This window comes from Notechis scutatus, chromosome 3, assembly GCF_049901735.1.
Source record: "Notechis scutatus isolate UNSWTSFEM ecotype Mainland chromosome 3, rNotScu1.2, whole genome shotgun sequence".
In the NCBI taxonomy this organism is placed as follows: Eukaryota; Metazoa; Chordata; class Lepidosauria; order Squamata; family Elapidae; genus Notechis; species Notechis scutatus.
The window spans coordinates 176,538,173-176,610,261 of record NC_142011.1 but is presented as its reverse complement, the minus strand read 5'-3'; the positions used below and the strand labels follow the sequence as shown (position 1 = coordinate 176,610,261).

At 36.3% G+C, this 72,089-nt stretch overlaps 1 protein-coding gene across 2 annotated transcripts; it reads right to left on the bottom strand.

Moving 5' to 3' along the window:
- Positions 1-12,340: 12,340 nt before the first annotated feature.
- On the bottom strand, positions 12,341-44,174 carry CRISPLD1 (cysteine rich secretory protein LCCL domain containing 1). 2 transcript variants are annotated; one of them, XM_026691550.2, is made up of 15 exons: positions 43,810-44,174; positions 42,010-42,325; positions 26,731-26,849; positions 26,485-26,617; positions 24,057-24,172; positions 22,733-22,833; positions 21,530-21,685; positions 21,369-21,429; positions 21,195-21,261; positions 20,669-20,799; positions 18,976-19,019; positions 18,814-18,886; positions 17,433-17,508; positions 16,137-16,267; positions 12,341-14,064 (listed from the first exon to the last, which is right to left on the bottom strand). In XM_026691550.2, the coding sequence occupies exons 2-15, from the start codon at positions 42,259-42,261 to the stop codon at positions 14,013-14,015; spliced, it is 1,512 nt and encodes a 503-aa protein (XP_026547335.1). In that variant the 5' UTR covers positions 42,262-42,325; positions 43,810-44,174; the 3' UTR covers positions 12,341-14,012. The 2 variants fall into 2 exon arrangements, with proteins under 2 accessions (XP_026547335.1, XP_087818005.1); XM_087961879.1 differs by lacking the exon at positions 43,810-44,174 and adding an exon at positions 43,351-43,714.
- Positions 44,175-72,089: the final 27,915 nt, after the last annotated feature.

Here is a 72,089-nt window from a genome sequence, read left to right as displayed (position 1 = left end):
TGCTTATATTAATTCTGTGAAAAGTACACATTCCTTTCCGTACAGTTCTAATACATAATTACAGTTTTATGTCTACAGTACATTGCCCCCTCACACATACACACATTTAACATCTGCACATATCTTTTTGGTTAATAACTGGAGAGGTTTTCAACAGAACCAAAAAAAACAAAAAACAAAAAAACAGGAGATTTTGCAGAATTATAGTGATATATTCTTTTTTTATAAATCCAAATCTCTACAGTGATCCAGAATTAAAAGCTTCAGCTAACTGCAGGTTTGTCACTGATTGGTTTCATTCATTATGGTGTTAAACAATATGATTTTTTTCATATTACATTAAATAAAACATTTAGATTCAATAATATCATATAAGGCCAAGGCCAAGTATTATTGAACTTGTGAAGATTTGCAATGGAACATCCTGATCTTCAACTAGTCTACAGTTTTTATGTGGGTAGAAAATCATTCTACGCTGGAAAAATAAATATTGTCATAATCACACATTATAAGCATATTAAACAGTGTCCTGAAAGCATATTTGTTCTTATGTGCCACAGTGACGCAGCATGTGGTGACATGTCCTTCTATTTATGTCATTCAGGAAGGTCACTTTATATTAGTAAGACATAGTATTAGGCAACATAGAGGATTTTTTTTTTCAGGATAGATGTCTCAGTGTGGAGGCGTATCAGTATAGCCTATTGCTCAAGGCTGAAAGATATGATTGCAGAGAATGGTGAGGGCCAAAGAATTTATCAGCATATTTTTCTTCTTTCTTACTTTCCAATAAAGTTAACTTGGCAGCTATAATATACAAAAACATAGCAGTACAGAAGAAAGTCTTGTTGGGTTTAATGAGTCTTCTTCCCAAGTAGGTGTGTGTGTAGGTAGGTATAGGCATAGGTATATGAAAATGTATAGGTATATGTATATGTATGTATGTTCAGTTCATAAATTCAACTGATTTAAATCTGTATAGTCAGACCGAACTTTATATCAAAGAGGAAAAGCAGTCCAGCTGTTCCACTAGCTTCTCCACTGTGAGGATAGGTTCTTTTCAAAGTTTTAAAGAATGTGAATATTTGTGCATGACTATAAAAATGCAATCAATATTTTGGCATCTTAGGTCTCAGCAGAGCAAACTATCAGTAAATAATCACAAATGCAAAATTGCCTCAACACTTCCACTGGTATTGCCAGTGATTTGACATCACCATATATGCATATAGGTGCAAAACAGCTGGAGATGAAGCTGCTGCATTAGCCTTGCAATGCATGTAGCTGTTCTGATACTTCAGAATGAGGTGGTTTCATTCATGCCATTACATTTTGTGAAAACACCTGTTTTGAATGCTTTGCACAATCTAAAGTGTGCCATTTTCTCTTGGAACAGAGAAATGTTTTATTGGAACAGCTGAAATATTGTCTGGAACCACTAGACTTGGATGATTTTGGTTAAAAATTATCTCTATAACCTTTCTCTCATTTTTCCAATTTCTCCAGCCATTTTCCATGTAACACTATTTATTTTCCAAACATTTAAATAGAAAGTTGTAAATCTGAATTGAGGAATCTCAAAAAAATCTTTTCCATCCATAACTGTATAGATCTACACTATGCTCTGGAAACTTTAAATCAAAATAGTCACTGGATGTTTGTAGTATTTGGCTTTCACCAAACATCTAAAGTTCAAATTATTGTTTTTTTTTTTTACCAAATTAAGGTTTGGCCAATTATGTGCTTCTTCATTTCATTTGCAAACCAGATGAATAAGCAGAATATTTAATAAATTCTGAAATGATTGACTTTAAAGTGTTCAGAAGTATTAAAATGAACAATTTGGAATAGAAGTCACTTCAGGACATCTACATAACTAGTTTAATATATTAAAATTAAAATTAAAGATTAAAAGAACCTGAATATCGTAGATCTTTTGTAATAAAATGTGTAATTTTATCTGGGCATATAAGTACTTTTTTTTCTAATTGCCTTTTTCTCAATTCAATTGTTAGCTGCTCAGAGTCATCTGGGAGAAGGTGGCCCTTCAAATCAAATAAATAAATAAATAAAACATGTTTCTAGAAGAAATGTGTTAAATACAAAATCTTAATACTTTTAAATTCTTATTCTTATTAATTCTTAATTTAATAAACAGTCTCATTCTTCTGCATGGCACAGCCTCCATACCTGGCACAGAAAAAGAAAACTGCTTTTGAAATGCTGTTTTCCTTACTTTTGTATCTAAACTTCTATAGAACTGTTGTAGTAATTGCCTCTATTTCAACCGATACAGAAAAAAACATAACATACTTCTAGACTCTACTTCTAGAATCACCTGATGGTGAGAAGGCAGCATATAAGTTTAATAAATAAATAAAATAACTAGACAACCCAGGTCCCATTTGTTCACTGTTTGAAGGATAGTCCTTTACCTAAACAGACAAAACAAAATCACCACAGGTGGCAAAAAAGCAATGGATGTGGGAATGATTTTTAAATTCTTGCTGACTTCCTCATTTTCTTCTGGAAAACTTGAAGGGAAAAAGTCAGTGAAGAAGACTGCATGAAGTTGTAGTCCAAGGCCAGCAGGCAGGTAGGTGGGGGAAGGACCAAGGGTATGGGGTTGGTCCTTGCTCCTTCCCCCACTTACCTGCTTGCTGGCCTTGGAAGTCAGGAATGATACATCAGAATGTCTGAAAGGTGCTGCATAGATAGGTGAGCAGTACACATCAGAAAAAATGCCTGGGGATGTGTGAGAGATGCATAGAAGGTTGGGAGAGCACAGGGTACATTGCATGTCAAGAAGTGTATGAAGGCATCACAGTAGTGCACAAAGATATTAGCATATTAGCACAATAGCAATAGCACTTAGACTTATATACTGCTTCTCAGTGCTTTACAGCCCTCTCTAAGCAGTTTACAAACGTCAGCATATTGCCCCCAACAATTTGGGTCCTCGTTTTACTGACCTCAGAAGGATGGAAGTCTGAGTCAACCTTGAATTCCCGAGTCAACCTTGAACCTTGCATTCATGAGTATGATGAATGGAAAAGTGATGCAGATCAATAAGAATACATGGGATCACAGAGGTGTGTGAGAGGTGCCATGCTGGTCAGAGATGACATGTAGGTCAGATAGTGTGGGTTAGGAAGTGTGCTGAGAGTGCTTGGAAGTATACAATAGGTGCTGTGCAGTGCGGGACAGCATAAAGGGATGGCATGAGTCAACATAAGGGGATATACAATAGTTGCTCCATGGTCAGGGAAGGCATGCAAGTTGGTGAGGGTACATTGGGATACACAAGAGGTTTTACATGGGTCATGGAAGGTATGCTTAGGGTAACATGGATTGGGGAAGACATGTGGGGGGAAGAGCAAAGTTTGGGGAGTGCATGGGGGGCGCAGCATATGCTGGGAAGTGTGTTCAGGGATTCTTTCCTTCCAGCTCCTCCCTTTCTTCTTGTCTTTTTTCCTTCTCCCCTTCCTTTCTCTTTCTAGCAGACAGATAAGTATTATGGGATTGGGAGGCAACAAGAGATTATGAGACTGGCTGGGAAACTGTCACAGAATGTTAAAAATAAAGATCATGTGAACTCAACAGCAGCCAGTAGCACTGAAGTAGCAACAATTTCCCCAAATGTTATTTCTTCAGGAGACATCATTCCCAGATTTCGGACACATTCAAGTTAGACCACTCATGGTCCCTTGGGTCAAAAAATGTTGCCCTATGATTTACTTCATCCAGATAAAGGTATGAAAATGAGAGTTTTAGTAGTGTATAGATAGATGTCAAGCTGTCCATATGAATTTCCTAATCTCTAGCCACTTTGGAGACTATCCTAACTATTTAAGTCTTTAAAATCTGAAAGATGTCCTCCTCAAAACATTATATGAACTCTTCCAATAATTTCTATATGTGTCAGAAGAAAAATCACAATAAAACATTCAGTAGATTAAGAGTTCGTTTCTGAGAATATATGCCCATATGTATCCATCCATTCAGATGAATTTCCACTGTCAGGTATATTTTCTTTCTTCCTGCAAGATGTTTGAACATCAGATTACTTATAATTCTCCGTCACTAAGACCAGTCTATGGAGTAAAATGTTTAACATATTTAGAGTGAGTTAGTGCTGTCGCAGTCTGGGTCTCTTTAGTTCACTGGAATGTAAACAACACAGCATTCCTACATCTTGATCCCATTTCTGTACAGGTCAGAGACAAGGGACAATGTCACCAGTTGGAAAGTAAAGCTGGATCATCTCCAGAGTTCATGCATTCATTAAAAAATAAAGACCTCTCATCTTGTTTGGCGTTATGTTCTCTCACAGTTGAAATCCTATTTATTATGCCTTCACCTTTGTATGAAAGGGCTGAAAGAGATGTTTTTTTTCAAACTATAATATTAAATGCTAGAAATATTTAACTGAAAAAAGTTTAGAGTAGTGCTGTAAATGGCTCTATTATGATAGAACTTTCCACACACACACCCCACTTAACTAGGCTGGTGATTTAGAAATGTGACTTAGCTCTCCTACTCATTTATTTAGAAAGCTCCCAAACCATGCCTTCTTGGAAAGGTTCATGGAAGCAACAGCAGAACTATCTGTGCCATATTGCCTGTGCTTCAGTCTTTGAGCTCAGATTTACTGTAAGAAATGGAGCCGACTTCAGTGTTGAAATAAGATTTGGTCACTCATTTTTTTCTCATTTTCTTTCCTGATCTCTCCCATTTCAGAACAAGAGAGTACCTTTCCCACTTTAAAAAGAGAGAGTATTAATATAGAAGGCTCTTTTCTTAACGAACTAGTTTTCTAAACAGTCAAGCATGTCATTTCCTTTCTAGTGTTCAATCCAAGTCAAAATCCAGGGGGGAAAGTATCTTGTTTATCTTGGTCTCTTACATCATTGGCGGGCATATTAAATATAGTAAAAGAATTATACCTTAGTTTTCCTCAAAAGGCAAAGAGAGTAGAGGATAAATAAGCATTTCAAAAGATTATTCCCATAGGCTAAGAATAAGGCAAAATTCATCAGCTTCTTAACGATATATGATGGAAATATGGCAGCTATTTTGCTTTCCCTGTGATGCTGGAGAGGAATTACCTCAGATCACACACAAAACAGTTGTGTAAAAAATGGGAAGGGTCATTAATTTGGAAAAGTAGCCTTTTATCTTGGGGGAAGGGAATAGTTAGAAAATGCCAAGAAAATTTAGGTCAGTTCTGATTAAAAATTTCATTCCCACTCCATTGCTAGTTATTAGAAAGAGAACTAACTAGAGCTTCTCCAGACTTAAAAGTGAAATGATAAGTAACTTATATAAACTATGGCTAGATCCAGGTTCTGACTGAGCCAAAGCAAATCAGAACTCTGAGACTAGAATCCTCCTCAAATCTTCTTTATTAAGTAAATCATATCAGCACTGCTTCAAAGGAATGAATGAATGGTTGCAGGAACTGGGCTTGGCTAGTCTAGTAAAGAGAAGGACCAGGGGAGACATGATAGTGGTCTTCCAATATTTGAGGGGCTGCCACAGGGAGGAAGGGGTCAAGCTATTTTCTAAAGTGCCTATAGGCCAGACAAGGAATAATCGATGGAAACTGAACAAGGAGAGATTTAACCTGGAAATAAGGAAAAATTTTCTGACAATGAGAACAATCAACCAATGGAACAGCTTGCCCTCGGAAGTTGTGGGAGTGCCATCACTTGAGACTTTCAAGAAGAGATTGGACTGCCATTTGTCAGAAATGGTGTAGGGTCTCCCACTTGGGTGGGGGGTTGGATTAGATGACCTACAAGGTCCCTTCCAACTCTGATTATCTGTTATCTGAATACCAACTCTAAATCTTTCCCATGGTTTCAGTATAATTAAAAAAGGAAATAATCATATTCCCCAAGTGTCACATGTCACATTGGCCAATTTGGTTAATTGATGGGCTCTCCAGGCACTCCATTCCTGACCTTATCCATTGCCAATAGGGATGACCCTGGTTCTCACGAGAAAACTTTCTGTTGTGTCTAGTAAGGCATTCCATGCTCCTTCCCCACTTCCCCCTCTGTGTGACAACTGAGGAACATAAAAATGGCTGCTGCCAGGTTTGGTTCGAAGTTGACATACTGCTTGTTATACTGCTTGTTGGTCAAAAAAACTATAAGAGATCCTGAAACAAGAGCACATGTGAAACAATACAGATCTTTGGGGTGTTAAAGGAATTTTTCTGGAAAGAGTCAATGCACTGAATCTTTTCTGCAACACTCAGTACAAATAGTCCTCAACTTATGACCGCAATTGGGACCAGAACTTCTATTGCTAAGTTCTTAAGTAGTCATGCCTGATTTTATGACCTTTTGGGCCATGTTTGTTGCAAACCGCTGCAATTGTTAAGTGAACCATGCAGTCATTATGCAGCAAATCCAGCTTCACCCATTAACTTTGCTCATCGGAAGCCATCTAAGAAGGTTGTTAAGTAAATAGTTGGAAATAGAGGATTACCTGTAATGTATGGTTGGATTTGTTTCTTTTTCTTTAAAACAGACTGAACTCCATTAATTAACCATCTGTTATGCAGGGATAACTTTGCTTGAACATAACCATCTAGAATACACATTAATTCACTGTATAATTCCAATATGTGGAAATGCGAGAGAAAACAAACAGCAACCATCCGAAGTAATGTTGCAAATTGGGACACCCTTTTGCAAAAGTAATGCATTTTTTTAACCTTAAGTATGAACATAGATTGTAAGGTTGTAAGAATATAAATGACCTAGGTCTTATGAAATCCTTGGTGTTATTTCTTAGGCCCCATTTTTATTTTCTAAGATCAGGAACAGTATATTTGTGCAACAGACTCTTGGAACAATTGATTTATGACAAGACAATGTAATATGGCTTTATGAAACTACTTCTCATGATTGTGCTAATAGTTTATACTTTAATAAGAAGTAAAATCAGGACACTTATGGTAGAGGTTTTTTTTTTTTTTTTTGCTTACACAAGACATTTTAATTCTAACAACAAACTGAACTGTTTTTACTGTAACATCAGATTTATTTTTAAATTCTGAAAAAGGATTTAGTTTTTATACCATTTATTATAAAGAAAATCTTTTTCCCTCCTTTTCCCTCAAGAAAACCTTATTAGGAACTATCTGGCTTGCTGGCAAACTGGTTTGCTTATATTGGACGACAGTTATTTACTTTTGCTACACACATTAAGAAGGTTATTTTTGCTGTTTATATAAAGTGTGTAGTTAGACAATTTTTTTTCTTCAGATTGCCAGAGAACTAATATTGAGGATAAATGAAATTGCTTAAAACATCTTCACTGAATACTCCTCTCAGAAAGAAGGTAAAGCTTTCAGGGATTAATTTATTTTAAGAGAACTATTAGGCTTAAAGCCAGTGTTTTTCAACCTTGGAACTTGAAGAAGTGTGGACTTCAATTCCCAGAATTCACTAACCAGCATGCTCAAAGCATTTAGGATATCAATGCTCAAAAATTAAGTAATCAAGAATGAAATCAATTGTCTGCCTGTCTGCCTGCCTGCCTATCAACTATTATTTTATTTATATCACACCTTCAAAGTGTCCATATGTAATGCTTTCTGCTCCTATTTTCCCCACTACAACTGTATGTGGTGGGTTGGGCAGGGAGCATGGGTTCAAGAGCACAGCAAGTTCTTTCAATTAATAAAAATGCCATTTGTCTCTTTCTGAAAAATGTGTATTATTTCTTTACTGCTCTTTTTTTTTTTTTTTTTGCTTTTTCAAGAAAAGCAACATTTTCTTTTTTAAACATTTGTGCAAATATTCTTTGCATCCTGATGAATTTATTTATTTGTACAATTTAAGCCGCTGATGCTTTTTCTGAGGACAGTTGAGCTTTGGCAGACAACATTTAGGATACTAATAAAAGCTAATAATAATGAGTAGAATATTTTCTAGGTAAAGTGAAATACTCTACCTTTTGATCCTTTGACATTGCTTCAATTGTTTCTCATTTGTTTATATCTCATTTGGATTTGCATAGCCAAAGAATTGAGGCCTTTGAACTATGGTGCTGGAGAAGACTCCTGTGAGTCCCTGGGACTGCAAGGCGATCAAACCAGTCAGTCTTAGAGGAGATCAATTCTGACTGTTCTTTAGAAGGCCAGATCCTGAGATGAAACTCAAATACTTTGGCCACCTAATGAGGCCCAGCAAGCCAGCAATGGATATTATCTGTTGTTGTTTCTTCCTTCATCTGTTAGGCCTATTGTCCCATTAACATAAGTTTGCATGAGATCCATGTTCTTGCAACAATATGCTGATTTGAATTAGTTATGTAAAATGATTACATAATAGCAAAAAGAAACAAATCACTTTCACCTATTCATAAGAGATCCACATGCCTAAAATAAATGTATTATTTCAGGAACATCCTTTTCCTTGTTTTTATCAATAATGAGTTAAAATCAGTTTAAAGATTCTTATTCCAAATCCAGAAAGCATATCAGTTTTTAAATGGAAGCAAGAGGGAGTTTATGAATGAAAACTAAAGAAACCTCAAAACTCTTTCAGAGGGAGCACAATGTTGTGTCTTTGGTCATTATATATCTTACAACTCTAAAAAGACACTGAAGGTACAAAAAGCCATAGATAAGAGAGATGGATAGAATACTGGGACTTAAAGTTGGTTATTGATTTGATAGCAGTTGTATGACAGAATATTTTTTATTAAAAAAAGATAGGCTTAGTGACTAACCAGATACAAATTCTGCCATACTGGAAAAAAAATGCTTGTGAAATAGTATTTTTGAAAATGATCTAAAAACTTTAGAAATAAAAAAACAGCATAGCAATGTTACTAACCAGGATTTATAGATATGAATATGCTTATGATATTCCAGTGCTTCATTAGTTACATGATATCTGTGCTAGATCTGTGCAAAATTTTATTGCATTTGGGTTTTTAAAATCTTATTGCATTTGGTTTTTTAAAATGGTAGGGCAGAAAACATTAAAAATTAGGTTATTTCTGTGCTGGCAGATATAAACCTAATCTCTTTTGGTCATCTGCAAAAACCTATCTTCAGGCATTGAAAAATGTAATTAATAAAATTAGGCGGAATGGTGCAAAATGGGGGATCTTTTTACTTATAGTACTCTATTTATGGACCCCCTTTGGAGGTTTGATGCTTTTATTTTCTCATGTTAGTACTACTCAGAGATATTAGAGCCTAGATTATCACAACTATTTTTATATATTTTCTATTGTATGCTGCTTATTGACATTTTTATTTCACAATTACAGTGATTTACATTCCTAGTTTTATGAATCTGCATAGGGACACATTGTTATTTATTTATAAAATATATTATCTTCCCTAATCCCAAAGGACTCTAGGGTCTATATTTTCTATACTCATTTGTAGAATACACACATAACTCTTCTTGAAGTATAATCATTTGTTGGCTAGCATATTTATTTGTGAATTGTCCAGTTGTCTCTTTTTTCCAAGTTTAGAGTGATGTATGAGAAGCCTTATAATAATGTTGGCTGAGTCTGAGTGAAATTTAAAAAGTTATGGGTGATTTAATATTTTGACTGCTTGACAATTCTGAAAAAGTTATATTATCTAACAGGAATTGGCCTTCTATTATAATGCAAATTATAACTAAGCTCCAAAAACGCTTAAATATTATTGCAACAGCTTGGTAATGCAGATGCAGTTTATAAGATACAAATCACTTATTAGTTATGTCCTATCATTAAGCCTAGCTTCCATAGTCAATATATAACCATTAGCTACAGAATTACTGTAGTTCAATGCATATTTTGCAAAATGTCTCAGGCCTGGTCCTGGATGACATTATTTAAACAAATCATGACCAAGAACTAGAATACATGACCGTGTAGAAAGACATGGCCAACAAATATAAAGAAAAGGATTATCCAGTAGATATCAAAATGGCTTGGTTTATTCCTCACAACAAACTAAAACATTATTTTGGTTTTGATTTTCCATGTTCTGTGAACCTGGCCAATTACCCTTTATTCAATAAACCATGATTAAACTATCCATGATTTAGTGCAATATGTAAATTATGTCTGATTTCATATAAAACACTTTCTGTGTTACGATATTTCAAATATGAAATACCCTAGAATACAGTAGTCTTGAAGCCAAAGACTTGTGATCAATCATTTAGTTATTAAATCACATAAACATATGCACAAAAAATATAGAGACACAAGCATTTAATTAAATCTACAATTCATTCTAGATGAGTGAGAGAGAAGCAGAATATTTTAATATGGTATTTCTTTAGCTCCTAGATCAGATATAGCTATGTCAAGGTAGCTTTATCATCTCAAGTGCAAACATATTAAATCCATTTCTACAAAAATTCTTTGTGTACTCAGATAATTTTGGAATAGGAAACTAAGCTTTTTCGGTGAAAAAAGAAAGACAATAGTTTCTGTTTCTGTGTTTATACTGCTTTCTGACCAAAAGGATTTGGATCTGTTGTAGAACAGTAATAGAACTGCTTATTCAGAAGCCCAACACTTCCAAAATAAATGAAAATAAAATAAGAAACAGATGGCTTTTAACAAATAATGGACAAAGACTTTATAGTTTAAAACACAAGTTTTATTTAGTGAAATTGACCATTCTGTTTCTCAGGTTGCTTTATTTATTAGTTCCATTTGAAAATAGAGTTGATTCTTCCAAATGGTGTGTTGAAATAGACTGAAATAGACAAGCTACGCTTGAAAGCACTTCTCACCTAAGAAAGCCTTGAATCACTTCAAGAAAGTTACTGTTCATATTTCTATATTAAAAAGCCACTTCCCAACTTTTAAACAATGTGCGATGGTGATACATTCTTGAACTTTGGGTTGAGATGCATGGAGGTCCTTGCTGATGTGGTTTTGCCTATATTTTTGTATAGATCCATCTTGTTTTGTTTTTATGGTCTATTATATTGTAAGTAACACAGAGTTTAGAATCAGATATTTACACTAAATTAATTTTGAGATTATTGAGCTGAGGCTAAGTCCTAAGAAAGTAGAATCACTATGAATAGGCAGCTACTTTATCCAGGAATTTGTAGAGTGTCCTATAATTGGATGAAATTGTTCTGTCCCTGAAGAGACACATTGAATTCATGGTAGTTCCATTGAAGACAAAACTGTTGTAGCACAAATGGCCTCCATCTCCAAAAGTCCCTCTACCCAATTTCAGCTGACTCAGCAGCCAAAACTACACTTCCATTATGGCCATTTCTGGATAAGGATAACTAAGTACTGTACTGGCAAATCAAGATTGAGTTAATATAACACACTATCCAGACATTGCTCTGGAAATTGCAAGTGCTGCAAAGAAGTGACAGAGGTATCTATCCGAAATATTTCACGATTGTTCTGAAAGGACTGCAAAGGCTCCACCAATCAAGTGTGGATGGATTTGTTCATCAGGTCTTTGGTTAATCAGTAATTAGTAAAGGTCAATGCCTGGAATGCCCTACCTGACCCTGTTGTTACATCCTCTAACCCCCACTCCTTTAACCTCAAACTAACCACTATTGACCTCACCCCATTCCTAAGAGGTCTGTAAGGGGTGTGCATAAGTGCACCATCGTGCCTACCATCCCTGTCCTATTGTCCCAATTTACCTATTTCCTGTATTCTTACTCATGTTTATACTTATATCTATTACCTTGTTAAGTGATTGACAAATCAAATCAAATCAAATCAAATCAATCAATAAATAAATAAATAAATAATAGTACTGAGGCATGTATTTGCATGGTAATTGAGCCTTATACCTTTATAGGGAGTATGTGGTTTCAAGTGTAAAGATTGTATTGAATTATTCTTTTTCCTGGCAGTCTATGAGGATGGCCTGCCTTAAAAATGTAAAATTGCTCAGCTGTTCATATAACTCAGGATTTGAAACATTATCTCATTCATGGAGCAGTATTCAAATATCATGTCACTGCCTTGCCAGAATAGAATTATCTCACAAATCTGGTGATCAAGAGATGACCTTCAAAGTTCCCCTTCCTTGTAACTTTCATTGGGTGTGGATAAGATGGCCGGCCTTCTTGGGAACTGTATACTTTACAGAAATCTTTCCTGTCCCAGAGGTATCTTCCCAACTCTGAGATGTCTACAAAATTTTTTACAAATACTTGCCTAACTACAAGAGGTAGTGTAATTAGTGAAACAAATACTGCAATATCTGTAGGAAAAATCACGCAAAAAAGCTGTTTTAAGAAGCATATATGAATAGGAATTCTGAAAATAACTGGAAAAAACAATAACAAATTATAAAGTTACAAAAACAAAACATATAAAGTTTTTTATTAATTTTACAGTGTTTCACAATACAATTTTCTTAGAAAATTTAATATTGTCACCAGCTTTATTTATTTATAATTTAGATTTCTAAGACTGCTCAACTCAACAGCAATTCAGGGCAGCCTTAGAATATATTCTGAATATACCACAATACAGTTATTTAATGAACAGTGCTTGTTGCTAGAAAGAAATTAAATTCATTGATAGAAAAATATAATACTGGGATTATAATCCTTGGCATTATGTCCTGCCCTGCAGGAATGTATGCCAGATAAAGAAAGAATACTTACGCACAATATCATACATTCTTACAATTAATCAATACTTGTATGACCTAATTAATATCTACTCAATACTATTTGCAAGGTTATGCAAGACATTTTAAACAATGACCTAGGGGACCTAAAAGGAACTCTAATCAACTTTAACTCAGTTCTAAAGGTATTTCTCGGGTTACGACAGTTCACTTAGCAACCATTCAAAATTACAATGCCCCTCCCCAAAGAAGTACTTATGACCCAATCCCGAAGTTATGAAGTTACAACCGACTGCAGAGACACTGCAACATGCCCCTTGCCTGTTCTCCCTCTCCCCCGGCCTGTGGAGAACTAGTGAGGCAAGATGGGGGAAAACAACTATGGGGACCCCAAGGGAGCATGAGATATCTCAGTGAGTTGGGGGAGGCCTTGGTGTTCAGAAGCAGATGGCATGTTCTAGCACTATCTCCCATGAGATAGTTCAGCTGCACTTAACAACCTATGCATTCGATTAATGAATGCATTGAGGAAAGCAGGGAAACAAACATGATCCAGTCAACGAATCCTTAGGTTACAAATGCAAATGGCAGGATCTATTACATTTGTAACTCAAGGATGACCTGTATTCAAACGTCATTCCTACTGACGTCTGTACATGGATAACATTAAAATCAATTCATGAGTATGCTTGCACTTTATGATGTAATGACTGTTCAGTAAGACATTAGTGGGATCCAACCATGTTTTCCTATTTTAAAAAAGTTCATCTACTAAAATGCAATTTTAAAATTTTCTATAATAATTAACCTGCTAGTATGAGTGTTTGTATATTCAAAGATAATGAAATTCTTTTGTAAAAAGACTTACTTGTAAGGCAGTGAAAAAAATTATGTAAAACTGGCAACATTTCCTAATCTTTTTATATGTTTTTATACCTTGCTTCAGGACTTCTTTTTAGTTTTAAAGTTTTAAACAATGGTACATTCTATATACAAGAGTTATAACTTTTATCACAAATATACTTTTCCAGTTAATGTTAGTGGCATATATAAAACTTAACCGTACTATTTATGTAATCTTTTTTAAAAACAAAATGTGGAACGTTTATGAGTTTTGAATGCACCGCATAGAAATAAATGCTAAGAAAATATAGCAATATTTAACACAGGATTAATATACTTTTCCATCATCATCGCTTCTCAAATGCAATTTTCAATGTTTAACATTTTAAATTGTTTTTCATTAAGATTCTCATGTAGTTAAACACTCTTCTAATCACCAAATAGTATATATCTTCTGTACAACCATATTACACTATTATACAAACTTGAAGCATATCAAAATGAATTTTGTTTCTTGTAAAAATTTGCATTTGATATTATAGAAGCCATTTTCTTGTCTTCAAACCACTGCAAATACTCTGAATGCTTTGCTTCCTGGAGGATTCTGTAAACTGTAAAAAAAATGGTTTGAAAAAAATTAATCTTATCATGTACTCCCATTTTACATAGAATGTCTCTATTAAATTTATATATTTATTGCTAATGTCATTACCAGAAGGATGACCTATAAATATTTGGATAGCATTGTCAAGTTACAAGTTAATTTACTGTATATCTAATGAAAAAAGCAATAGTTATTTCTTTCACTAATTAGAAATAGCTTTTCTAGAATTTTCATTGATTGATCTCACAAAAGCCTATCTATAATTACTATTCTAAGAAGAAGTGCAGTGAGCTCAAGATCTAAGTTTGATATAAATCACAAAGTCAACTTCAGCTCTAAAGACACTCAGAGACAGTCTTATTAAGGAATATTACAGAGTCTTCATATCATTACCATTGAAAGCAAGGTATTGATTCATTCCTATTTAAATGTGCTTTTTGCATATGGCCAATACCATAAAAATATGTAAGTGTGATGAAGGGACATTTATAAGGATTCTATAATGGAAGTATAAAATTTGGAATCTATCTTTTTGGATGCCTAAATTTAGAATTTTCAATTTGAGCTTTGTCATAGTTTTCAGTCAGAGTATATATGAAGGAGACAGGCCACAATAGGATAGGTTAAGGTATATTTGTGTCTTTCTCTGAATGTAATTATCACAAAAGTGAAGATTACCAAAGACTTGCCATAAAAACTTTGTTTTAGCTAGAATTTACATCAGAAGGGTCTTAGTAGGAACAAAACCACACTCTATCCAGAGAACTACATTCATGGTTGATTGAAAGACACTGGATGGCTTTCAGAAATTTAGACTGAATGATTTCCAAGGCAAATTGGCATATTTGCAGATTTGGGAGCTTCACATTAGAAAATTTAAAATCTTGTTTAAATAGTCTGACTGCTGCAGACATATTTTAGTTGCCTTTGTGGCTTATAAATAGAATGATCATAAGGGAGATAAAAAAAAATTATGTTGCACTGTGAGTTTGGTAATTTGTTGAATCTAGAGGTAGAAGACAGGATGTAAATAGCTATATTAACTAACTTGATTGATTATAATTAGTTAGTACTTAACTAACTTGATTGATTATAATTAATTTTTCAATTATGAGAATAATCAAAAAGCAGTTTTAAGTAAGTTAGCTAATTTTAAATGAGTAATTTAGTAAATTAGCTAATTAAAACTTTGTGCCTTTGTTTTATTGTAGTTAATTTCTAATTTTCTTCTAAGGCAGAAATGCCCACATTTCTAGTGTTCACACAGACTGACTTGGTAAAGGTTAACTACATTATCTGTATGTAGAGATGGGTGAAAACTAGAGAATAAAATATGATTTTTGTAAGGGTCAATATTATGTCACTATTGTAAATACTGTATTAAACAATAAAAGGAAAACAATACAGCTGCTTTACTTCTTTTAGAATTCCACATAAAAGTATTTTTGTGTAACATTATCAGTTGAAAGTGGCACTGGTGAATGAAGCAGTGGCATCTGCCACAATCTTTGTCAGGGGAAGAGTCAAAAACCACCTCCAAATAAACAGAGGGTTCCTTAGGAAACTGAACAATTTCTCAACCCGGTGATCTGGGATTACACACTGATAAACACTTGAATAATCTGGAAGAAAGCCTACTTGTTCTGCAGTTTAGCTATTCTTCTGGATCATTCATTTGGCAAATTTATGATAGAAAGATTTCATGTAGAATTTGCTAATTGGGCAACATAGGTTGATGGGACGATAATTAACATTATTCTTAATTGTAGATTGCTAAATTAATGGAGTGAGAGCCAGTTTGATGTCGTGACTAAGGCATCAGGCTGGAAACTGTGAGACTATGAATTCTAGTCCTGGTCTTGAGCACAAAGCTAACTGGATGAATTTCAGTTAGTCACTTAGAAATAAGGCAATGAAAAGCACTTCTGAAAAAAACTTGTCAAGAAAACTGCAAGGTAGGTCCAAGCAGTCTCCAAGAATCACACAATTGAATCAAATAAAAAAAGAGATAATATAGTAATGCCTTCTCCAGTAATGCAATAAAAAGTACCAGGAGTACTATAAAGGCATGCTTTGTACCTTTCTGAAAAAATGCCATTTTGAAATGAAGCAGTGTACATTCTTCTCTTATCCACTGGCATGACATCTACAAAGCCGCCTTCATTGCGAATTACTCCAGCATGTACTGCTGTTCGGCAGATACTAGACATCTGAGGGAAATACAGAATAGAAAAATTCCCATATTAGAAAGTAGCGTTGACTTACAAATGATTAACTGAATTTATACAGTATCTTGTTTTTCCTAATGTCCTAAGCAATAGGACAGGGGTGTCAAACTCGATTTCATTGAGGGCCACATCAGGGTTGTGTTTGACCTTGGGAAGGACCAAGGGGGTGTGGCCAGTTCAACATCACTCATGTTGGGGGCTCCTGTGATGGCCCAAGCGCTCTGCCAGCAAAAATGGACTCCCAAGCGTTTTTTGGCTGAGACAGCTTCCTGTAACCCTCTGCCAGTGAAAATGGAGTTTGGGAGGGCTGTGGGTAGCCCTTCCAAGCTACGTTTTCACTGGCAGAGTCACTGCGGACCAGTCCTTTCCTGTTTCCAGAGCAGCCCCAGGGGCCAGATCTAAGCACCCAGTGGGTTGGATCCAGCCCCCAGACCTTGAGTTTGACACCCCTGCAATAGGAGGAGAGTTTGGCTGGGAAGGTCACGAATGGCATTCATGTGACCCCAGAATGCTGCAACCATCACAAATACACGCCAGCAGCCAAACTCCTGAATTTTGATCATGTGATCATGAGGATATTGTGATAGCTGTAAGTGGGAGTACCAGATGTAAGTAACTTTTTTCAGTGCTGTTATAATTTTAAGCAGTTACTAAATGAATGGTTGTAAATTGAAGACTATCCGTATATGGATTCCACAAGTATAAAATTATGCTGGGAAGGAAAAGAATCTTCCCCAAATTCCCCAATCTCAGCTAGCCAAAGATTTGAGAACTATCAGCATTTTGAATTCAAATGCTCTTATCAATGAGAAGTTGGCTTATTCACTGTGATTGAAAGATGTTCAGGAAACTGAAAAATACAACATTCTTTAATATTTCATGTAATACCTTCAGTATTCATACATCTCCCCCAAAATGTATAAATACCTTTATGTCTCTGGATATAAATATTGATGTTCAAAATGGTGTGTCGTTCCTTAAATTACAAAAAGATGTATATATATGCCATACAGTTTCTTTCACTTTAGTGTGGCTTCTGTTTTCAGGGAAGAGTGGGAATTGTTGTTTTTTTACATTATTTTATTTATTTGATGACCATATATTTTAAGTTTTTAAAATCACAGAGAAAACATGTTATCATACTTACATCAGAATAAATTATAGTTCCAATCACTCGGGCGTAATGTGGATTTGCCTGCATACAGTTATGAGGACAGTGGACCCTTTAAAAATTGGGAGGAAAGACAAAGATTAAGGATTCTATATGTATACTATAATAACATAAAAACAAATGTTATCATTGTATTGAATGTAAACAATGAAATATTGTAGAAAAACAGATGTTGACTTTGGAAGCCATATTAATACCAGAAGCTTCCACACTGCCACATTCCTGTGCCTGGGAAATAGGGAGGGGGGATATCATGAAGTGTATGTAGTTAGATATAAATATAATTCTTCTTTTTGGTCAAGGTAATGGTTTTCCTGCACCTGGATGAGGAGTGGTTTAAGGCAAGGGTCAGCAACCTGTGGCTCTGGAGCTGCATGTGGCTCTTTCATCCTTCTGCTGTGGCTCCCTGTTGCCAGTCAGCTCCACAATTGATAGGGCTTTCAAGTTAGGATAGGTAGAGGAAAAAAGATGCTGCATTAGGAGGAGACTCTGTGGTGGGGAAACTGGACTTCTGGTCGGCTCCAGAGTTGAATGGGTTAGGGTTAGGACCTTTGTGGCTCTTTGAGTGTTTAGGGTTGCTAACCCCTGGTTTAAGGGATGTCTCAAGTTGAGACAGATGGTGATTGGACCATGTGATGAACTGATGAGTACAGGAGTTGGTTTTGGCTTTTTGAATTACTGAGGGAAAACCTGGAACTCTCAGATTTGGGTTTTCCCAGATGTACCAGTATGACAACACTAATAAAATTGAACTTTGAGAAAATGCCTGTCTCTGAGTTTTTGATTGGAGTTTTGTTTTGCTGGAATGCTGACAACAGAATCACAGAAGCCAGTTCTACTATCAAATCCAATACTCTACTAAGAACAGTAATTCATATTAAAATATACCTGACAGAAAACTGTCTAGTTTTTATGTGAATACCTCCAATAAAAAGAATCCTATCATCACTGTGGGTAATCAATTCTATTGACAAATGAATAAACATTTAAAACAGAATGCATTGTTTGTTAAAGTGTTGTTCTGTCATATCAATTCAGTAGAGCACATCATGGGATACTTACAAATCTTGCTTTGCTACCAGCTTTTAGAACTATATATACACTGATGCACATAAGTACATTAGATCTTTGCAATTAATGGGAAAATCCTATTGTAAAATAGAGATTGACCAGTTTAATGTCTTGTATTATACTCATAAAGTATAGCAGTCTTTACATCTTAGCAGTTTGACATTCAAAATATGACAAAAATTTAATGTTTCTGAAAAAATAAATAATCATATTGAATGCTTAGCATTATTGTGTGATTGGTTACAAACACTTTTCACAGAATGGGAACAATAATGAAAAGGTTTACCTTGGGCAATGCGTGGCTGGCCTATAAAATGGACATAACTGTTCTACCGTAGTTTCACAAGTGATAGCTTGTACTGAAATTAAACAAGAAAAAATGCACACAGATATTTGCTATAAAGAGACTCATCAATATGAATATTCTATCATAAAAATAAATCCGCACCTGTTATTTTAGAGACAGTGAATGAATTAGCCGATTGATATTTCCTAGAGCAAAAACAGAACATACTGTTATTAGCAGTAATGCCATTATCTTACAATCTTGTACAATATTTTTGACAAGGAAATAAGAGAAACAAAAAATACAAAAGTGAGAATAATGTTTAATAGGGCTATTCAAATTCAATAAAACTATATAACACAATCTGAATAAAAAACGGAGACAACTGAATTATGATCTAAGAATATGTATGTATGTATGTAAGTGTGTATGTATATATGTATGTATTGCCCATCTCTTATTGTGTAATTTTTTTTCAATGTAAACCTTTGTATTTATGCTATTAGTATTACTATTATACAACAGCTATCATAAGAAATACAGTGGAACCTCGGGTCGCGAAAGCTGTCCATGATGACCAGAATTTTCAGAAAAGTCTTGTTTCAGGTTGTGAGCACATCTTCAGATGGCAACCAAACACAGCCGCAGCGCTTTTTCCTGCCATGGCGATTTCCTCTTCAGCACCATATTTTTTTGGGTCCAGGCATGCGCAGTTGGTTGTGCTTCTGGTCATGACCAAATCAGGTTGCGGCCGTAGACCTGAAATGGATTATGGTCGCGACCCGAGGTTCCACTGTAATCTACAATCAATTGCATTTATATCATTGATACATAGCCTAAAACATGAATGGGCAATGTTTTCAGCCCCAAGGTCTATGTAGTTTGCTGTATTGCGCAATCAACATGCATTTGTGCCACAAACATGTATTCTTTCCTACACTAATAATTTTCAACACTCAAACTTCTTTCCTTTTTATCACTTAATCTGCTACTTGGATTGATTTACAAATCAACAGTAAATCAATCCAAGTAGCAGTTTAAGTCATTGGTTCCCTACAATTAATTGCATTTATCAAAGATTGACTTGGTCCTTTCAAGTCATCTCATCAGTTAATCAGCTAGATAGCAGATACTATACTGTTTGGTTTAATTGAGAAAGAAAGCCAGTGGTCCATATTGTACTACCCAGATCATCATATTAATTGGGTAATAAATGATGAAAAGCATTGGAAATGCTCTTAAGTCCATATACTTAAGGATTATATTTTGGCCATTTGTAGCCTACATCAGGAAAGTGTAATTTCTGTTGGCCTAGGATAAATGAAATATTTGCTTTGGGGGGGGTTGTAAATTCAGAAGCATGCATAAAGACTTAGCTCCCTTAATTTCTAGAGATGGGGGAACAAAAATTATACTGCTGAGAGCATGATCTTACTGTGCTGATAGGGTTTCAAAAGTGGATCTGTGGGAGCTGCATTTATTTAGTATGAAGTAAATCTGTCTTTCTAAATGGACTCAAAACATTCTGCATAATCGAGTAACAATATCTTACACGGTCAACTAACTCAAATACATAATTAAAATAACTTAACCTAACAAATCAAAAACAGATTATAAAGACTAGTAGAAATAATGCAGTTAATAGAAAGATCCTTAGAGAACCAATGGAGATGACTTCAGACAAGCTTTCATAGTTCTTATAATATCATGCAATACAGCATTCATTAATGACCACTTCTGAAGATATATAATAGTACAAGTTTTATAATTATTTATAAACAATTCCCTAGATTTGTTTATATTATATTGAAAACTTGAGAACCAATTTGTGAGGGAATATTTCATTTTTATTTACCCAACTGACTGGACTCCATTTCTTTGGGACTTTATGAAGTAATTTCTTCTTCCTAGTCTGGTAACATCAACCCAGCCACCATCATTGTCTAGGATACCATAATGTATTGCAGCTCTACAGATGCTTGATTGCTAGGAAGAAAAGAAAAACAGAAACAGAAATTAAGTTCAATCAAACCATTATTTTTATACATTCTTCTATTACTGTAGAAATAATATTTTGTGTTTTATTAAATTTGGAAGCATGAAAGGTTCACCATTAATTCCATATTGAGAGAGGTGAGTTAACAAATTATGTAAAAATCAATATTCCAGTATGATTCTATGCATGGATTATTTTAGACATTTAGTGCCCAGGTTTTCAATACATTGAATAAAAACTAATAAAGATAAGAGAACCTCAAATTGCTGCCAAAATTAACAATTTGATGTCATTTTACTGAGCAAACACTTTGTCAAGGGTAACACATTAGTTAAATTTCCTAGTAAATTACAAAGCAAAATGCTATGAATTACAATATCTGTACCATGTCATAATAGACACTTCCCACAACTTTGGCGCTGCTGTCCAAACATCCAGAAGGACATTCATACCTAAAGAATTAAAAAAAACACAATTTGAGAATAGTAGAAAATAAATTTGATTTTTAGATAAAATACACACAATACCAGAATTGATGGATAACCATGAAATATCTTACCTATTACATGTTGTTCCTTTGCACTGGTCTCTTAACCGTAGTTCACAGGAAACAATTTGAGCTGAAGGGAAAAGCAGGTGATGTTACTGCAGTGTTTTAGGACAGTTTGGTGAATCAATTGACAACAACAAAAAATAATGTTATAAATGAAATTTCCTTACACATCTGTTGTTTGCTTATGACTTCATTTCTTTCACTATTATCACGGGGAGATGCTTGTGATTGCACTTGATTTTGTAATGCATTCTGAACATGTAACTGATGTCGTTCAACTTCATTGGTTTCTATCTCTGGAAAGTAATGCCTTTCTGAACTTTCTGGTAAAGCAATTGAAAGGAATAAGTGCTATTTTTCACAATGGCTTCATTCAATAGTTATAATTAAGAATGGCATAAATATGACATGTTTAATCTTTGTTAGACATGATAAGGCCAAGGAATAATCCTGTGCATATTTCTTTGAAAATAAACTCTACTGTAGTCAGTGGAATTTACTCCTAGGAACTTACTTAAAGGATTACAGACTTAAGTACTTCTTGATCCCACTATGCCTAAATCCACTGAAATCAATGAGCTGGTTGGTTTGTGATTGTTTTACTACCAGCCATCATTAATGATATGAGATTATCTAGTCATGGCACTAAGTGAATGATACACACAAATGTGATATACAGAATTCGAAGTATAGTACTAGAAAAGCAACAAAATTATCAGTTCTTTTCTTAGTATTCAATATAAAAACACTTATACAAGCTGCAACATAATGACAAATGGAGACATATGAGGTCATTTGAGTGGTTCAAAAGGGGGCTCCCTACCAAAGTTCTAATGAATACATATAGATCAAATTTCATACACCAAATGTATTATTCTTAATTTGTGAAATGAGCTTTGGTTGCATTCAGAAAAAGAAACCTAAGAGTTTTATTAATGAATTTATATGAATCATGGAGGTTCTGACAAGATGGAATTATAGAGATATTTTGCAAAATTGTTTACAAAAGCATTTATGTTTAAATTACTAAATCCATGCCACACTAACAAAACAGTAATCTGTTTAACTGGATGAAATATTTGCAGTTTGATTAACAGATACTGTAATTTATGAATTAGAATAATTAATATGCTGATTCTTAACTCATCGGAGTTGGTGATTCAGGATCTTATAAATGCTTACAAAAACATAATTAGTTGTATTGTTATACCCAATGTTCTTCATAGGAAAAAAAGAACCATTATAGAACCCTAGAATCCCTATATAATACCTAAGTTTCATTATAAAATCAGAAAACAACTGCTTGCCTCCTAAAGGATCAGCAGAATGACATACCTGGCAGAAAACACATTCTTTTTCTGATTACATACCTTTATAACAAAGATTTTCTCTGCAGCCTCCCCCAAAACTTGGGGGACATTCAGAACATGGACGGCCGTGTTTGTATGGGGCATGTCCCCACCAATTGCCCCTAAGAATAAAAAACAAAGTGATATAATGAAATGAATGAAGTGCCTGATCCATAGTGCCATGAGAAGCACTATTCCTGTTGATTTGTCACACCTCTGCCTCTGAGGCATAGAAGGACAGCCTAAATGAATGATATAAACAATATCATCTCAGACTGCATACTATTTATTTTTTCTATGGTTGGAATTTCTTCTTGCAGCCTAGTATGAATTGGTATCAGTTGTTCTCAAGAAAGAGCCTTGAGGAAGGCAAGCTAGTGGTTCATTCATTCACTTATCCTTATTCTGGCTTGGCAGCAGACTTCTGCCAGGGTTTATTCAGCAATCGATTTACAAGGGAAGAAAAAGTGGGATGGTGAAAGATAAGAAAGTTTGCTGAGATGCAATTTGGAAAGACTTGTTCAACAAGCTAAAAGCAGCATGCAACAGGACAAAAGGGAAGCATATGATTGAAATATGGGTATAAACTGCTACCCATCATTTTAGTTTAGACTTTCATTCTGACATCCCTTCAATGTGAATGCAAGCTTTTTTTTTGCAACTTAGCGCTTCCTCTGCTTTTCCTAGAGACTGCAATAGCTGAATGTTTGACGACTGAGGTCATAAATCTACATAATCATTGTCAGACTGAATAGTCACTGAATGAAGCAGTCGTTAACTGAGCACAATGTATAATTCCATTGATACAATGCAGGTTTACTGTGCTCATTTTAGAATAAAATAAAAAGAATATTGGATTGTTTTGAATATACTATTTGAAGACCAGCATGTCATTGAATGTAAGTATCAAATTTATTTGAACAGTAGCCAGTCAATTATCTTCTATTATTATCTTCTAGCTTTACAGATTACAATGAATGCTCTGAATATTGTGCTCTGGTTTATACTGATTTATATTGGCTAGCATTCTGAAAATTCAAAATATCTAGCATTACTCTGTGTTAAGAGTTCCTGAAGCAGGCTTCAGGAGATACTGTGCAGAAAGCAGAAACCAGCGCAGAAATGCATCAACAAAATCATTTTGTATTTTTTACAGTTTATATTTCAAGATAATTACATATTCTATGGCCAATTCTAGGTCTGTTCCAAGCAAAAGGTTTAAATACTGATTTCCTATCATGATTCCAATCTAAAGCAAAACACAATCCTAAATAATTTTATTAAATAGTGGCAATCGGGAGTTAGATATGCTTTTATGTTAAACATCTTGTACCATAATACTTACTTGGGTGAATAATTGCACACTAAGTAAATTGCTTTTGGCCATATTTGTCCCCATACATTCATATTATGACACAGGTTGACTGCACAGCCTACTCGGTTACTTGTTGCCCATACCACCTGGAGGGAAAAAGGAAAAGTTTTAAAACTTTAGCCAAATTTGAATTCTGATGAGCTGCCATAGAAAACTAATATTCCTTTGGAGAAAAAGGAACACATTGCACCTGAAAATTTCCCTCAAAATTGGGCTACTGAAATCTGTCCAGTGTAACAAGATTACCCACATGAATTCTGCACAACTGCGTTTTACCAGTTAAGGGCATAAACTGGATTTTTGTGGTGAGCTACCTTAGTAATTGGCTGGAGTCATGGATTTCATTGTGCTTATAGCCACTAATGTCACCTACATGGACTTCCATGAAGGATCATCTCTTAATAACTTTGAATTTAATTTTTTCCGTTTACTGTTTGGTTTTTAAAGATTGATAACGTTATGTTGACTTTCCTAAGTAAACAGACAGGAAACACAACTAGATGAGCTAAATCTTCTTTGCTGTAAGGCTACATTATCAGAATCCTACAACTCTGAAAGTACAAATTTTCCACCGGTTACTTTTAATTGTTAGATCTATTAGGACAGTTCCTTCTTATGTTTTTTTTCTTTGACTATTAAATGACTGTAGCCTCCTGCCTCCTCTTATCCGATGGCTTCCTAGGCAGTATCTGCTCTTCCCTTTCCTTAAGGTTATACATGTATTCCCTTATATCTTCAGATTGGCAAGCATTATTGAAAACAGTGGGTGAATTTCGTTAATTTTTTAAAAAATATTCAACTACAAGCTTAAATATCTATAATAAAAGATTTTGGAATATACAGCAAAATTATGATTATTGTTGGCTTTAGAAAGCTTTAAATGGATTAAGGGCTCAGATGGACTTGGTTGAAAAGTTTGAAAATAATTGAAAGAAACCTTTCTCATGGGAAAATAATTTTGTTTATATTTTGAAACCGATAGGTTTCAAAATGTTTGATGTTTGGGTACAGGAAGTCTTTCAGCATTTAAATCTATTATACAATCAGGTATTATTGAACAGGAATAGGCATAATTGAATAAAATTGAAACTGACTTACAGGTGGATTTAAAAATTATAGATTGCAACTAAGAAAAGAAAATAATGTATTTACAAATGAAATTAAAAGAAGATTTAAGAATTAAAAAATAAATAAATACAAATAATAAATTAGAAAAGTGAAGTGGATAAATATTTTATATTCAATTTACAAACAGGATTTGCTGGGGTTGCAAAATTACAAAAGGGGCCTGACAAAGATGACAACAATTGTAAGAGAATAGACAATGAGAGTATAACAAATCATCATTGGAAGAATACAAAATACATTTATTTATTCATGGGTAATTTAATGAGTTTCTATTTCTGGAGGTGTTTAATTATTTTCTGATTGGGACTGGGAATGATGGCTATTTCGGATAATGTTTAATTGCTTTTGGACAGGAACTGGACTTTTACTATTTGAAGAGATGAAAGGGGATCTGTTTAAATATAAATGAGGGTATAAATAAATCTATTTATAATAATATATATTTATACTATATAAAAAGGATTCAAATTGGATGTAATAGATAAATGTTGGAATACTTATATTGTTATTTCAAAAAGAGAAAACAAGTTTAATATAATGATCTCCATTAATACCCACTAATATAATCAAACACCAAACATAAATGTGAAGACTGATCGTAAAGTTACTTTTTTATCACTCTTACAACTGTAAACAGTTTCTAAGTAAGGCAGTTCCTAAATCAGGAAAACTTTTATTATTAAAATGGAAGAAATTATACATTTGAAAAATAAATAATTTTACTTAAAATACATGTTTTAATAATATTAATTCCATTTTAAATTATTATTGCTTTTGGTACATATGAATATTGTTTAATATGAATATTACATTGTTAATCAGATTTAGTTAGGGATGAGAAACATCTATTGTGTGAGTAACTTTAGAACTAAGTCAGTTTTCTTTAGCAAAATTGTTACATTTGTATTTTGGTCCAAGCACACAAACAAATATCTAAGCTTTATCCAAGGGCTAATTGGTTCATTTCAGAAAATAACCCAGTCTGTAAATTAATCAGTTCATTCATCAACCAAAATACTAGTACATAAATATCCTGATATATTCCACAAAATTCATATCAAAATGTGTTCTTAGAAAAAGGTTATCTGCAATGGTAACATATAGAAATAAAGAATAGATAATACAAACTATTTTTTTAAAAAATGGGAAAATATTTTTAAACACAGATACAACTTCCATGTAACTTACATATTTCCTATCATTTATCTCTTGATTCTACCATTCCAACATAAAGTGATGAATTCAAACGTTTTTTTTAAGCCACACTCACCTGAGTATAATGAGTACATACAGGACCAGAACATCTATAGGGGCAATAAGGATTGCACTCTTGAGGATATGGGTAAGTAAAGTCTCTCACTTCATCATACCATGATTGGACATGAAATGTTAGAGGTCTATATCTATAAAAAATAAGAAGAAATTGCCAAATCATTCAGGTATATATTATCAAAAGGAACAATGTTTTTTTTTTTCACTTTTAAACTAAGAGTGGCATGATGGGGTGTTTTTTTACCTTCCCCAATGTGCTCCCAAATTCTGACCAATGGATGGAAGAAGACCTGCAGGTCCATGTTCCCAAAGACATGTCTCAGCCCAGGACTGAGCTGATCTTTCCAACTCTGGATCCCATGTCTATATTATAAGGATTAAGAGAAAATATAAACATGATGTGGTTTTAATATATGTTAACATTATTAATACTTTACTCATCCCTAAAATACTTTTTTAAATTAAAAAAGAAGAAAAAAAATGTAATTTTTTTCATAAATGTGCCCCTATATTTTAGATCCCCTGAAGATTATTCCTGCAACTATACCACAAGATATTAAATATTTTAATTTGTTAATGCAAAAACAACAACAACTTCAGAGTAAATTTATACTTTTATTTTTTTATAGTTCCTCTGTAAACTACAGAGTAGTTTGAGCCTGAATTTCTTAACTTCTTGGCAAATACAACAGGTATGAAGCTGGCACAAATATACACAAACACAAAAAGATTTCTGAATATTGATCCATGACCAATGCTAATTGAAATATACATACATATATTAGTGGGCATTAATGGCAAATTTTAAATGCTTCCAAAAACAGATACATATTAAACAATAACTGAGACCACCTAACTTGCAGATTAGATCCATTCCAGCAACAAACTGAGACTTTTGTCTTAAGAGAACTAGAGTCAAGGCTTCCCAATTTGACACAGTGTAATGACATCCATCAAAATCTGCATGCCTCTCTCTGCTATCCAACTTGAATATAAGTAACTGGTTTATGTTCTCTTAGCCTGACTGAGAATCTGGTCAACAATCCCACTTCTCTCAGCAGTTTTGCTACAGACTCATATTGTTGTGCATCTTCTTTTGGATATTTGTGCAATATAATGTCATATATAAAAAAGGGTAAGACTTATATCATAGTTCCACATTGCTCCTCCCTCAAGGATATTGTTGCCTTTTAAAAAATACTAATGGAAAAATTTTGTGTGTTTGGTGTGCTGCAACAGGAAGGCAAAAATAGATAACCTAATTACAAGTTTTTTTATGCCCCAATTATGACTCCGTATCTATGCTCAATTTTTTTGCAAGTTTGTTTGAAAAGCTGTTGGTATTTGGATTAAGAGACCAAATCAGAATCCCTCTGAATTGCAAGATAATAGATATAGATTATCCATGAACATTTCCTTCTAGGAATCATTTCCTTCTAGATGAACAGCAATACTTCAGCTGTTCAACTCTAAACCATCAACAGAGGGCAAAAAAACATATTTTTGGTTCCATATAATGATCATCTGGATCTTTGCTGCCAAGATATAGCAGGCTAGCCAATGGGTGAGTGGTATATGATAATGATGTCCAAATGTGAATGAATGAAACTTGCATTCAAATGATTCAATTCACTGAATGTTACCTGGCCTGAAACTAGGCTGATTTATCCATGGTCAATTTGTGAAGTTTAATATCCAGTAAAAGATTGTGAAGAGACTGAGAAGATAATGGAAGCATTCTGACTCTTAATTATGTCTTTCCCTTTACAGCAGGGCTGTCAAACTCGCACCCCGCAAGCCAGATGCGTCACATGCTGGCCACACCCACACCCAGTTTAGCAAAGGGGGAAAGTCACGATATGTCACATGACGCCATCATGAGGACATAAATTTGACACCCCTGCCGCCCCATAATTTCTACACAAAAATTATTATTTTTTTCCTGCCTCTTCATAATTTCTACACAAATTTTCTCTGAGTCATAACAGTAGGTAGCTTCTAGAACAATGTTTTTTTAAAATTGGTGCTGTTTTTAAACTATCAAGTTTCATAACAAACTCACTCTCTTATAAAAATTAGAAATCACAAATCATATGATATTCATCCACACAGCAACCTCAAACCAGTTATTTGTCTATTTGAGCAAAACATTTTACAACACTGATTTAATTTTATTTCATTAAGATCTCCTAATGCCAGCTCTGAAATGAAGGAATGGTTCAGCTCAGTGAATAAGCAAGGCTGTGAACTTCAGTTTATATTTTTTTCCAGACATGTGCCTTCCAAATGACTATGTAAATCAGACATAATTTTTCATCTATTACATGGGATAACAGGATTGATCTTTGTCACCAGGTTTGCACTACTGAGTTGCTTTATAATGCTAAAATTTTATCATTTGAAATACGCTAAATAAATGTAGGTAAAATTATAAAGCACTAAAATTATATTAGCATTATAATTACTAAAATTATAAAGCAAAAGCAGGAAGGCAGAGAAGAGCAACAAAGAAGAATAGGGAAGTGAAGGCTAAAACAAACTGATAGAACAATCTGTCAATATGTTTTAACCTTTAGTCCTCTGTTCTTCTTGTTGCAGGAATTGGGCATGTCTAGTTTAATGAAAAGAAAGACTAGGGGGTGACATGATAACAGTGTTCTAATATCTAAGGAGCTGCCATGAAGAAGAGAGAGTCAAACTATTCTCCAAAGCACCTGAAGACAGGACAAGAGCCAATGGATGGAAAGTAATCAAGGAGAGAACCAACCTAAAACTAAGGAGAAATTTCCAGTTTCCAGTTAGAACAAATAATCTGTGGAATGATTTGCTTCCAAGAGTTGTAAGCATTCCAACTTTGGAAGCTTTTAAGAAGACATTGGACAACCATTTGTCTGAAATGGTATAGAGCTTCCTGTCTGAGCTGGGGGTTGGACTAGAAGACCTCTAAGGTTCCTTCCAACACTGTTATTCTGTTATTCTGTAAATATGTGTGTTTTCTGGAGAAAACACATTATTTAAATATAGTTATATGCATAATAACATATAAGATTTTACATGTAAATTCATGACTCCCCTTGTATTATTTTTTAAAAATAAAACAATAATAAGAAAGTTCTATCAGATACTAAAATCAAAATCCTGCAGTTCTCAGCATTTGGGAAGAAGAGAGGAGAAAAAAAGGAAGTAACTGAAGATGCTGGCTGAAAGGAAAGCCTACAAGTTTTACAAATAGTAAAAGCAGACCAAAAACATCTAGAGAAAAAGCTACATTTTATTTATATTATTTATTTATAAACTTTGATTGTTTTATTTCCAACAATGTGTTGAGTTTTGTTGATAGTAAAAGTCTCAGGATAGCCTTACTAGCTGTGATTGGTGGCTGCCTTGTAATACATGCAAATATGGCTATGACCTAGTACAGGGGTGTCAAACTCGTGGGCCACAGGCCAGATGCGTCCCGTGCTGGCCATGCCCATGCCCAGTTTAGCAAAAAGGAAAAAGTCACAATAAGTCACATGATGACACCATGACAATGCGACTTTGACACCCCTGATCTAGTAAATGGATAAAATGCATATCAAAACTCAATAGCCATCTTACTCAGTTAAAAAAAAAATCTGATGTAAAGAGGGCAACCCTTATTCAAATAGATTCTATACTACCTATGTAGAAAAGCCTTTAAAATACTACCATTCTAATTACTAAAATAACTCAAGATCCTAAAATACCAAGTTACGTTCAGTTTATCGAAGGTCACAATTTTCACTCTGAAGTAGGACATACTTAAAAAATCTTTTAAGCACTGTTACAAAATAGAGAAGAAGGGCATCCGTGGAGAGGTCAAGAGAAGGCAAATGACACAAATCTGTTATAATATGATTCAAATTCCATCCCTTTCATGCTTGTCTCACATACAGATGTAAGGGGTGAAGCTTACAGTACGATATCATGACACACTTTTTGTCATTTTGATGAAGTCTCAGCCTGTAATGAGTGTTCCTGTGAATAAAATACACATGATATTGTATATGTCATATTTGCACAGTTATTTATATAGTAGTACTAAGACGATGTCCATACAGAGTAGTTTTGTAAAATGTGAGTGCAGCAACTTTTAATCTATATATAAGGTATTTCTGACAAAGAAGTCTTTGGAATATAGAACAGAAACAGAACAGTTTCAGAGGTAGATGTAAAATGAGCAAACTATAATAAAAAGGTAAGATTCATACCTAGTATAGTAAGGCACACAGTTGGCACCAACAGAAGTAAACATTTACTGTGGCATGATATAAGGCCTCAATGTTGTATTCATTCTATATATAAGAAATAGAGTGGTAAAGTAAATATCAGAGTACAGTACAGTACAGTATGGCTGGTATTTACTTTTTTAATAACACACTATATCCTTTATTGTTTGTTAAAATATAAAGAAGGCTAAATATCACACTACTACTTTTAATTATACATTTATCTAAAGTATAGAAACAGGCTTGAGAAATATAATTTCCTATATTTGAAACATAGGGTTAAATTGGATGCTCCAATGACTGAAAGCAGAACAGAACAGAATAACAGAGTTGGAAGGGACCGTGGAAGTCTTTTAGTCCAATCCCCTGGTCAAGCAGGACACCCTATACCTGTGATGGTGAACCTATGGCACGTGTGCCGGAAGTGGCATGCAGAGCCATTTCTGCTGTCACGCGAGCCATCACCCGGAATGCGTGCCAGATCCACTGTGCATGCACGCGTGCCTCCTGCCAGCCAGCTGATTGTCGGGTATCTGCCACACATGCGCAGAGGTGTGTGGCGTTGAGGAGCAGTTGTATGCATGTACAGAGATGCACATGGGGGGTCATGCATGCATGTGCATGGGGTCTGGGGGATCGCGCATGTATTGCAGTATGGGTGCAGGCACACATGTACGCACACACCTTCAGCACACGACAACGAAAAGGTTAGCCATCACTGTCCTATACCATTCCAGATAAGTGACTATCCAGTGTCTTCTTAAAACCTCCATTGATGAAACACCTATAACTTCTGAAGTCAAGCTGTTGTACTTGTTAATTGTTCCCACAACTTCTCACCTTGCTTAATTTCCATCCATTATTTCTTGTATTGCCTTCTGGTGCTTTGGAAAATAGATTGACATCCTTTTCTCAAATATTGGAACACTGCTGTCATAACACTCCTAGTCCTTCTTTTACTAGAGAAACCCAATTCCTGCAACCATTCTTCATGTTTTAGCCTCCAGCCCCCTAATCATCCTTGTTGCTCTTTTCTGCACTCTTTCCAGAGCCTCTACATTTTTTTAATAATATGGTGATCCAAACTCGATGCAGTATTCTAAGTTTGGTCTTACTAAGGCTTTATAAAGTTGTACTAATACTTCGTGTGGTCTTGATTCTATTCCTATGTTAATGCTATCTAGGATTGTGTTGGGTTTTTTGGGCTCCTGCCACACACTGTTGGCTCATATTTAAGTGACTGTGCACTTGGACTCCAAGTTCCCTTTCACAATTACTGCTACTGAGTCAGGTTTCACATAATCTGCACCTGTACATTTGATTTTTCTTGCCTAAGTGTAAAACCTTATTTTTTCTTACACTGAATTTCATTTTGTTAGATAGGGCCCAGTGTTCAATTCTTCCAATTCTGGATATTAAGTCTATCTTCTTGAGTGTTGACTATTTCTGCCAGTTTAGTGTCATCTGCAATTTTGATTCTATTCCCTTATCTAGTGCAGTAATGTTATAAATTAAAACAAGAAAACTCTTGTAAATATTTCCAATAAATATTTGCCAATGTAATGAATCTCAATTAAAGAAGTTCCTGTATAAAGTTCACAGCTGTCCCTTTTATTATCATAATTAATTTAAACAACTGCAAAAATAAAATATGATGAAGTTATCTCTATCTTGTGGAACTATTGCAATTATGTTTGAATTCCTTGTGTCCACAGTCCTGTTTTTGCTTTGACATTTTTCTTAGTTGTATTTATACTCTCTAAACCATTCATGCCTCTGTATCCTCAGATATAACAACAAAGACTGAGTATCTATTTGCTTTCTTGGCCACCCATCTAATATACACTGTACAAATGAACAGTTCAAGATAAGAATAAAAACAGAAGTTGATATTGTTCAGCCCTTTGATACTAGGTCAATAGCCTCTAGACTCAAGCATGCAATCTCGTTCACTTCCACTAAGCTTTAAAGGTGAGCAGGAAACAAGACAGCCAAGGAGGAAGATAATTTTCACTTTGAAATAGTTTCTGGTTAAATGTGCCACATATGAAAATCAGTCACTTCACAGGCCAGAATAGTTAAAAATGGGAACTGTATTCGCAGCAAGGAAGAGATGGTGCGAAGAAGAAAAAACACTATTTATTTTGATACAGTAAAGCACATATACAAAAAAGGTGTTTTATCTACTTACATCAAGCAGTATCCTATACTGAATTCCTCTCAGCTGTAATTTTACTCTTCTAATAATATAAATATCAATAGAAATGCTTCCAATTCCCATTTTTATGTCATACTCCTTTTGCTCTATTGTTACTTATATCCTCTGCTTTCCTGAATTTCCTACCTGATCCCCTATTTCTTATCTCATTTTTATTGAATTCCTCATTTCTTTCCCCCATCCCACTTTTACTTAGATTCCAGTGGTCTATAAAGTACATTTTTTTATAAAAAGTTGCACTCCAGCTACAGTCTATAGCATGTGATTTCCTGGTATTCTCATATTCAAATAAGACCACAATATTTTCTAGACTTCCCTCAGATTGATGATGACTCTGAAAGTGATCCTAAGCAACTATAGTTGATTTTAATTTATATTTTTTTCTCAGTTGCCTCACATCTCCTTTTTTGGGTTTCTTTTGCCTCTTCTGAGCTGTCTCTTGTTATATTTATTTTAAAAAATTGTGTGCCTTACCTATGAAGTTTCCCTCCTTCTCTTTTCTTCTTCTGAGATACAGATGTCAGCAGATTTTCACAAACAAGTAAAAATATGGGCAGCAAATGCTACTGAACACAGATTAAAATCTATGTGGTAAAAGTTAATCCCAACACAGATTAAAATCTATGTGGTAAAAGTTAATCCCAATTACCCTCTCACAAGTTGATTTCACTATTCTTCCTTTACTGGCCCTTTCCCTCAGTCTAAAGTCTTGCCTTTTTTTTTCCTTTGCTGTGCATAAGTAACTAGAATGAGAAATTAAATAACAGTCATGGATAGGGAATATTACAACTTGCTGCTCTTATAATTCAAGTGGGAAGCAGGGGTAAATAAATTCACTGCTGATAAGTGACCACTACTTACCTTTCTAGATTATCATGTCACTTAGGAGAACAAATGATCCCACTATTCACTACCATTAACAGAATAACAGAGTTAGGAGGAAACTTGAGGTCTTCTAGCCCAACCCTCTGCTCAGGCAGCAAATGCTATACTATTTCAAATTAAAGGTTGTCCAAATCTCTTCTTAAAATCTTCCAGTGTTGGAACAACCACAACTTCTGGAAGCAAGTCATTCCATTGATCCATTATTTTGTGCAAACTACATATTTTCTTAAATTGAGACATTATTTGGCCTACCAACCCCCAAATGACAGCTGTCAGAACACATTTCTTTTTCTTCTTTTTAAAGCTTGCATTAATTTTATGATAAGGGCATTGCTTTTCTGTAAAAAAAGAAACAATAAGGATAGTGATGTTAATGCCTGTGTGATCATTTATGACTACAAACAGCAATTTCATGACAACTAAAGTAGGATCCTGGTTCAAGAGATCACTGGCCAGTGAATTTGCACTGATAAAAAGTAAGGTGTAGTGGGTAAATGTAAATGTGATCTGCTGACATCATGCCTATCTTCAGTAAAGCAGTTAGAAAATACAAAAACTTCATCTTACTTCATACAATAGGAGTTGTGTGGTGTTTTGCTTTTGTCAAAGGTTTGACCAAATAGCTTTTTGAAGAAAAAATATGAAGCAATAGATTGCCTCCTTCTAAAAAACAAAGCAGCTGCACTGGCGAACAGAAGCGGCTACAGTATTCATTTGTAATGCATGTGCCTAATCCTAACTCTTGGGAAGTTACCAAAATGTTACCAATAATACTTCATACTGATTGTGGTAAATTCCTTCCCCAAATGGATTAAAATAATCTTAGCAAACAAAAAAATATTCACTGTTAAAAATAATGGTTCTAATATATATTGACAACTCTGCACTGCTTAATACCATTGTTTCTGATAAATGGTTTTCATTTACTTTAACTGTATCTAATCTGAACAAAAACCTTATCCTGGATATTATTACAGGAATCCTCAACTTACAACCACAATTGAGCCCAGACAATTGTTAAGAGAATTTTGTCCCATTTATCATCTCTCTTGCCGCAGTTGTTTAGGGAATCACTGCAGTTGTTAAGTTAGTAACATGGTTATTAAGTAAATATGGCTTCCCCATTGACTTTGCTTGACAGAAAATTGCAAAAAATGATCAAATCACCCTGGAACACTGCATGCAACATAAAGATATATTAGTTGTCAAGTGTCTGAATTTTGATCACATGACCATGGACATTCTGCAACAGTCCTAAATGTGAAATACAGCCATACGTCACTTAACAGAATAGAATAATAGAATAACAGTCAGAAGGGAGCTTGGAGGTCTTCTAGTGTAGGGGTCGCCAACCTTTTACACCCCAGGGACCACCAAATTCATAATTTTAAATCCCAGGGACCACTAACCGGTTCTGTGGGTGTGGCATAATTTGTGGATGTGGTGGTCATGTGACTGGCTGGGCATGGCTTGTATGTAAATATTATAAATATTTATATAAAAATTTAATTTTTTATTAAAAAAGAGCAACTTTTACCCAAACTCAGGCAAAGCAGGCAGGCAGATTAAGTTGCTCACAGAATCACATATTCATTCAGAAATCTATCTATCTGCCATTGACTAGCTCAGTCTGTCACATAGAATTTGCTTGCAAGCAAACTCATAAAATTTGCTAGCAAACTCACAAAATTAACTCACAACACACCATGTATGTAAATATTGAATTTTCTATTCAAAAAGAGCAACTTTTACCCAAAGTCAGGCAAAGCAGGCAGGCAGATTGAGTTGCTCACAGAATCATTCAGTGATCTATCTATCTGCCATCGGCTAGCTCAGTCTCTCAAATTTGCTTGCCGTGAGTCTGCACTGAATAATAGAAGCTTCAGTCCTTAGGGAGGTTCGGCTGTGCTTAAAAGCAGACCTGAAGATCTAAAGACTAGCTAGAAAGCAAGAAATCCAACCATTTCCTGCTTCCTAGCTAATCTAAATCTCCCGGCACAGCAGAACAGATGGTCGGAAAAGTTTGCCGGGTAAGGAGTGGGCGAGGAGGGTTCCTGCGGGCCATGTGGGCTGCGCAGCCTTGTGTTTCTACGCAATCTGGATTAATTGCCTTGTGGAGGTGCTCTGGGGATGAGATTTCTCTGCAGCCCACCAAAATTTTCTTACAGCCCACCGGTTGGCGACTGCTGTTCTAGTCCAACCCCCGCTCAAGCAAGAGATTCTATGCCATTCCAGACTGTCCAGTTTCTTTTTCAAATCCTCCAGTGATGGAACACTTTTTTCAGTGCTGTTGCAAGTTAAATGGTCACTAAACAAATGGCTGGAAGTTTATTGTGATCCTTGAGGAACTAGCCAGACTGAAGATTATTGCAGAAGAGAAGTATGCCCTAGCCTAGAGACTGGTCACCTCATTTGTTGGAGTCTTTACTTCTCAAAATGTTTTAAGTCAGTGCTTCAGAATATGTAGGGCAATATCTTAAAATAATTTATTTGAGATACAATGTTTAACTGCATTAATCCATATTTAACTGGGATAAATAAAAATGTATTCTAGAAACTATTTTGAAATTTGTTTGAAAACCGAATTTTTCCAGATATCAGATTCCTCAATGATGGAGTTACAAATAAAGAAGCAAAATTGAAAGTACCCTAGAGACAAAACATATTTTTTGCATGTCAGCTGGTGTAATCCATGCAACCAGTTAGGTTTTGGAATAGCAGTATTCAGTACGATTTGTACTGAAGAACACAAAGCAAGCAGGCATCATACATGATACAGATCAAAAAGGGAAGAGGCTTCAATTATGTGGTTACAGCTATTATTTTGATTTCCGCACATTCACTGAAAACTCTGAAAGTAAACCAATATAAAAAAGGAAAGGTTTCCCCTGTCCAATTGTGTTTGACTCTAGGGGGTGAGTGCTCATCTCCGTTTCCTAGTCAAGGGAACCAGGGTTGTCCAAAGATACTTCCCTGTGGCCATCATAACTATATGCAGAGAAGCATAGAATGCTGTTACCTTCCTACTGATTTGGTACCTATTTATCTATTTGCATTTTCATGCTTTCGAGGTTGGTAAAAGCTGGAACAAGAATGGAAGCTCAACCCATCACGTGATGCTTGGGTCTCAAGCTGCCAACCTTCTGGTCCATAAGCCCAGCATCTTAACTGCTAGGCCACCACACCCCCTTAAACCAATGTAGGGTGAAAGTCATTGCTACTTTTTTGAGTTTAGCTCACTTCTTCCTGTTCATTAATTTAGGTAAATAAACTAATTACATTCTGATGTTTGTGTGTGTGCGTGTGTGTGTGTTCTGTCAAGGCTACACTCTTTAGTTCATTCTTTCAATTTCTCATATATATATATTTTGAGGATCTCATTAATTCTATCCAAGCATGATTTTTTTATCTGCAACTTCTTCTCAACCCATTCACTGTTCCTACATATGTTATTATCCATTCTGTTTTCTTTCACCATGTCCACTCATCCTCCTTCCTATATTTGTTTTGTGATCCAATTCCCCTTTTATTCTATTTATATCATCCTGTATCCCTCTGCCAGTGAAAATGGAGCCAAGGAGCGATGGCCGCATGCGAGCTCCATTTTCGCTGGCAGAAACCTTAGGCCAGTCCTTCACTGTTTCCAAGGCCACCTAGCAGGCCAGATGTAAGCACCCTGCAGGCAGGATCCAGCCCATGGGCCTTGAGTTTGACACCCCTGTTCTAAACAATCAAGGGGATAGCACTTATTTATGTCTTTTTTCCCTAATCAATGTTGAATCAGGGCTAAGCATATAATTAATTATTCTACCTGGTTTATTTCGATTGTATATCATCTTATTACATTCCACAACCAACCTTTTATACAGCACAAAACATTCCATCATTAAAGCCTACTCACTTTATCATACTTTTTTTAAAAAAATCAGCATAAGCTCTTACATTCATTCATTTCACAATAAACTGATAAAGAGGGAAAAACTGCATTGTACCTGCCTACTGACTATGTAACTGCCATTTACTTTTCAAATATTGCTCACTATCATAATCATATTTCATTTTTTATTTCATGAGACTTTTTCCAAACTCTTTCTAAAATACATTTCCTAAAAATATCTCTGTAGTTTTTATTTTATTGCTTGCTACCTTATCATTGGTATAAAGAATATCTTACATTTTATGCAATTGTAGAAGAACTAAACATGCATAAAATTAAGAAACTACTGGTATATCCCAAAATATTTTCTCCTTTTTTTAATCTTTAAGAGGACTCAGGTTCATGTATGGGGGGCAAGAAAGATTATTACATTGCCCTTCCAATTTTTGCCATTTTAAGTGCTTTCTTATAAATTTTGTCCAAAAACTTTCAACCAAAATTAACTATCTATTTATCACTTAACTTATACATACTATGGCCATTACAATAATTCTGACTACAAACTTCCTGTTCCTAAATATGATTATTTAGCTATCAGGCATGAATGATCTTCAGTTCAGTGAACCCTATTTTTACCCTTTTATTCTTGATCTGATTGTGTCATTCACAGTTATTGTTTTTGCTACTGTACTTGTTATTGACCAATCCACTCTTGTATGATTTCTGAATGTACTCACATAGCTATCTGTACTGTAACTTTAGTGCATCAATGACTGTTTTCAGTCACAAATTCTAGTGTTGGCATTCTATGGAGGCAGAAAGCATATGACCACTCACCAGATGAATCAGTGAACTGGCTTTGGCCCAAGAATGTGGGGAGAGTGGATATCTTGTAGGCATCTGCAGACTACTAATGATCTTTGAATCACACCTTCAGTGTCACCACTATTGTCCAATCATCAGAAACAAACACAATCTTCACACTTATATTAACTGAGTCTCAAATGCATCTATATTTCAACATTTCTCACTTATACCATCAACACATGCAGCCTTTCCACTTCTCAACATTCTCACATCATTTATAACTTTCTTTTTATCTTTTCATCATTTCTTTGTTTTGCTTCGAAGTGCACTTTTCAACATATCCCTAACTTTTCCATGCATATCTATGAAATAATCGTTTCCTTACTTCAGTTTTATCCCATATTATTTTATCACATTTATTTTTAATTCTATTCATTCTGCTGAAGGTTCCTTGTTTAGTCTTCTTCACTAATTTTCAAAATGATTGTTTAAGTCCATGACCTGTTTTTGTGTTTGTTTGGTTTTTTCCAATCTTAGCCATACCTTGTCCTTTGACAATATTGTTTCCAACAGTATTTTCTATTCATGCACATTATACCATCTTCATTTTTGCAGCAATTATCTTATGTATTTTTTCTCATCCTAGCTTCTTACATATAAATTCATAAAGAACGTTGTAAATTTCACAAGAACTTAAAAGAACTTTAACAAGGAACTTCACAAAGAATATTTTGCCAGCAAAACTTTAGTCACTTCTGTGGCATTTGATAATAATTTAACATATTTTTAAATTAGGTTAGCTAAAGGTAAAGGTTCCCCTCGCACATACGTGCTAGTCATTTCCGGCTCTAGGGGGTGGTTCTAATCTCCGTTACAAAGCTGAAGAGCCAGCGCTGTCCGAAGACGTCTCCTTGATCATGTGGCCAGCATGACTAAACACCAAAGGCGCACAGAATGCTGTTACCGTCCACCAAAGTGGTCCCTGTTTTTCTACTTGCATTTTTACATGCTTTCAAACTGCTAGATTGGCAGAAGCTGGGACAAGTAATGGGAGCTCACTCCATTATGCGGTGCTTGGAATTCGAACTGCCGAACTGCCAACCTTTCTGATTGACAAGCTCAGAGTCTTAGACACTGAGCCATCACATCCCTCTAAATTAAGTTAAATTATGTTAAATGAGGTTAAATTATGTTTTAAATACAAACAGTATTTTTTAAATAAATAACCAGTCGCCATTCTAATTCATTCTAGAATTTCTGGCCCAATCATTTTTATGTACTCTTTCATTGCAGTCTGATCTCTCTGGTTATGTCCTCTAACAGAATTATTTTTCCTTCAGAACATTTTCCTTAAGCCATTTTTTCCAAAACCTGTGATTCACCATTTGTTATCACCATTCACAAGAGCAGGGGTGTCACACTCGATTTCATTGAGGGCCGCATCAGGGTTGTGTTTGGCCTCAGGGACCACGGTAGGCGTGGCCAGGGTGGGCGTGGCCAGCTCAACATCACTTGTGTTGGGAGTGCCTGTGGGCTCCTGAGTTCCGTTTTTGGCTGCAACTATCTCCTGCAACCCTCTGCCAGTGAAAACGGAGATCGGGAAGGCCACTCGCAGCTTTCCCAAGCTCTGTTTTTGCTGGCAGAGGCAACACAGACCAGTCCTTCACTGTTTCCAGGTCAGCCCCATGGGCCACATCTAAGCACCCCATAGGCCTTGAGTTTGACACCCCTGCATTAGAATGTAAAATGTAATTATAACCAACTTAGAGGTGTGCACAGTAAATACGTTTTGTTCCATATATTCAATAGCAATAGCAATAGCACTTGGATTTATATACCGCTTCATAGTGCTTTATAGCCCTCTCTAAGCTGTTTACAGAGTCAGCATATTTCCCCCAACAATCTGGCTCTTCATTTTATCGACCTCAGAAAGATGGGAGGATGAGTCAACCTTGAGCAGGTCAGAATCAAACTCCTGGCAGTGAGCTGAATACTGCATTGTAACCACTGAGCCACCATGACTCTTAAAGACATTATGGCTCAAAAATTATGGCTCTTTCCTTTATGCTCCCTCCTCCTAGCTCAGCCACTGATCTTCGCAGACCAATCATAGTTTCTGAGTCAACACAGCAGAGGTCTCCAAACTTGACAACTTTAAGACATAGCTGGCTGAGGAATTCTGAGAGTTGAAGTCCACAAGTCTTTAAGTTGCCAAGTTTGGGGACTCCTGCAACACAGGAACATACCAATGTTTGGACCTGGGAAAATCTATCTATGCATAGAATAATGCATGCATGAATTAATGTATACAATCTTTTAACCAACATGCACATTCCTACTGGTTTCTACATTGCCATCCAAATAATAACCAATTTGTTTTTTCTGATATATAGTTTAACTCTCATGCATATTTCACTTTCACTTCCATGAATATATTCATTAATTCCACTCTATAAGATGAAACCTATTCAATCTACTACATCTGTTCCCCTTTCTCTTAGAAACTACACTTTGCTTTCATTCATTTCATTCAATATTTCATCCTTTTTACCCTTTCCTCAAAATTTTTACTAAGTCACAAATGCTAACAGTCTCTTTCCCACTCATCTCTTTCATTCCTTTCCATTTTTTTCCTCCCTCCCCTCCTTTCTTGTTGTCCACATATGCTAATTGTCTCCTTTTCCTGGTCTTAGTCTAACTATCAACTGCCTTTTTCTTCACCGTTAAGTTCTCTTAGTTGTGGCCACTGCAGTGCACCACAGTCAGTCATAGTCATGTGATCATAATTTCCCACCCTCCCTGCCAGCTTCCCAAAATTAAAATGAATGGGGAAGCCAACAGTAAGATGGAAATCACTCCTATTCCCACTGCTTTTTTTATCCATTCATAATCATTCTATCTGTTTAGATAAGTAAATATCTTTGAAAGGATGAGCCAAGTATAATTTTAAAAATGTGAATTTGAGAAAATGTTTTAAGAGTTCTGGAAGAAACCATGAAATTGATATGAAAAGGAAGTTCTACTTTGTTATTATAACTTCATGAAAGATAAATAGAAATCACTGTGAAGCAGATACAATGTCAAGTAGGTAATATTTCTATGTTGTTCAAAGAAAGAAATCATTCTACCATTTTGTTCTTCTCCACACCCATTCCCTCCACACAATTTCTGAAGATGAAGAACGACTTCAGCAACAGAGTGGTCAATGTCTGGAATACTCTACCCGACTCTGTAGTTTCTTCCCCAAACCCCAAAAACTTTAACCTTAGACTTTCTACTATTGACCTCACCCCTTTCCTAAGAGGTCTGTAGGGGCGTGCATAAGCGCACCAACGTGCCTACCGTCCCTGTCCTATTGTTTCTCTTATTCTTTTATTTTTCTTATATGTATCCATTTCATGTATTCACAACTATGCATACACTTATACGTATTATCTTGTAAACAATTGGCAAATCAAATAAATAAATAAATAAATAGACCCTTACCATGTATTCCATATTGGAAGCTTGTGGATAAACTTGACCCCGCAATTTATTATGAATATCCAAGATACTTTGCATATCATTGTCAGTGATAGCTCTTTTTCCTCTTTGCTTTGCAATCCACCATTCACCATCTTCATCCATGTATTTTTCCAGCATGTCCTCAAATACTGTTGAATTGGGGAGCACCATAGTAGAAACTGCCTGAGCTATGACTAGCAAAGCAGTTACTCTAAACCATTCTTCACTGTTCATGATGAATGATGTCAAAACTCTTCTGGGTTAATTCCAAACCAAAAGCTGCTTTCAGATCTGTTGGCTGAAATGGCAAAAGAAAATCAAACTATTTTGCAGCAGTGAAAGGACAGCTGTTCCGTGTCATAACTAAAGAGGAAAGAGATCATATTTGCATTGATTCTGAATGGCAACTTATCTTCATCTCCATTCACTAGCATTATGTTGGACTACTTAAATGCATAACTATGGCTCTATTTGAAAGAAACTAATATTTCCTATAAAAGTACTTTAAAAGGAAAAAGCCATATAATTAGCTGACAATTCTATGTCTTCCAAAGACCTCTTCTGAAAAAGTTTTTGTAACTTAAAAAGAACTATGAATTTAAACCATAGAAAAAGAAAACACTCCGTCTAAGGAGCTTTGCAGAAAAATATTTTTGTAAAAAAAAAAAATCATTTTAAATTGCAAGCCAAATACATTTATTTACAAAACATTACAGGTTATATTTCTACCTTTTAGTCATTCAGCTGATATTTAAACTTGTGATGAACTCTCTAATTCAGTGGCTTCCAAATCTGAATTATCCCAAATTTGGGGAAGGTGGTTTTTCTTTGATTAAGGATATATGCACCCATTACTCAAGGTCATTAAAATTGGCTTAAATTTTTATCTACATTGGATAAAGAGGATTTTCTGGTAAGAGGTTTTGGGTAATAAGGAAAAAGTTTGGGAAGCATTGTTCTAAATGCTAATTTCAGTTAAGACACCAAAGTATTTTAACACTGACCTGAACTTTATGTAAGTTTGAACAAAAGCATTCTATTTTTAGAACTAATATTTTTCTATAACAACATTCATGAGCATTTTCAAACCTTTGGTCACAATTCATATTCATGGCATTTGACAAAGCAAACAAGCAAGTAACCCCTCCCCACCCACCCACCCACCCCCAAAAAGATCAGTTAGAGTTCCTTCTAAACTGTAGTAAAAAAAATAATCTGAATTGTTCTGCATACTTGCAGTAAGGAAGATATAATTCTCTCAGAAATCAATGGAACTTACAAGCATTTCATTAATAAATGGAAAGTGGGCACAATAATACAAACCGATGAAAAATAAAAAAGGCAGCTTTTGTGTACTTTTGCATGATGCATTTTCTCTTGCCTTGCATAATCACATCTCTATTACGAGAAATTGTAAAATACTTTTAAAAATCCATAGATTTCAACAACTTTCATAGAAGGATCAAAGTCCCTCAATACCCTCCCCGCGCCCCCAGTTCTCTTTTATTTTCTATCTTGTTCGCAAAAGCCCCCGAGCCCCCACTGCAATGGGACAATGACTCTTCTTTCCTGTTTCTGGGAACGACGCCGAACTCCAGGGAGGCCACCGGGTGGGAGAGAAGCTTAAAAATTCACAGGCAGTTTCGCCTCTCCGTTTCAAAGGACTGCTTTCTTTCGCAAGGATGCAAGCAGCCGGCAGAAAAGGAATCGCGCTGGGAATTGGGACTTTGGCCAGTGTGCGCACGCGCACGTTTGCGGCAAAGAGCAAAAGAAGGGTGTTACCTCGGTCCTCTTTTTGAAATGGGGTCGCGGTGGAGCCACACGGCTTCGAAGGTCGCTGAGCGTCGTTGAAGTTTGCAGCAAAGTGGCAGAAAAGGACGAGCTACCTCCGGCCCTGCTGGGAGCGCGTAGGCGCCTGCTGCCAACTTGTGCGCTCCCAAATTTGTGCCCAAGTGGCAGTTCACAGTGATGTCTCTAGTCTTCCTTCTCCCACGATAGCACTGGCAAGCTTCGCGTCTCTAAAGGGGAAGGCGGCTGCTGGGGAGCGGAGCGCCTCTCGCTGCCAGCCCTTTATCCCAAGCTCCGAGGCGCGCACACCCACCGTGACGCGCCCGGGCTCTTCACTCCTCCCCAGTATCCCAGGCGGGGTAAGATTTGTGGGCAACGGGATTCCGTAGCCACCCACCATCATCATCCCCCTCCCCTCGCACGGCAGGGTCTTCGGTGAGAGGCAGGTCCAGTGTCACTCAGGCTCTTCTCAGGGACAGGTCAATGGACAATTTATTCAGGCTGGAAGGAAGGAGAGAACCTGAGGAGATTTCAACGGAAATGTTATTGCACAGAAATGGAGCCAGAGCCACGTTGCACTTGGTGTTGCTTGCTGGTGTGTTGATTATGGATTACATGTATAGTCTGCCTTCAACAGAGCATACATCTCGTCCATCTTATACTCACAAGAACCCACTCAGGTGGGTTAGACTGATAATGTAACTAAGTCCACTTAATGATTGTCAAGATAAGACAGGATTCAGATACATTATTTAACTTCACAGTAAAATATTCAAGATAAAAATGTAATCATTTGCCCCGTGTCCCATTTAAACACTATGACAAAGTAACAGAACTCTAATGTATGACATCTAATTTACTAAAGTAACAATGTTATATTTTCCTGTATATATTACTCCTATAGCAGATACAATATCATTTTTGGATGGTGAAAAACAACGATTAATAAGTATGACTCACATCACTGAATCGTTTATTAAGTGTTTATACATTGCCCCTTGCATAAGAGAATACAATAAAATCCCATGAAAAACGGAACACGCAAACAACATTATCAGTATTATCACACCCAGATTAACAAGTTAAAATTGCAAACCCAAAGCATTGACATATTTACTAAAAATTCAACAACTCACCTGAGCAATGTATAATTTTAAGTGCCTTGTGGAAGTACTATGGTGAAGGGCCAGGTTCATCTCGGAAGGCAAAGGATTTCCAAAATGTTGGGACCACCATGGAGAATGTCTGCCATGCCAGGTTTCTTCAACTCTGTGCAGCTGGAATCCTAAGTGTCTCTTCTCTTGATGAGTTCATAAGATGAGATGGTTCCAAAGGTAACTCACACTGTGAGCTTCTTTAGACACTTAAATCAGCATTTTGAATTGGGCTAGGAAAGCTATTAGCAACCAGTACAATAACTAGAGTACAAGGGTAAAGCTGCAATGGCTTCTTTTCCAACAGGCAGGCTGTTATATTGTATACTGGCTGTAGTTACTAAGTTATTTGCAAAAGCAGATCTACAAAGAATACATATTATGAATAGCCTAAGCATGTAGTGGTCACATTAGTCATTATCACCAAGGCTTACCAACCAAAAGGAGTTGCAACTGTCTAAGTTGGAGGAAAATTCCTTGGTTTCTACCTACTTTTCTAGCCAGAGTTGTGAGTTATGGGCTTGCTACTTCAGGAAAGTGCTTTCTCTGAGCAATAACTGGAACTAAACAAGTATTATGTCTATATTGTTTAGATTCAATTACAGTTTGAATCATTCATAACAATTGTTTTGCTGTATATGAAAATTGATTGAATATCTCAACCCTTACTGCATAAGATTTCATCATGCAATTAAAATTATTCAGATTTTAAAGCTATTTCATTAATATATAATGGTGATGGTAGTCAAAGATAGTAAAAATAATCTAAATATGAAATAGAATTATGAACCACCAAACCATTTATAGTAACTACACTAATGGTTTTACATTTCAGTTATTCATTTTCCCCTAGTCACCTTTCTTGTTCATTATTCCTCCTGCAAATTCTTAGCTAGCTTCTGTCTCCCTCTCCCTCTCTCCCTCAATCTCTCTGTCTCTTCTTCAATCTCTGTCTCTCTCTCAATCTCTCTCTCTCCCTCAATCTCTCTCTCTCTGTCTCTCCTTCAATCTCTTACTCTCTCACCCTCAATCTCTCTCTCTCTCTCTCTCTCTCTCTCTCTCACACACACACACACACACACACACAAAATGTATGTATGTAAGTATGTATGTATGTATGTATATAGTTGCATGTGTCAATCTTCCTATTTTTGCTTGTTATTGTTAGGGATATACACCCTAGCAGAACCTGCACGGCAGTCAGGCAGGCAGGCAAATATGTGAGACAAACGTGTTTGTAGCTTTACACTCAGTAAAACAGATATACAGTGCTAGTTAAATAGTTTATTCCAGTAATAGTTTTTATAGCATAGTCAAACAGTCCATATATCATACACTAGTTCAGTCCATCCGGGGATTAATCAGTTGCAAAGTCCAGTGTCGAAAAAGAGGTCATTAAACTTACAAATATCAGTCCAGTAATATATCTCTTCGCAGTAGAGATATGAAGAAGTCAAACCTCTTGTCTTCCTTCAGCAACAGCAGAGAAACACGCAGTTATCACACCATCAATCCATCATCGTCAGCAAGCAATCCAGTAAACCAGCAATCAATCCAGTTCTCTTGCTCCCTCTTATGGTGATTTACAGCCGCACCCAAAATTACATGCTTTGCAGTTAAAGTGACACACACTTAAATTCACAATCATAGTCTATATATATTATTTTACCCAAACTACGTTAGGTAACCTATGTTATTCCTAACAGTTATATTGTTCCCATTTTATTATTTTGCATTACTGGGGAAGTTGTCTGAGCAAGCAGTTACTAGAATCAAAAGATTTTGTACCACAAACTGAAAAATCCTACATTAATTTTCATTACTTTGGTTTGCTTCATCACACTTTAATCATCTCATTGGTCTGTAAGTTTCATGTATTCTGATGAAAAAAAAATTGGCACATTAATAAAGCTTAAAGGGGTGTAACTTAAAAATCTTATGTACCAATTGGTATTAAATGTATATATGCTATCCTGTTATAATAATGTAACTGTTGCAACTTGTATCCAATTCAAATTTTTTAAAGCCACAAAAACGTATAGATACTTTTTAGGCATTTTAGTATGATAGGTCAAATAAATTAAAGTTACTTATTGTCAGGAATCAGAAATTAGTCACAAGGCAGGTCTCAATATTTATGAAATTGGCTCTCCCTGTATAGCTATTCGTACATTTGCATTAAAAATAATGTTAATCTCTAATGTTGCCTTAGTTTCTCCATGTTGTTCATTTTGAGTTCCTTACTAAATGTTACACACATAAAAAACCTACCATATTATCTATGCATAGAACCTTTATATTGTAAAATTAAAGAATTCTACTTTTTCCCCCCCTATAGATGCTAAAGATTCTATTCACCTAATAACATAGGCAATAATATTTTAATGGCTTGTTAGCAATCTGGATAAAAGATCTAACTTTTTATGTTCACAAATATGTTAACGGATTCTTTTAAAATGTCATTCAAAGCAATAATTCCAAACATTTAATAAGATTATCTTTTTTAATTTAGAAAAGCAATTTATTTTAATGCATACTTGATAGGAACATGACAAAAGTGCAGGGAACAAACTATGTTAAGTAAATGAACAGGTGGATTAAGAAAAGGAAACATGGGGACTAAATGAAATGAACTATCTTATCAGAATGTATTCTAGTTTACTAATTTTTTGGAATATAGCTAATGCAGACTTGGTTGTATATACTGTTTATCAGTTTTTCTGGGCTTTGATGAAGCTTGGAAAATATGACAATTCTATACTTTCACAAAAGAAAAAGTCTAGAACAAGATTAGTGGGAATTCAAGAGGAATAAACAGAATGCAGACAAAAAGGAAATCCAATAGATAAGCAGGTAAAGATCAGAAAGTGAGCACTGAGGAGGAATAGAAAAGTGGGAACTAGAACATCCTGTTATTGTATTCAACACAGAGGTATTTTGCTACAGACTTAGTTTGGAACTGGATTTAGGCATCTCTGATGGAAATCATGGCAAAATAAACACTTTTCTTTCCTGTGTAAAAATTCTCAGTTGCATAGCAGCTTTTCCTTTTTCAGTGATGCCTTGAATGCCGATATGGTTACTATGTTTACATGAATATAATTTCATTATGGAACAAGTAAATTCCATGTAAATAGCTTGACATTACTATGCACATTTAAAGATTTAGAGATACTGAAAGCTCATCATGAAAGTTTCTCATACTTGAGAAATCAACAATCCTTTGGAAATCTGTAGATTGAGAAAGGCTAAAAAGTATAACATTATTTAGAATAATTGGGAATAAGCTGTTTTGTATTCCATCATTTATTCAAAAAAGATAATGACAAATGTATGTTGTCACTATTATGTTCAGAGGCACAGTGGCTCAGTGGCTTAATTATGCTGGAGATGGTCTTTATTCCAGTGGTTCGGGTCCTAGCACCACGTGGTGGGGTGAGCTCCTGCCATTTACCTCAGCTTCTGCCCACCTAGCAGCTTGAAAGCATGTTATATGCGAGTAGATAAATAGGTAACACTTTAGTGGGAGATGAGCCAGAGCTTCGTGTGGACAGTTAGAATCCTGTGGGCACTGGAGCTTCTTGATTTCAATGGCTGTTTGCAAGGTGGCTTTGGAAGAGGGAGAGGGCTCTGGATGACACTGTAGAAAAGCTGCTCTTCTTTCTTTCTGGCTAGCTTGCCCAGAGTGGCATACCTTGGGAAGCACATGAGTGTGAACCAAACAGGATTAGCAATCTCAAACAGCCATTATGTTACAATCCAAAAATGGAAATCTCAAACAAAGAAAAGGGGAAAGGAATACTTCTGTTTCTTCTTTTACCTTCCTGCACCTTTAATGCTGTAATCACATTCACATCGCTATGGTTTCAATCAGAAGCACAGTATGTTCATGTTACCTGTATCTTTTGTTTTGTAAACCAAATTGTCTGCAACTCACCAATTACCTGCATTGTTTAGTAATAAGTAAAAATGTCTATGTCCATGAAATGTCTATGTCAACTGCCTAATTCAGTTACAGATATTCCAATGTATTTTTGTAGAAAAATTTTTTAAAATACGCGTCCAGAACAAGCGTTCTTAAATCATATCTTAATGTTTTTGCCAAATATTCCTAAATTTTTAAATTCTCTTTCCATTTTGTATTCTAGAAAAAAAATGAAACTTGCCAAGAGGAATCCTACCTGCAACAAAGGTGACTCTGTCTCAGCCTGTAAAATAACCCCAAGTATTAATTTAAATTTAATAAATGTAAATTTGGTGGGGGTAATTGTCCATAAAGTCTTCATCATGGCTAAGAACATCAATGGAATTTCATACCTCCCAGCCACAGAACTTGCAAGTGAACCACAAAATTTTCATTTCTTGCAATGTACTTATAGGTAATCCTGTCTGAAGAACAAGTATGTTATTACACAATCTCTCCTTTATCTGGAGATCTAGCGATGACCCACTGGACCCTGATCTCCACCATGATACCATCTCCACTCCTTCAGTGATGATTAGGTTGTGGTTAAGCCCCACTGGAAGCTCAGTGCTTCAGTGTTCAGTATTCATGACTTTTAAAAGGAAGTATATAATCAAGAAATTAAAAAGTAACAAAAATAATTGATTTTATAAAATATGGTATTGTGCAAAAAATAAAAAGTTCATTATTGTGGTACAGTAGCAGAAGTTATAGGGATAGGCAAAATTATCAGATCTGATTTTGTTAAGTTTTTCATTTTCCAAATTTACATTCATTCAATTCTATATTTGCATCAAACATTATAATTAAATGTTCTCATAATATGACATTTTGTGGCCACTTTTTTCTAGTATGTATATTTTGTGCAAAGCAAATTTCAATGTAGTATATTTTTGTATTTTTGTTTCTAATATATGGTTATAAGCATCTTTAAGATAGTAAAACACCGATTATTTTATTTCTGATATAATTGAATAGTTTTAAGAATAAATTAGGTAAATTAACTTACAAAATATAAACAGAAAAAAATTGTCCTTTATCATTAAGAGTTTATTACTGCAATATTATTTCTTCTCATATTCTTTTCCACTAGAATCATAACTCTGGACAAAGTACCCTTTCTCCAAAATACTAATTATAGCTTGATATGGTAAAAAAATATATTTACAGAATTGCTTTTTGTATATTGATAGGACTTGACCCGTTATCCTTTGGCTGCTGGCCTCACCACAACATCAGCTTGCTTATTTAAGTGGTAAAAGAGGCATGTTAGGCAAAGAAGAGAACTAGTAATCACCACCAAAACCACAGTCCCACAGTGGCACAACCACAAAAGTTGCATACATAAAACATTCACTTTCCTCATAAGAACTCCCACACTGAAAAACATGCTTCTTCAAAATACTAAATGCATTACATTTAAGCCAAATGTAGACTATTTTGCTGATCAGATTCATAAATAAACTTGTAAGAATATACTGAAACAACTTTAAATGTTGGAAAAATGGGTAAAGAACCAAGAAGTTCTTACACTTTTCAATTAATTCATATTTGTTGTGAGTATTTATCACATACAGCTATTTTAATGCTTTCCATTAATATTTGAAAAGAATTTCATGCTTCGTTGTATTATACAACAAAGACAGAGAGGAAGATTTATAAAAGTAAAATCAGCAGTGCCTGTTATTGTTGTATAAATTTGTCCTACCTGGTCAATTCTCAATAAAACGTTTTTTATCACATGGCATATCAAACAGATTTGGGGTCTGGGAGATACTGACTGCACCAGCATCTTCAAAGGTATAACATCTCAAAGAGAGGTCTGAATTAACATGATATGATTGATTGCTCTGCATGTAAATTATAAAGGAGCACTTAAACTTCAGTGGTATGTAGAGTTAAGATAAACCCAGGTACAAAATAAAAACATTGTAACTCCTAACCTTCTTGTATATATTTTATGTAGACAATCAGCAGCACTTTGTATTATCCTGAAAATACTTAAAATCCTATCCCCACATTAACATTATTAGGACATAAAGAAGGAATGTTTGCAGTTGAACACATGTAGTCTTTCCAGATAATTAACCTGCTAATAGGTCTTTGGAAACTTAAAGTATTCTTTCTGAACTTTTTCCATCTTCCCATGGATCAGTCTTATTAAAGATTCTCAGTTAATACCAAGATGGAGTCTTACAAAAAAGAGATTATAAACTTTGTCTTCAAAATGAAGTATCCACCAAACTAAAATGAAAGAAACTTATTAAATAAAATTCTTAGTACTGCGTTTATTTGCATCCTTTAAAAAAATCAAATTATTTTGATTAGAGGGTGACATACTTTCTTTGGCAAAGAGAAAAAGAAGTTAGTTTTATTTTTGAAATGTTACTTTCATTGCTCTCTGTCCCCCACACTTCTACAAAACCTCTATCACAATTTCAACTACTCCCCAAAAAGAGAAACAGACATACAACACACAGAGAGACACACACATCATAAAAGAGCATGGGAGTCCTCCTATAACTGAATATCTTAGTGTGCATTTATTCCTACTCTCTATTTTCCTTTCCTTAGTCAGGTATCTTTGCTTGGAAGGATTGTCCTTTTAACTGAAAATATTAAGCTTCCTCAATAATCTTTGTGTGAGAAACATCAAAAGTTTTTTTTCAGTTTATACAGACTGTATCTACCTGGATCACCTCTATCTCTGTCTACTCTCAGATAAGGAGACCCTCGATCCCTTTTCCAAACATGGAAAGAAGCTATATAATGACTCCCCATGTGTCTAAACAGCAGGAAGTGCAAGGGAAGCATTGTTCCCAGTTCTAAGAGTAAAATAGAAAAGTTTAGTATGGATAGCATGCTGCTGGAAGAGTTGAACAGTGGCCAGACAGTGGTTGGGTAGCAGCAACCATTGGGATCTAAGATGTTGTAGAGTAGACACTGACTAGGACAAACAGACTGGATTTTGGACACCGAGTGCAGTTGGCCAGCAGGATTGTTTGCTTAATATCTGTAAGTGGTCTCTGCCAGAACACAATGCTTTTCTTTCAAGGTCCTCCATATCCACAAAACTGACATTGCTACTGTGTCCCTCCTCCATTCCCTGCTTGATCTCAGGCATTTAGAGCGTACAAGAAAGGATGCAAGTGCAGGTGCAAAAAAAAAAAAGTGCAGAACACTTTGGCAGGGACAGCAAGCAGGGGTGACTGTAGCAGGGAGATCTCATGAATATTTGGGGAGCTGGGAGGGTACTTGCTTAGCAGTCACCACCACATTTCTGGAGCCCAGTGCAGCTGCATATTCTTCAGTCCCTTAAGTTACTTTGGTCTGAGTACCTCCATCATAGGAAAAAAGTGAACTTTTTCATCTATATGATTGCAAGCATGGACAGATGTTCTGTTATTATATTTAAATTTTACCATACAGGTTTCAGTGACTTTTACTCTAGATTTACTCTAAACCTAGGGTCCCACTTTTAGTGTATGCATTACAGGATGAAAATACTAACCTATACATTGTAGGCTACATAGAGCCAGCTAGTGGTCTCCACCATGATATGATGAATATCATACCATGTAAGTCACCTTTGTAACCTTCTACTGATTGCATAAACAGTGGGGAAAGGAAACTGGAAGACATGTTATATACAGGTCATTTGTGTATAATTAGTAGCATGCATAAAGACATTCTTAGGAACAGCCCTGCAGTGCATTCCTGAACCACACAGGAAGCCCAAATGTACAAAGAAATGTCATAATAGTAGGGCAAGAGGTGCAGTTATTTACACTGGCTGGATATTGAAATCTGGGTTAAGTTAATAATATAGTCTCTTTGTACTGGTGAAAGGTTTTAAAAAAACCTTTAAAACTGGGTGGAAATCAGATCCGTTAAACACATTAACAGTTCTGTTAAAAACATTAGCACTTGGTTTGAATTAGGGAGAGCTGGAGAGAAAGAAGAGTTTGCTAAAGAAACTATGGGGAAACTTGGACTGTAGTGTAAGTATGAGCCCCTTACCTTTTAGGAGGACAGAAATGAATGATACTGTATCATCCTAAACCCAACACATCCTGCAGCAAATGCCACCTCCTCCCGGACATCTTTAATTGTTTTAAAACTAACATTTTCCTCTTGCTAATAGAAAAATACCTAATTTTTCTGCTGCACTTCACATACTTTTAGTGAAATAGTTCCAGTGATTGGCTACACTGTTATGGTCAGGAATAGCGTCCTCCATTCCCTGGTCAATGCTCTCTATGTCCATTTCAACATACAACCGTAAGCAATACTCTGCTGGATTAGATCCCTGCCCATCTAGTCCAGCAATCTCATAGTAGCCAATTAACTGCACAAGGAAGCCATTAGTCTCCTAGTAGGTGGCCTTCTGTGGCAGTCACACTGCCATCAATCTAACTACTATTGATCTCCAGGACTGGTTCAACCTTTTTTTGAAGCCAGCCAAGCTGGTGGTCAGCATCATATTTCACAGTATAAACATGTACCCCTCTTTCAGAATTCCACTTCATTGGACAGCCTACGGTTCTAGCATTTTGGGGTAGGTGAATAATGTCCACTTTTTTCATACCATGTAGAATTCTGTACATCTCAGTCATCTTTTCTCTCAGCTCCTTTCTTTCTAGATTTTAAACAAAAACCCTCAAACGTCACAGCTTTTCTTAAAAGGAAGGTTATCTAGCCCCTTGATCATCTTAGCTGCCCTCCACTATAAACCTTCTCTAACTCTACCACATCCTTTTTTCTGCTTAGGCCACTGAGCTAAATGCTCTGCTCAGAATGAAACTTCCTAGGGTTTGGAGGTTTCATTGAACGATATAATCACTAACTTTCCCAAATAAGACAAATGTATATAAACTGCAAGATCTTTAACTGACCTGGTTACTTGTGGGCATTAATACAGCCTGTTATTCATGATGATGGGTACTCATTGTCAAAATAGTGATTTGCTTTGGTTTACTAAATGCACACATATATATGCACATACAAAAACCAGCTTCAAAATAAAACTTTTTTTTGTCTTTCACAACCAGGAAGAAACTACAAATAATATTTCTTCTAGCTATTCACATTTCCACTGGGCTTTTAAAAAAAAAAAAGTCTTCAGGGAGACCGTTGAAATATTGCAGCTTGTTTTCTTTAATTTTTATCTGGCCTCAGGTAGATACTGTGATAAGTCCTTGGCAGCAGTTATCTATTTGGGCTGCTTGGCAGCTGGAACCAAACCCTTTATCTTAAGTGACAGCAAGAGTGATGAAACGGTCCACTGGTGAACAGTCAAAACAACACCAAAGAAAGAAAGTTGGTAGCTCAAGGGGAAAAATAGCAATTAAAAAAGGTGTTTTTTAAACTGGGAACCTTTCACACATGGGGCAAACTTAATAACCAATATATTACTGGAACAGTTCTGTAGATATATAACAGCAACAGAAGGCCAAATTTGAGCACTGAAAAACATTTTTTTTTCCTTCTAAAGCTGAGAGCAAATGTGTGTATTTTGATCATCTAACATTGTGAATAGCATTACATTTTCAAAAAGTATCTCAGAAGATTCGTTCTAGAGAAGAGAAAGCAACAATTGCTTTGACTTGCATGTGCAAGCCAGTCAGGAAAATGCAGGCAAAATCACTATTTAAAAAGTATATAAGGTAGTCCAGATACAATCTTGGGCCATTATTATAATCAAAATGAAGGAGAGGATTCAAATCTAGAAATGGATTTTTTAAGCCAGCTTCATTTCTAATTGCATGTGGGAGATTAAGCATCTGAAGAGCCTTCATGCATATGAATTGTGTCTTCATACAATGCATGATTATATATATGAATCATGACATGGTAGGTCACCAATGCAAATGTACCCTTAGAGTTAATTTCATTAATGTCCTCAGGCAAAACATTCATCCTTAGCCCCAATTTTTTGGCTATGATATGAGGATAACAATTATATAAATATATATTTAAATGAAAATAAAAGAGTTGCCAAGAATGTTATTATAGCTATATTTCAGTCTATACAAAAATACTCAGTTTTATGCTTTATTTGATTCATAAAGTCAAGCAAAAAGAAAGTTGCAAAAGAAAGTTTAAGGACCTTAGTTGGCAGATCTATATCAGTCCAATTTTAAATATGAAGTCTACTAACTAGAATTATCAAAACTTGGAGCAATAATGGCCATCAAATGGGGATAACAACTGTAGAGGAGAAGTGAATGCTTGTTAGGGTGGCTGTCATTATTATAGTCTGTTAAAGAACAATAATATTTTAAGGAGTATTTTAGTCATGAAAATTTGGCCTACTGAGGTACATAAGACAATATGAAGAAAAGGTGAGACCCACCAATTCCATAGAAGTTTGGATTTCAACTCTTTCTCTCATCCGATCCAATATTCCTTTTCAATGTGTTATGGACAAGCTGGTAAATCCCAATTATATGTATCCAAGATAATTCAAATGTGTCTATAACATTTAAATCAAAAATGCAAAAGATGCTGCCTGGAATGAACATGCCACTCACAAACATCTCTCTTGCTACTCTCAGGTTGGGCTCACCATTTCAGTATTGGAGAGAGGGATAAAGAAGTAAAGCAGATGGGGGTCCCTGAAATGTAAGCATCTATTTACCTTTAACCCGTGACCACTGGGGAATTTTGGGAGTTGAAATCCACACATCTCAAAATTGCTAAGGTTGAGAAATCATGCCGGTTTTCCTTGAAAACCTGTTGCAGCCCTCAAATGGATGGAAGCTGTCTATTCCTAAGTCCTGTGATGTACACAGACCTCCCATTCATACATTGCACTTTAGGTGACAATTGCAGAAGAGTTAAATGTGGAGATGCAGAAGAATCCACTGGAGTTGGACAGTCAATAAATTTAAATAAATAAGTAAATGCTCCTTGCCCTATCTTTATCCATTTGTCCCCCCAAAAGGGATGACAAGGAATGCAATCTGTAAGAAATACCATTGCTCACATCTGTTATGATTAACTGATATACGTTTCCAAGCTGCTTTATATTCATATAAACATGTGAGATAACTTTGGTCAATCTTCCTGAATTCATGTGTTCCCTAGATGTGTGAACTTCCAAATACCCAATGGCTTTTCATGACTGAGTTGATGTTCATAAATTTGGAAGATAATCAGGTTGGAAATTTTAGTTGAAGATACAGGAGTATCTAAGGTATAAAAAAGAATATGGATTAAATCTAGTTTTTTCTGTCCCATATCTTGATATTACAAACATACCAATAAAGGACTGAAATGAGAAGTCCTCAATGCTCTCTGAGCTTGGTTGGTACTATCACTGATGATGTTACCTAGTTTGGTAACATCTGTAAGTGAAACTTCTGTAAGAAAACAACCCAGCTTAGAGAGCACAAGGATCCTTCAAACACTACATCCAATAATGCACAGGTTTGCCTGGAGTATTGTTGTCAACCCCTAAATGTTGACTAGACTCCAGAAATCTAGAAAACAGGCTCTAATGAAATTTAAGACTACTTTTATTAAGATGGACTCTTAACAGAATCTGACTGTACTTTCTTACACACTTGTGAATTAGGGGCTTGCCTAAACCTGAGAGGTTTACAGATTCCTCCTCTTGTTTTGGACTCAACTCAAGTTTAGTTCCTTAATGCTTTCTTAATAAATCTCCACATTAAGGCCATCATCTTTATTCTCTGCAGTGAAAATGTAAGAGGATGAGACAGACAATTGTAATATCAAAACAGTGACATTTGTTCCTTTATAAGAATGTATTGATCCATATATTTGCTTGTTAATTGACACATAATACCAAATTAAATAAGCATACCAGTGTAAGTACACTTCATCTATGGAGGCAGTGATATTCCATGAATAAGTAACTACATGATGGTACAAGCAGGCATGTATCAAACTTTATCATTGACTAATACATTGAGATAGATAATGTATAGTTTTATGAGTAAATCATAGCTAAATACTATTAGCAAAAAACAAAGTACAGTATTTATCGGGCGTATAACACGCACTTTTTCCCCTGAAAATAGGGGGCAAATGATGTATGCGTGTTATACGCCGATATAATGTTAAGAAGCCTTCGGTGAATGCTGCTGGGATCGGGGATCAAGGACACAAATGAAAGAAGGGGAGGAGGAAGCAACCGGAAGCCTGTCCTTCTCTCTGGGTCAGCTCTCTCAGTCGCTCTCTCGCTCCTCCACCAGCACAGGAAGAAACTGCTTCAAAGAAGCGGGGGCTTTTCCTGTCGCCGCAGCTTCCCTGAAGGGCCCGTTTCTCCCCACCCCCACCCCGTCCGCCCGCCCGCCCGCAGTGCTCCGTTCTGCCTGCCTGCCTGCCTTCGTTAATGGTTGAATCGGAACAGCTTCGGCTGAGTAAAAGAGGCGAATAGTTATTATTCTCAGCCGAAGCTGCTCCCAAACAACCAGAAACTAAGGCAGGCAGGCAGAATTTTTTTAATTTTTTTTCCTGAAATTTCCCTCTTAAAATGAAGATGCGTGTTATACGCCTGTGCGTGTATATACGCCGATAAATACTGGTAGATTAGATGATAGATGATAGATAGATAGATAGATAGATAGATAGATAGATAGATAGATAGATAGATAGATAGATAGATAGATAATAGTACACACACACATTAATATACTTTATGGTCTATGTGAGGACAATTTTACACAACAAGAATGAACACAGGTCAAATATTGATGGACTATATGATGCAAGAAAAAACTGACCTTCAATCCTAAATTACACTTAATAGATAGTAAGTTACCTTGAACATAACAGAATTTACTTCTGAGGATTTACTTCTTATAGCACATAGGATTGTAATTTTAATTCATTTTAATTCAGTTCTGCTTATTCCCCGCCCCCAAATAAATATAGGATTGCGCAATATATTGATTTACTGGGTATTATTATGCAATCTCAGATATAATATATTCTCAGATAAAATTGAACTTTTAAAACATTTTTAACTTTCTCATATATGTAATTTCTCATATATGTAATTTAAAAGATTATCAGAATTTTGCAAAGTATGTTTTGTACAAAATATTAAAACTGTTTTTAAAAGCAGAATTTTTCCTGCTTTGGATCTGAGTAGCCAAAATTCAAAATTAAGTAAGCATCTAGCAATGGTGTTCACTTAAATTAAGAAAGGTCTCCCTCTCCTGAAAATTTAGTGTATTGCAATACTTTTATAAATTACCAAACTCCTGTTTATGAATACATATTTTGGAATAGTCAACTTGCTTTAGTATGAAATAGTCAGTTATAAGAATCATACAGTATACATTATATTGCAGTTTTTGAATAAATGTGCTTTTAGGTTGTATATGTTTCTAATAAAACCTTTCTAAGAAACTAATAGGTTTATTGGGTACGTTATTAAAATACAGGGATCGTTTTATACATGAAAAACAATGTAAGCACCGGATGGCCTCAGCGAATATCAACGTGATTCAGTCTATGTACCACTTTGCAAATTCAAGAGAGTAACAGTGTGTGATGCACATAAGCCAGGAATCTTCACTGAACCAATAACAGCAAAGACTATCAAACCATGATCCTAAATGGTTTAGATGTAAGAATGTATGTTTAACAAATAGCACACTGAGACCATTTCTTTTCCAATAAAAACAAAACATTTGTCTAATCAAAAGATACAATAATTTCCTCCTGTTTTTTTTGATTCAGGCTTGATTTTTTTTTTCAGGTCTACTAGAAGATAGACTTTTTTAGTTTTTCTTTCACCACCCACTAAAACATTTCCATGTTTAAAAGTCTAGATATCTAGAACAATGTATTGAATTATTGAACTTCACTTACAAGCCTATAAAAGTTCATTTGAAAATAACATTCTGTAACATAATCATTTTTAAATGCAATGTTTTTGGAAGTTCATAGAGTCCTTGTTTGTGTGCTAAAAAGGAAGCAAGGGAAAAAAACAGTTTGGAAGTTTAGCAATACTCAAAAGTTCAAACTCAGCTATCATGCCTGGGACATTTTAAAACAAAAAATATAAATACTTTTTTTTGCAAACCTTGTGTAACAATCCCTGGGCTAGAGAAGTAGGTTGAAACTAACAGGATGAAATTTAACAGAGGCAAGTGTAATATTGCTCACTGAAGAATCAAACATCAAATTGGATAGGGGAATAACTAGCCTAGCAATAGTAATTATGGAAAAATATAATCCTGGAATAGCAAAACTGACGCTGTAAAAAGAAAAGACAAATGCACTTTCAATAGAAACAAAGATTTCAAAATCATAGGAACTAATTGTTCCATTGTATTCTACATTGGCCAGAATCTACCCCAAGTGTTGTGTCAGTTCTGGATACCACACTTCAAGAAGGAAATTGAAACTACTATATTGGACATAATAAACATGAGAAACTACAGCCCATAAAGAAGGGGCTGGGTATGTTTGTTTTTCAAAAGGTAGCCGAAGGAACATGCTATTATTCTATAAATATCTGAAAGACTGTAGCATATAAAGGTTAGGTGTGTTCTCTATTATTTGTCAGTACAGATGATATGGAATGATAGATATAAGCTACAGAAAGCTAGCTTCCAGTTCAACACTAAAAACAGCAAGAGCATTTTGACAAAAAATTCAATTTCTGGAAAGATTCCTTTCACTGGATTTGTTCAGGCAAAGGATAGGCAACTATCTGACTAGAATATTTTAATTTGGATTCTTGAATGAGCAGACAGTTGAACATGGTGGCTTAAAATGACCCTTCCAACTCAGCAATTCTGTTGATCACACGCTGGTACCATTGTGATATGATCAGACATAAAAGAAAAAAAAGACATGGAGCTTGCTTGCTTGCTTGTTTCTTTCTTTTCATCTGCAAGAAAACAAACAAGGTCAGAAAGCACCAAGGACCCCACGTGTCTGTGTGCATCTGTGTTTCTATGTATCAGTGTCGGAGTCACTATCTGTATCTATGAGTTAATGCAACAGTCTTTGTGTAATTATAATCAGATTGTCATAAATACTGAATATTCTCCCAAGCTTAAGTGGTGGATCAATATGCTCACGTATTCAGTTTAAGAATTTTCTTCCTTCTTGTACACTACTTATTTGGAATGCAATTCTCCCTGCCTCCATCTAAAATCTTAAGTATGCCAATAGAAATACAAGTGTACCCCTCCCAAACTTCATGCGGCAATAACTACATGGATCAAATATTGGATTAATCTGGCAGGTAAAAGAATATGAATGATAGAGGGTTACGACCTACATCTTGGCTGGCATGCATTTCTTTGGGATGGGATAAGCAAATATCATACCTATTTCCAAAAACATTGGGTGAGAAATACTGTATTATCTATATGGGAGAAACTAAAAAAGAACCACTATGTGAAAGTACCATTATGTTTATCGACAATGGAAGCACTAATATATCCCAACACTCTAGATTTCAACAAAACGGTAAAATATAAAGATCTTTTAAATGAAAAGGGGGAATTAAAAATACAAAACCAATTAGAATCCCAGGGAATTGAAATAGGATGGTGGCCTTAAATCCAGGTCCAAACATGTTATAAAAAAGACAAGGAACAATTTGGTTTTTATACAATTCAGCAAGAATTAGGTAAAATATTACAAGGGGTAGAAAAAAAATGATTAGCAAAATATATAATTACCTATGGATTATAAAATGAAAGAGGAAACTGTTAAAGAAAATATGATAATCTGGGCCAAAAATGTGGTCCATAGCATTGATTTGGAACAGTGGGAATGTATTTGGCAAGTAAATTACAAACTAACTTTGTCAGTCTCCTACAAAGAGAACATATATAAAATGTTTTACCGCTGGCACCTCCCTCCAGCAAGAATAGCTAAAATGTTCCCAACTATGATAGCTAAATGTTGGAGATTCAACCATAAGCAGGGAACGTATTTCCACATATGGTGGATGTGCCCCCATGCACGGAGATACTGGCATAAAATTAAATCATGGTTAGAGGAACTAACGAAACAGAGAATTAAATTCAAACCAGAAATCTTCTTATTAGGCATGTTAGAGTCTAATATGAACAAAAAAACACCAATACTTAATTTCCATATTATAATGGCTGCCAGAATCTCTTTCACCCAACATTAGAAACAGATCCTGACCCCCCAGAAACTGCAATAATCAACAAGGTATACGAATGCACAGAGATGGACAGACTGACAAAGTTATTAAAGGATAAGGTAGAAGAAAAATACTATAAGATATGGGATATCTGGTATGAATGGATAAGGAAAAGATGCAAAGGCATCAAATGATAATGTATGAAATACCATAAAACAATAAGGTTTATGTGTAAATAAATGTAAATACAAGGGTATATATGTATAAAATGCCTAATGAAGAAGAAGCAAATACAGAAATGGATAACACATTAATAGATGACACTTACAACAGTATACACTGTTATAGTAATGTTGCAAAATGTGGAAATTTGTTTTTAATTGTCAAAACATTGAATAAATAAATTTTAAAAAGAAAGAAATACAAGTGTACCATGTATACACCTACCAATTTTAAGAAGAAATATTGATTTTGGATGAGCTATGTTCAAAATATTCAAGAATACTTTAAAAATTTATTGCTCACAAAACATTCATGGCTTGGAAGGAAAAAGGGTATTTTAAACTATTTACATTTTAAATCCCAAACATAAGTAAGCAGTCTATAATAAAACAGATCTTAAATCCACTGACATTCTTAAAATAAAACTACCACTTTTGCTATCCTATAAGCAACATTTTTAAAAACACTGCTAACTATACATTGACTCATGTTAAATGGTTGTTCAAAAGAGATTAAATAAACAATCTATGTTCCTACATTATCCTTATTGGCAAGGTTTTGCCTATTTACCTGTTCAGGATCTTGGAATATATTCATCACAGTTTGATCAATGTTTCCATTCTTTTAATTTATCATCATTTTTTCATTTCCAGTATGTTGTGTTATCACATCAAACTTTCAGTCTAATAATATGGGATTCTCCCCAAGCCTAATGACTCTAATAGTATACAGTATGTATAGCTCTTTAGATGTAATCATGAAATCCATCTCATTCTGCTTTCCATGAATGCTACCAATTTCAGCCACTTTGCAACAGAAACATGGAACATTTTAACAGTCTGTTAAAAGGGAGAGAGAAGATAACAGAACTCATAATTTATGATGCTACTAGCTTTGTCTGCTATGTGTCTATATAACATGTCTTCAACCATTGTTTCTTATAAAAATTAACAGTCATAACTAACACTGTAACTGGGGAAAGTATTGTGTTTTCAATTTTCATAGTCATTCAGTCTACTGGCATGATGTTAGGAAAATGCAATAAGCCTGCAGCAGAACCATTGCCTTGAAGAAGAATGTCTGGTTCTCTTCAAGAAATAGAGAACAGCTGCATATTCAGTTCCATACAACAGATGGTCTGGAAAATCCCTTAGTTAAGGACACAAAGGACATTATTAATTTCCTGTTGCCTAAAGGCAAATAATGAGACATAGTGGGGAGCATATAAGTGCTCCAGATGTTAATTACTTATTGTCCTTCTGGGCAGAACAATTGCTACATAATTATGGGTGCAGTATAAGATTCTAGCAGCTATCTAAATTGGCCCTATTGGCTGCTAAAAAGGTATTGTCTTTCATTATAAGATCATTCTTCTGGTTATCTGCAGCCTCATATTTCTGATGAAGTCTAGGGAAAAAAAATCCAATGGCATTCCTTTCATTTGGCCTTTACATATTGAAAAATGTGGGCAGCCTGAAAGCAGTAGAAAGATGTCTAGGAAAAAGTTCAGCAGCACATTTCACCACCTCAGCATGATCAAATAATGTCCCCATCCCTACCATCTCCACCAGTCCTTTAAACCCATTTTCAAGTAGCCTAAAATGAAGAATCTTCCTAAATAGAAGTTTCATTCATGTGTATCAACTCTTAAGAAGCCTTAAAGGCTTCTTATTTTAAAATAAAGTTTTGTTTCAGTTTTCTGCATATTAAGAACATCTTTTTTTTTGTGAACAGCATGATTCCAGGTTATCACATTTCCTTACAAACACGACTATAATTTCATACTCATCTTTCCCATTTAACTTCATATCCCACCATTACTTTACATATTTTGTATTATTTTTATCAGATACTTTCCTTCAGCTTATTTTATATATTTTCTCAATTCATTACTTAACCTATTTTCTTAAACTTTAAGTAACTCTCATATCTTTATACTCATTATACTTAATACTTTTATCTGTCAAGTTTGCAATTTCATTGCATATTCTTATCTTAATTAAAGTCTTCATGTGCTATAAAATCTTTGCTCTATGACTGAGTCTTGTATGACAATGTTTTCTGAAATTTGGCTCACAACTTCACAATACAAACAGTGCCATTATGAATCTTATGATATATTGCCAGTTTAAACATGTATAACACAATAATCAGAAAAAAGGAACCAACACTAATTCTGAGGGCAATTCACACAGTCCAGTTTTTACTCTGTTTTCTTACAACCTTCCAGTCTTCTACAATCTGCAGTGCCTCAGAGAGAAAGTCCATTCAGAAAGTGGTAAGGAGAGCCAAGAAGATTATAGGAAGCTCACTTCCTGTCATTCAGGATACTGCTTATAAGCGCATTGTGCTTAGAGCTCAAAGCATAGTTAGAGACCCCACACACCCACTTCATGGCCTGTTTCTGTTGCTCCCCCTCGGGAGGAGGTTTCGAAGTATTTGTAGCAGGACTACAAGATTCTGTAACAGTTTTGTTCCCTATGTCATCTGACTGCAAGATTCATTTTTCTCACCATGTACATATCCAAACTGGATAGTGTTGTTTTTCTGTGTCATATAATATATGTGGGTATATGCATAATTTTGTATTTATTTATTTATTTTGTCATGTCATGTATATTGGAGGTAGTGACCCTTTGAGAGCTGAATGCAATGAAATTTCATTTTAATGTATGCCACTTAGTGTACATTTAAAGTGACTATAAAGTTATTCTAAGTCTAAGTCTAATCCTCTAGCTACTTCTCTCCTGCCAAATTTAAAATGCTGCAAACCCTCACCTGATTTTTTTCTAAAAGCAATGTTGCCAATATGACAATTCATGCATTGTAACTTCATAATACCATCTCTGCCCTGTATCATTTGTGTCACAATGCCACACACAAATATATGGAGTTTAAATTTGGGTCACAATCGCATAATGCATATTTGGTCACTTGCCTGCCTTTATTCTCCCACCTGAGATGTTGATGACTCAAACTTGGCCATGCTTTATGGACTACTAAAACTCTTAGAGTCACACAAAAAATCCTTTTCCTTGCTTGACCTCACACAATGAATTCCTAATACAATCGTCCACATTTTTAGTGTGTGTTGTGTTGGTAATTGCAGTTGCTATTTAAGAGAACTGTCTGTCTATCTATCCATCATCTATCTATAGCTGTGATGTTGAACCTATGGCATGCGTGCCACAGGTGGCACGCAGAGCTATTTGTGTGGACATGGGAGCCCCAACTTACTTGCACTGCGAATGTGTGTGCCTCCCAGCTGATCTTTGCCTCGTTGAGGCCATTTTCAGCCTCCCAAAGGTTTGAGGGAAGCTTCTGCAGCCTCGGGAAGTGATGAAATGGGCCCATTTTTCAGCCTCCAAAGGCTGCAGAGGCTTCTCTCAAGCCTCCGTGAGGGCGAAAAAGGCCTCAAATGGGCCGAAAATCAGCTGGGAGGCACATGCATATGCAGTGCGGGTAAGGGGATGGGGTGTTGCATGCACACACACAGGGGAATGGGGCACATTGCATTGTAGGTGCCGACACACCCCAACAAAAAGGTTCACCATCACTGATCTATAGTATCTATCTATCTACCTACCTACATAATACCTACCTATCTAGCTATCAGCTTGAGACCAACTTATAGATGGGTAAGAAGAGGTTTTATAAGGCCAGAATTAGTGAATATAGACAGCTAAGTAAAAGACCAGATGACTAAAAGTTTAACTGCCTTCTTTTCTTTTAACTGAATATATTTTCCATATATACAACACATACCTGAAAGGCTGCCATTGTTAATAATATATTATAAAATCCAGCAGCTATGAAGAGCATGATTTTTATATTGTTAAATCAAGTTCTTTTTTATGTTATTTCTTTCTCTTTTTTTACATAAAAATGAAAACAAATGTATTTTCTTTGTGTAATTTCAAAGACAATTGAGCAGTAATAGTGAGGTTGACTGATTCAGTCAATTGAACTTTGAGCTAAACCAAATGCTACAAAGCTGAATCAGGCACTATGCACTAGAATAATAAATTGAATTTGTCTGAAAGCCTTTAGGATTAGATTGACAGAGATGATCTGGATAATTGAATCTGATGATGTATTGAGTACAGCACTGGCTTTTTTTTTAAACGCTTGTTTTTATCATGCTAATATTATGCATTAATAAACATATCATTAGAAAATCCATTGGGAGGTTCAGTCCTATCTTCTGCCAAAGAAAGATTATATATAATTAGGCTTTCCTTATTTGTTGCTTTGTCACTCTGCAGGAATGAGAGTTACTCTGCAGAGGGAAACGGGTGCATATAAATGTAATAAATAAATAAATATGTTTCTCTTCAAGGCCTCCATGATAAGGGCCAAAGCATGAAAACAATGTTGTGCTGAAGTAACACAGGCCCTCCTGTCTTGTACATGCATCATGATGTTGTATGCACATATGGAACATCATGATGTGTAAACCATGAGGGTAATATAATACTTTCATCATGGGGTGCAACACTGCTTTCATCACAGAAAATGATATTTTTTAATATAAATGGAACCTCAAAAGAAAAATACACAGATACACACATATAGGTGAGCATGAGGATGCTAAGGAGAATATTAAGAATCACAGAAACTAGGACTTCCGGTTGGCATCATAGCACGAACAGATAGAAAATAGCAGAGCTCCACCAACCTCTGTGAAAACCAGCCGGGAACTGCTGGAAGGGTGGTGAAGAAAGAAGAGGTGCTTCATCGACCATAAGGAAAACTTCCATTTCTGTTAGGTCTGAAGAAAGCTCTCCTGAATGGCAGCAGAGATGACAGCCATTTTGGGAAGTCACAAATGGGACAATAATATTTGTGCTTGAGTGGCGTGAGGACAGAGCATTGAAACTGGGTGAGACAACCTCCAACTTTTACACTAGACATCTAACCCAAGTTTAAAAATTCCCAAAAATAATTTCTAAGTAGCAAGAAAGTGGCAATCGGATACAAGGAGAAAGATTAAAGACCCAGTGGTGAAAGAAATGTTTAATGGAAGATTTAAAACATAGAAAGCTTGGGAAAGATTCAACAATTACTTGAAAAGAGATTATTGGGAGACATTGCCTTTTTATTTTTATTTTTAATTCCCTTCAATTTGTTTGACAATCAACTGTTTGAGACTGTCTAATGCTGGAATTGGGAGTAGGGAGCCATCTACTGAAGGAAAAAAAGCATTTCAATGTGGGAACCTAAGTGAAAGTGACAATTGTTTAACACAAATAAATGAAAGAAGACAAACTAAACAACATGTGGAAGGCCACCTGACCTTGATTCTATTTTGGTAGGTGACTTGGATGTTTGGAAACATTTAGTGAGCTCTCTGAAAATCTCTAAGACAAACTGAACTGCAAATAAATAGATCTCTATTAAAACTGGTTATTGAATGGTGGATTAAAAGACTGGAGGAAATTTGGTGGGCCAATATGGATTTGAATTACTTAAGCTACCTGATAGAATATCTTATGACATCAAAAAAGGGAAGGTGATAGAAGAAAAAAGAAAAAAGAAAAACTAAATAAGACTTTAAAATTTGGACAATTGGGAAGAAGCAAATTGGAAAATCACGAAATAACTTTTAAGGATTATAAACTTAGGGGACTTGGAGGTACAATTTGATTACATTTTAGTAATTTTGGAGTTTTCAGATATTAGCACATTGGAGGCCCTAGGGGTGCATGAAATAATTTTTAATATACTACTTCTTTTTCTTCAGCGTTTGTCTCGCGCTCTGGCGAGGTCCGCTAATGTCCTTGAGTACTGCTTCCACGCCTCTCTGTCTGCCACGTATGTCGGGTCTGCCTTCGCGGTCTCTAGATCGGCCTTGATCGTGTCCATCCAGCGTTGCTTAGGTCTACCACGCGGTCTTGCTCCTCCGACAATCACCTTCATCGTAGATTTGATGATGGATTCTTCCTTGGCGCGACTCACATGGCTGAACCATCGTAGCCGGGACTGCCTCATGACCGTGGGGATGGGCACGACGTTGAACCGTCTGCGCACTTCTTCATTCCTGACGCGATCGAGTAGGGTGAGGCCTACCGACCATCGGAGCATTCGCATCTCCATTGTCTGGAGTCTGCTTTCGACTTCTTTGGTCGTCGGCCAGCACTCTGCGCCGTATATGGCCACCGGGCGCACCACAGAGTTATAGATTTTCGCCTTCAGGCGCATCGGCATCTTCTTGTCACAGAGGACGCCCGTGACGGACTTCCATTTGCCCCACGCTGCGTTGATCCTGGCTGCCACCTCAGTTTGTAGTAGGCCTTCTTCCCCAAGAGTAGTTCCCAGGTACTTGAAGGTGGAGGCGCGCGGTAGCTCCTGCCCGTTCACGTGGATGGAGCCTGTCGTTTCGTTGTCAGTGGTCAGGTATTCGGACTTCTTTAGGTTCAACCGGAGCCCGAACTGCTCGAGGCGGTCGTGCCACTGTTGGACTAGGTGCTCGAGTTCAGCCTTGCGCAGGTTGGCCAGGAACACATCATCGGCGTAGAGCAGCGTCCATGGGGCGGGCGTGTGCAGGTCGTGTGTAATTGTGTCCATCACCAGAATGAACAGCAGTGGTGAGAGAGCAGAGCCCTGGTGTACGCCGACGGTGATATTGAACTCCTCTGATATCCCAGCTGCCGCTTTTACACGGCTTTTGTGACATCTGTATAGGAGTTGGACCCATTGTACGAGTAGCTCAGGCACGCCGTGATCTCGCAGTGCGTACCAGATGAGATCGTGCGGGACTCGTCGAAGGCCTTTTCCAAGTCCAAGAAGGCGGTGTGGAGCGGGATTTTCTTCTCTCTGTGAGCCTCCATCAGCATCCGCACACCGAAGATGGCATCGGTGGTGCCGCAGTTCTTGATGAATCCGGCCTGGTTGACGCTGATGTCGACAATGTCCCGAATGCGCTTATTGAGGACGCGCTCGAAGATCTTCATAGTGTGTGACAGTAACCTGACCGGTCTGTAGTTGGAGCAGTCCGCTGGGCTGCCCTTTCCTTCCAGATCGGAACAGTGGTGCTGCGGTACCAGTCGTGTGGCACTATTCCTGTGGAGATGATGTTGTTGAACAGCTCGCACAGCCACAATGCCGAGCCCGGTAGTGCCTTTTTCCAGAAGTCGGCAGGGATGTCGTCTGGTCCTGTTGCCTTACCGCTTTTTCATGGCCTTGATGGCGTCGGTGACCTCGCTGGTGTGAATGCCTGAGACTGGGCCTTCGACGGGTCACCTCGCGGGGTTCGTGGGTGTGGGAACCTCGGTGGAGATCTTCTCAGTATTGCCGCCACCTCTCGGCGGCGTCTCTGGGGTTGACGATCAAATTTCCCCTTTCGTCATTGATCCCATGAAACTGGTCAATGTCCAGGGTCTTCCTGTGTCTGCTTTTGGCTAGGCGGTAGATCTCATTCTCGCCTTCTCGCGTGTTCAGCTTCTCGTAGATGTCGTCGTAGTGGGAGCTTCTGGCTGTCGCTACTGCTTTCTTGGCTGCCTTTTTGGCCGCCTTGTACTGCAGAGCTTCTCGCTGGTCTTGTCCTGAAGAAAGGCCTTGTAGAGCCGTTTCTTCAGGTGCACGGCATCTTGTACTTCCGGTGTCCAGAGCCATGTATCTCGCTCGATGCGTCTCCGTCCTGGCTTGGTACAACCAAGCTGTTGGCAGCCGGCAGTGTGAACAGTGCTCTTCAGCATGGACCACGCTTCCTGTGGCCCGTCGACCATCTGCGGGAACTGCTCCGGTTTGATGAGGGGTCCCGCCATCTTCTTCTGGTTCCACCACTTGATTCGTGGCTGGTCTGCATTCTTTTTGTCAATCTTGGTCTTGGGCTTGCTGATCCTGATCTTCGCCATCAGCGGCCTGTGCTGACTGCTCGATTCGTGACGGGTACACCTTGGCGTTGAGCACGTTTTTAGCGGCTCTTCGTCACGTGCGATGATGTAGTCGATCTGTGTGTGGTGGTTCCCATTTCTGCTATGGTAGGTGAGGAGTTGGGGTTCTCGCCTAATGAAGCAGGTGTTCGTGATGGTCATATCATGGGAGTCGGCAAAGTCCAGGATCCTCTGGCCATTCTCATTCATATCGCCTGTGCCGTGCCCACCGTGGCACTGGTGTCCGTTTTTGTCCCGCCCTACATGACCATTCAGGTCGCCAGAGATGATGATGTCGTCTTCATATGGGATCTGCCTGAGTTGGATGTCGAGCAGTTCCCAGAAGGTATCCTTCTCCTCCTCGTGACATCCGGTCTGAGGGCGTAGGGCGGACAAGATGTGTAGGCGCTGCCTCTCGGTCGCTACGACGATTATCATCAGTCGCTCTGTGAGGCGCTTAACTTCTGCAACGGAGCTTTGCCAGCTGGGACTGACAACCACAGCTACACCGCCGCGGTTTTCCTTACAGCTGGTGTATATGATCTTATAGCCGTCTATAGTCGTAGCCTTGTTGCCCTTCCAGCGAGTTTCCTGGAGGCAGCAGATGTCCAGCTTCCTGTCCCGCATGGCCCTGACGATCTCGGTCGAGCGTCCAGTCAGCGAATCCACGTTCCAGGTGGCCACCTTGAGCGTCTGGCAATCCTCTGTTCCCGCTTGCGATTTTTCACACGGATCGGGTAGTCTCCGTGCGCGCAGACCCGGACGCGGCCGTCATAGCTTTCTCACACGGTGCAAGTGCGCCATGCTTTCCGCGTGACCATTTCGTTGATTTTTGACGCAGGCCAATGGTCTCCTGCGCCCGTCGGTTCCTCCGAACGCGTAGCATTGGGCGGTGTTCAGTAGTGGTCGTTTCCACCATGTTGATGAGGCATTTGAGTACTCCAGCCGGCCTGTCGCGTGGGCCTGTCGTCGGAGGGTCTGCTCTCAGTTACGGTCAGCGTTTAACGGCTTCGCGCATCCAGGGGACACCACTTGGAGGTGGCAGACCACTCGTCCCCCATTATTGCAAAATGACTGATCAGGGGACAACAGAGGTGTATGAAGAAATGTTATTGATGCTTAAAAATTTATATGATACTGTGATAAAGAATCATAAAGAGATAATGGGATTGTCCAAAGAAAAAGACCCTCAACAAAGGGGGTGTGTGAATATTATACTCAGAAAAGAGATGAGAAACAAGAAGAAGTGGGGGAAGAGACAAAACTAAACAAATTGCAAGAAGATTAAGATATTGAAACAGTGGAACATATATAGATAATAGAATTTACTATAACCATAAGCAAATTAAGGTTAGAAGGTGGAAGTCTATGATGTGATAACCTAACTGTATTATTATTATTATTAATGATGTGTAAAAATATATTGAAACTTATAACTTTAGGGGATTGGAGCTATAGTCCCGGGATTGATTAAATTTGGTTAATGATTGGTCCTATTGGTGTTTTTAAACAATTGGGTTATTGGATTTATGGTGGAATATTGAGTAATTTTTAAAATATTAAAATACTAATGATTTTAATTACAAACATACTGCATGAAGAAATGTTATTGAAGCTTATAAGTACAATATTCAGGTTAAGGTCAGAAGTTGGAAGACTAGGATTATGTATACCTAATTGTATTATTATTGCTAGCATTGTGTAAAAAATATCAATACCCAGTCAATACACTGTCTCCAAAATATGTATGGATGTTAAAGAAAAATTAAAAATAAAACATATATAAAGAATCACAGAAACTACAGCTAAGTAAAGCTATAATGAAAAAAATCCCTAAAGTAAAAACGCCATTGGGAACATGGAATTCTTACCGTTGTACAGGAGACTAGAATCATAGTGAGAAACTAACGTTTAATCATGAGCACACTCCCCAACACCTTTGACACAAGGGTCCTAAACTTGATTGGTTTTCTTATATACCTCTCCAGGTTTCAGAAGGCTGATGTATAGCAACCCTATCTGACCTTCACTGAGCAATGGATAAATTTCAGTTTTGTAAGCAAATAAATTACTTCAGTTAAGTTTTAATGGCTACATTCCAACTAACTTTCATATAGCTGATTTTATGGACTTGATTGTTAATGTGTCAAGACTGGGATAGATGATTCAGATATTTAAATCTCAAATTATTTTAATGTATTTCGTTAGTTACTTACATTCATAAGATTTATTTGGCTGCCCATTTTAACAAAAGCACAGTTCTGGGCAGCTAACAATGGCAATAAAAACAAACAACAAAAATTCTTTAATAAACGCAAAAAGCCAGAATTGGTGCCCAAGCCATTCTTCTCTAATGCAGTCTACACCAGGGATCCCCAACCTTTTCGACGCCACAGCCCGGCACCGGCATCAGCTGGGCGCCGCGCCCGGCACCGGCATCAACTGGGCGCCGCCATCTTTTTGACGAATGGCTTTCACCCGGAAAAGCTCACCGAGCGCTGGCGCCGCCATCTTTTTGATGAAAAGCTTCCGGTGAGCTTTCACCCAGAAAAGCTCACCGAAGCACTTTTACCAAAAAAGATGGCGGCGCCCAGCAACCAGCGGCCGGTAAGAGTTGTTCCGCTGGACCGGTATCGGTCCGCGGACCGGCGGTTGGGGACCCTGGTCTACACCATGATCTTCAAGCTTTCCATGTCAAGCCTGAAATTGACATATGTGTAGCCATTTTAGTTAGGCTTAGTATATATTCTTTCTCTTTGGTGGCTATGGGGGAAAGTTTTCTGGCTTGCCACATTCCTAAAGAGGGAGGAGTGGAGATAGAAAGAGTTGTTTAGACTAGGTGATTCTTCTTCCTGTGGGAACATGAGCTGACCATGCTGAGGCCTCTTGACATGGAGATTTATGACATCAAGCAACGTTGAATTACTTCTATTGGAGAATGTGACTTT

Coding starts and splice junctions, on each gene's coding strand:
- CRISPLD1 (XM_026691550.2), bottom strand. CDS start 42,261: ATGAACAGTGAAGAATGGTTTAGAGTAACTGCTTTGCTAGTCATAGCT. Junction 21,686..22,732: donor AGAAAATCTTTGTTATAAAG/GTATGTAATCAG, acceptor TTGCTTTACCAG/AAAGTTCAGAAAGGCATTAC. Junction 19,020..20,668: donor AATGGAGTCCAGTCAGTTGG/GTAAATAAAAAT, acceptor TTTTTGCTCTAG/GAAATATCAATCGGCTAATT.